This window comes from Cupressus sempervirens, chromosome 2 (genome assembly GCF_028749045.1).
Source record: "Cupressus sempervirens isolate cs-2001-9-10 chromosome 2, ASM2874904v1, whole genome shotgun sequence".
In the NCBI taxonomy this organism is placed as follows: domain Eukaryota; kingdom Viridiplantae; phylum Streptophyta; class Pinopsida; order Cupressales; family Cupressaceae; genus Cupressus; species Cupressus sempervirens.
The window spans coordinates 367,243,721-367,315,809 of NC_143119.1; positions in this window are offsets into that span (position 1 = coordinate 367,243,721).

A 72,089-nucleotide genomic window follows, 5' to 3' on the forward strand; every position below is an offset into this window, starting at 1 on the left:
GATATTTGGATTTTGGATTACCCCCTTTGTGAGGATCCAAGATGGAATGGGTTTATGGAGTAGTGCAAGACTCAGTTTGGTACTCTGGTTAGTGATTACTGGAAGAATGACTCATGGGTGAATCTTCTTAGCGTGGATTTGAATCTTGCTAAGCTCGCTAAATGCTTGAATTCTTATTGTTTGAACCATGAAGATGATGTTTTGATTTGGAAAAAGGATCCTAGTGGTGTGTACTCTAGTTCGTCAGCTTTTACTAATTCTTTCAAAGATTATGAGGTTCCCTACTAGGAAATGGCTTGGGTAAAAGGTATGACACCTAAAATTAATATCTTTTTTTGGATCCCTTTGCAAAACAAAATTTTAACCCTTGGTAATCTCAAGAAGAGAGGATTCTTCATTGTTAATTGGTTTATTCTTTGTAAGAATGCTGAGGAATCGGTGGATCATTTAATGCTCCATTGCCCCTTTACTACTGAGGTTTGGGATAAAATTTGGGACTTAATGAATATGGACTGGGTCCCTCATGCTACTATCCAATTGTTCTTTTTGTCTTGGAAAGCTCCTTCTAAGAACCCTCTAATTATTAAATTGTGGGATTTTATACTTTCTTATCTTTACTGAGGGGTCTAGAAAGAATGTAATGGTAGGATCTTCAGAAGAGTGGAATCCAACTCTATTCAGGTTTTCCATAAAATCAAGGTCCTTCTGCATGAAAATATCAAAATTTGTGGTAAGGGACAGCAACCTTCTAATGATTGAGATGTGGGGGTGATGAATAATTGGAATATAAGGAGCTCGATTCTGGATACAAAGGATCCTAACCCAAGGGAAAGTGCTAGATGGGATTGTCCTCTGACTAATTGGTTTAAGTTGAACTTCGATGGGGCCTTGAAAGGGAACCCATGCACTGCTGGCTGTGGAGTGGTGATTAGGAATTCTAATGGTGATTTTGTTGGTGGTTTGGCTATACCTTTGGGTTGTCAAACCAATCATGTTGCAGAAGCCTCAGCTACTCTTTATGGTCTTATGTATGCCAAAGACTTGAATCTGGTAAATATTTGGATTGAAGGTGATTCCCTCAACATTATAAATTTCTTAAAGAAGGTATACCCACCATCATGGAACATTAGTAACATTATATCTAAGGCTAGGGATATTATTAATTCTTTTCAAAATTGCATTATTTTCCATAATTATAGGAAAGCAAATGGCTTAGCCAATTGGGCTTCCAATGTGGCTTGTTATAATGATCAAAAAATCATATGGGATTCATATGCCACTTTACCTGCTGATGGCTGTGAGTTTGTCAAGCATGACAAATGGAAATCCCAGCAAACATCTTTTAGTAATGACACTGTCAGGGAATTATGATCTTTACCTCTTTGTAGTGAAGTGGGCAATTATTTTTGGAAATGTGGGCAGATCGCACAGATTATGGATTACTTCTTTCTATTAGTGTTTAGGTTGTGGTGATTGGGGTTCTTTAGTGTGAGGAAACCAGAGCTTCTTCTTGCAAAGAGTTTGGGGTTTCTTAGTTAGAGCAAATCATGGTGTTTGTTGCAGAGATTATGGGGGAAAGCAAAAATGGGTCGAATCGCCTAACTGTGTGGAATGGAAGAATAAACCAGAGGTTTGGGATATCCTTAGGCATGGAAATTTTACCAGCTACATGGAGAGACTTAAAGGAAATAATCCTGCTATCACGCACTAGTCTGTAAAATCTTGGAAGGATGGCTCGATTTTGGTTGAGAATTAGAGGATGGAGGTTACGGTTGAGACCATTGCAGAGGCTACTGGGTTGGATTTGGACAAGATGAATTTCTACAGGGAAAGGAAGATATCAGACAAGGAAATTGCTAATTTTGTTGAGATTGAATAGGAAAGAAACTGTTTGCTTAAGATAGGTACTTCTTACTTTAACCCAGCTTCTGTGTCTCATCTGTGGCAGTTTATTTTCTTTGTCATTATGGAATATTTAACTTTGGATGGTAGATATACCAAATTGTATGGTTATCACTTTGTGCCTGCAAACCATTTTCGACATAATATTAGGGTGAATTTTCCTTCCTACCTATTGCAATCTCTTACCATTTCTACTCAAGCCATTCAACGTGACCCAACTGGGGAACATGTATGCCATGAAGGGCTTATGGGTTTGATCATGAATGTGCTCAAATCTAAAAGAATCTAGAAACCAAGGAATTTTAAAGTGGAAGATCAAGATACTGAAGGGAGTATTCAAGAAAAAGGCTATGACTCTGATACACAAGATGAGGCTGAAGGAGGTCTGGCTAGCCCTAAAATTGGTTTTGGTGGTAGCAATAAGAAAAAGAAGAAGAATACTAAGAAGGAGGATTTTGACCAAGAGAGGGAAAGTGATTTTGTTGAAGAAATTGTTCGCAAACACATCAAAAATAGGGGAGGTAGTAAAGGTAAAGGTAAGGGTTGTCTAGATGAGAGAGTGTCTATGCATTCTGATGATGAGCCTTTGGCTCAATGTCTAGAGAGGAAAAGAGGAAAAGGAAGCCTGTGCAGAGTTAGGTCAATAAAAATGCTAAGAAAGTTAAAGATGATTCTGATGCTGATATTGATGAGTAGGGATCTAAATTTGAAGGGGGTGATAGTAGGTTAGGGTTTTCTAAAGGTATGTTTTGCAACCCGGGCTCTATTTGGAAGGACATTGGCATCTTAAAGCATAAAATGTTTCTGCTAAATAAGGAAATGGAACAATTTTCCAAAACAGCCAGAGGAGAAAGAACCCTAGGACAACATATTGACAAGCTCTTAGAGGTCATAGGAAATGCTGAAGAAGTTAAAAATTTGATGCATAAGATTCCTGTGTTGGAAGCTAAATAGAGGGTTATGGACTAGGATATTAGTAGTGTCTAGGGGAAGGTGTCAAAACTTGAATCTAGACTAAGAAACATGGACAAACAACTTAAGCAGATGGTGGAAAATGTTTCTACCTTCCTGAAGAAGAATGAGGCAAGTAAAGACCAGGATTCTCCCTTGGAGGTTTATTCTCATGGACCAAGTATGTGTACCTGGGCCCATTCAAAGAAGATTGAGGAAACCAGTAGGAAAGATGAGGTCAAAGCTATTGCTGAAACCATGCATTCTATGGTGGACTAGGCTATGAATCTGAACAATACTCCTTAGCTGGCCGGTTGCTATTCCTTTGCTGGACTTTTGCTATTTTTTCCAGCACTGTCCTCTGTGACCTCTTTTTGTTGTCTGAGGTCTGTTTCATGCTTGGTCTTGGTTTCTTTTCTCTATAGTTCTTTTCTTTTGCTTGTTTCCAGAACTCTACTGCTGTATAGGTTTTGGGTCCTTTAAAACTTGCTTTTACTTAATCAAAACTCTAGATACTATTTGAGGTTTAGAAGGATCATTATACATGTCTTTAAATGAACTTTAGTAACCTGCGTATAAGCTCAGCCCTCATAACCCACAACTCTTAAACCCCCTGAGTTGTACTAATAACATTATTAAAAAACAAGGCACTTAACATTTTCTTCTTCTTGAAATTCATGTGTGCAACTACAAACACATCTAAACAATATGAGCCTTGACTAGAGCTGACCCTTAGGGCTTTTTGTTAAAAATATAAATTTTCATATAAATAAATAAATAAATAAATAAATAAATAAATATATATATATATATATATACTTTTTTCGATTCTAAAATTCAAATCCAATCAAATAATTCACACTTCAATTAGGAGGGAGGAAATATTTTGCAACTTGTTTGTTTTCAATTTTTGGAAAAATAATTTGTGACATGGGCAATAAAGGTAAAAGGGCAAGTAAATATTCACAAAGAAGAACTTATGAACAAGAAGAAGAAAATCGTCAAAAAAACTTAGCAAGATATTATAAGAGGCAAGGTATGTACATGTGCAATATATATTTTCCAATGCATATTTAGTTCATATATTTTGCAATCATATTGTAGACTTTTTTTATGTATATAGTTAGGATTAGGGTTTATCCAATTAAGAATATGCTAACTATAAACTTAGGGTTACTATTAACTTAATATTAAGGGTTTATTGAATTATGAATATTTAGCATTAGGTTTTATTAAATTATGAATATTTAGTCCTATTAGGGTTTATTAGATTATGGTTTTTAAATTATGAATATGTAGAATTAGGGTTCATTACATTATGGTTTTTAAATTATGAATATATAGAATTAGGGTTTATTAGATTATGGTTTTTAAATTATGAATATTTAGAATTAGGGTTTATTACATTATGGTTTTTAAATTATGAATGTTTAGAATTAGGGTTTATTACATTATGATTTTTAAATTATGAATATTTAGAATTATGGTTTATTACATTATGGTTTTTAAATTATGAATATTTAGAATTAGGGTTTATTACATTATGGTAAATTTAAATTATGAATATTTAGAATTAGGGTTTATTACATTATGATTTTTAAATTATGAATATTTAGAGTTAGGGTTTATTAGATTATGATTTTTAAATTATGAACATTTAGAATTAGGGTTTATTACAGTATGATTTTTAAATTATGAATATTTAGAATTAGGGTTTATTACACTATGGTAAATTTAAATTATGAATATTTAGAACTAGGATTTATTACATTATGGTTTTTAAATTATGAATATTTAGAATTTGGGTACATTTTAACTATGGTTTTTTAAATCATGAATTTATTTAGGACGCGGGGAAACAAGACAACCTACTAAGGTTGGAGAAGGTTCATCCCAAGTTCAAACATGTACGTACGCACACATATCTCACAAGTATAATCTCTAAATTCTGGTTTTCTACCTGTGTAGAGGCAAACTTTATATCTTTGATTTTTAATTTTAGAGACAAATCCCTAAGTACAAACTTGTTTGATTTTATTTGTTATATCATGCACGTGCAGAAGTAGATGATGAAAATGTTGGACATGAGGAAATTGAAGATGAAACAATGGATATTGAAGAAGGACCATCTGAAGCTTAGATAAAATTGTATTTAATAGTTCATTTTTTATGTATATATACACATATGTGGACACTAAATAAAAGTTGTATCTTAAGTCTTTATTTTATTTTTTCTTGTAGCTCGAGATCAAACAACAAATGAGAATGTCAATCTAGCTCAAAGTTTGAAGAGAAAAATTAATCATAGAAACATAGATTATTTAATTGAAATGGATGTGGAAAAATTGAGAGAATATGCTAGTCAACCTACACATACTATGAAGAGGAAATTGAATAAAAACTCTAAATAAATAATTGCACGATTTGAGAATCTTGATACAATGGAGAAAACTCAACTATAATCAATTTCACTTCTTAAAGATGAATTAAAAGAGCCATTCAAACTATTGGGTATAGATAAAAGTGTAAAAAATAGGAAGACTTCTAAACTATAAAAAGATATTGTTGAAACTATTAAGGAAGGGTTACACTCCATTGGGAAAAAATCTAGATCTGTAGATAAATCCATTACACGAAAAGTGATACTAACATCTGTTTTAAATAAGAAATTATGACAAAAAATAAAAATCTCTTCACTGTCATCTCATATTGGGTATAGTGAAAGATAATATTACATTATCTAAAAAGGAGAAAAAATTTGGATGATAGTACATTAGAAGGAAACTAGATGCTAATGTGTAGAGTTTCAAGCAATCTGATAGGATTGTGGAAACAATTAAAAACTTAGTCATTCAATTTTGGATTGATAATACTCATACTTCACCAAATAGAAGAGATACCATCAAGTAGAGGATTGGGCCTAAGGAGTCTCTTGAACATGCAAAAAATTGGTTGGATTTCACACAACATGAATTGTATCTCTCATTTTGTAATTTAAATCCCAACACAAAGATTAGACAAATAATGTTTGAAAGATTGAAACCCTATTTTGTGAAGATAAATAGATCTTTTGAAACATGTTGTTGTTGATATAATGTTGAATTTGAATTGTACTATCAAGGGTTCAGAAAGATGATAGAAGAAAGTGGTGGTTCTCAATTTTTTTTTCATAAACAACCGAGCCAATTCATAACATTAATCTTATGTGACAAACTAAATGATCGTGCAATAGGTGAAATAGATTGCATAAGAGGAACTTGTAAAACATGTGGCAACCTAACTGAATTTCCTTTCAGAGATGAAGATACTAATATGACGAGGATAGTAAAATGTAAGAGATATAAGTACATAAAGTCAAAAACAAAAGATGGAAAAGAATCAACAAGGTTAGAATATATAGAGGATAACATACCTGCTAGAGAATTTATGTCAAATTTTCATAAATTGATTCAACCATATATACATCATGCTTTTTTTGCTAAGTGCCAAGTAAAACATTTTCAAACACTAAGAGAAACTTTCCCACTCGGGAAATTTTTATCTGTTGTTGTCTTTTTAGAGAATTACTCATTCATTTCTAAAAAACAACTTCAAGCAAAATACTACTATACACAGCAAGTTACTATTATGGTTCAAGTGTCTTATCAACATACACAAATTGATTTAGATGGTATGGAAAGTATAGATCAAGGATGAGTCATTAAAAAAGAGTATCACTTTTACATTAGTGATGACAAAGAACACAACACACATTTTGTGGAACATTATTTTAAGACATTTTTTGATTATTTGAAAAATAAAGACATAAAAATGGGAAAACATTTTGTATGGTCAGATGGATGCATAGCACAATTTAAATCATCTAGACCATTTTATGCATTACGTAGATATCATTGATACCTTAATATACCACACATTTGGAGTTTTTTTGAGAGTGGACATGGAAAGGGTGAGCATGATGGTGTAGGATCTTGTATCAAACATTCTTTAAGAAAGTATCAAATGGACTATAAAGGATATCACATTAATAATGCTCATGATGTGGTTGAGTGGTGTAAAACACATTTTACGGTGCCAACAAATATAGATAACACATCATCACAATCAGAGTGAGTCATACCATTCAATTTTTTTGGGAGGTATTAGGTATAAATTAATTTTCAAATATTATAATTGAACCAATTTTATATTTAATACGTTATGTCATAACTAAATTATGGTACACATATGTTTAAAACTCATTTTTTATATGTATGTATGGACCTTACATTCAGGTGTCAATAGAAGATCAATGCATGCATCCAAGAGGGTAGAGAAGACATGATCGTTGCATTTAGTTATGAGTATAGATAGTAATGTGTGGTCATTGTACATAAGAGAATACTTATGTTTTTTTCTTGATTGTATTGATGAAAACTATAATGGTTGCATTAATCAAGAATGTGGATATGTGGGTGAATCGACTTTGGTGCCACTAGATGTTATCAATACGAATGAGTTTGAGGACGAAAACTATGATGATATTCCATTGATTTCTAGTGATTATGAGCACATTTTAGGATTGATCAGAGTTGGTATGTATTTCATAATTTTAGTTAATTTATTATATATATTTATATACTCACGTACATGACACATGGAATTTGTAGACATATACTTTGTGTAGGCAATGTTGTGGCATTCATGGCAGGATCTGAAAATGTAGAATGTGTTAGTTATTATTTATTGCATTGCACCATACAAAGAGATAAGCTAACAAAGACTTAAATAAGTGATGGAATTATGTTTCCCATAGGTTAGTATATAGTTGAATCATGTACATGTATGTTTTTTTATGAATTCAAATTTATTGACTTATTTGATTGACCTGTATGCAAGTTCTGTTGTTGTACATGGAACATATTTGAAGCAAAATAAAGTACTTAAGAATGGAATTCATTTCATTTATTATCAACTTAACAATAAGTATATTAGTATAGTAACCATGTTATTTCCACTAGTCTAATTCTTCATCCAGTCAAAGGACTTGGAATACGTAAGTGGAGGTTCAATATTGATGATCATGGGAAAATATCAAATGTTATCCAACAATGAGCTGACCCACTTGATACAAGATAGAAACAACTTGTTGAACTATTTGAAATCTGAAATTTAGTTGAACTATTTGAAATCTAAAATTTGGTTGAAGTATTTGAAATTTGAACTTTGGTTCAACAATTTGAAATTTGGTTGAAATTAGGACTTATGTCTTAAGGGGATGCAATTAGGACTTGTAACTAACTATATATTACTTCTACTCTTTCATTTAACTTGTGAAGTTTAAATTGTGATTCGTAACTAATTATAGTTCAATTAGGTACTTGTATGCAACTAATTAGGACATGTGCCTCGAGGGGAAGAAATTCAAACACTTGTCTTAAGGGGATCAAATTGGGACTCGTAACTAATTATATACTTTTACTCTTTCATTTAACTTGTGATTCATAACTAATTATAGTTCAATTAGGTACTTGTATGCAAATAATTAGGACATGTGCCTTGAGGGGAAGAAATTTGATGAAATTAGGACTTGTAACTAATTATATATTACTTTTACTCTTTCATTTAACTTGTGAAGTTTAAATTGTGATTCGTAACTAATTATAGTTCAATTAGGTACTTATGTGCAACTAATTAGGACATGTGCCTCAAGGGGAAGAATTTCGAACACTTGTCTTAAGGGGATCAAATTAGAATTTGTAACTAATTATATATTACTTTTACTCTTTCATTTAACTTGTGTTCAATTTAAATTGTGATTTATAACTAATTATAGTTCAATTAGGTACTTGTATGCAATTAATTATGTAAAGTTAATTACCTAACTGTAACCCTAACATAATCATAATCTAACATAATCTAACATAATCCAACATAATCTATCATAATCTAACATAATTTCCAAGATAATACAACATTATCCTTGACATAATCTAACATGTCAAAGAACATAATTCAACATAATCCTTCTAATCTAACATAATTTCCAACATAACTAGAACAATATCCAACATAATATAACATTATCCAACATAATCTAACATGTAAAAGAACATAGTAGATAGCATAATCCAACATAATCCAACATTTAATCCAACATAATAGAACATTGTACAACATAATCTAAAATGTAAAAGAACATAGTCTAACATAATCCAACATAATGTAACATATAAGTGTAGACACCTAAAAACCTTTAGAAAATAAAGTATTTTTATTTTTTGAAAAATTCCTGATGACATCATTATTAATTAATTAATTAATTAATTTATTTTTATGTCATTAAATCCCTTTATCTTAATTAAAAATATTTAATTAAGGAATCCCTCCCAAAAATGTTTAAATCTTATTTAAACATTATTTCCTTATTTATTAATTATTTAATTAATAAATTGACCAAAAAACCCAAGATAAATAAAAAATTTATTTTTTGCCCAAAACTTGGCCAATTTCCTTAAGACCACTAGCCTCTTCCAAAATCTTCTAATCCTTCTTTAATTTTAATTAAAGGCTAATCCCATCATTTCCTACCCCTAATCCCAACTCAAAATATTTAATTAAGATTAAATATTAATCCTCATGTTTATTAAAAAAGTTTTAATAAATATCTCCTCAACCCAAACCCTTGAAATAAATAAAACTTTATTTATTTCCTAAAAATCTAATCCTAAGAAGTTCTAGACTCTTCTAGAAAGTCTTCATCCTCATCCTAGAAAATTCTAGACTATTTTAGAAAGTCTTTATCCTCATCCAAAGTCTAGACTCTTCTAGAAGATGTCTTTAAACCTAATTCTAATCCCCTCCTAACCTTGTCACATTCCTTAAAAATGGGTTAAGACTTACAAACCCAAGCCAAAGTTAACAAATATCTCCTCCTTCACCCACCCTCATTAAATGCCATCCACTTGCCTATTCCTAAGCTAATCCTAAACCATCCTAATCCATCCTCTAATCATTTGCACAATCCTAAGCAAGCTTAAAAACCTCCTAATCAAGTCCAAGTCGAAATTGCTCTCATCTCCCTCAAAATATCTCAACCATAAAACTTTATGAAGCCCACTAGGCCATAAATGACTCTTTCAAGCCCTTTTATTGCTCTTACAAGTCATTATGAGGGTCTTTATGAAGATTTTATCCCTTGAGCCTCCTTTGTTGACTCATCCTTTCCCTTTCCTCCATCCTCTTACCCTGTGACATGTGTCACTCCCTGATTGGTTGTAAGGAAGCACAATCCATGTGCTCTCTTCTCATGCAATCTGAGCCCTCCATGAGCTTTTTCCCATCCTTGCATCTTAGCCCTCAATCCCTCAAGCCTCTTGCCTATAAATTGGATCCTTCCCCTTTGCAAAATAACACAATCCATGAAGTAAAGTCATAATGCCATTTTAAGAAGCCAGTTTACATTAAAACCATACACTCACACCCAAATTCCAACTCCATTTGAAGCCCTTTTTGAAGCATAAGCTTGAGCATACATCCTATCTATTTAGACAAAGCCACTCAACAAGAGAGCTTCTCATTGAGAGAGTCCATTAATGGCTCATATTCTCAATTGAGAGTTCATCTTAGTCTATCTTGAAGTTTATGAATTTTGTTTAGTTTGTAGAAGCTTTATTTAAATTTGGTTTCTATTAGCATACTAACATTGCTCATATACATTTTGGCATGCCCGATGGGACCCCGCAGGGTCATCTTCATTAGCTTTTTTAGTCAAGTTTTGTATGTCATTTGCTAATTTTGGCTAATTTTGTTTGTTTTTGTGATTGGTAGGATTGTATAAATTGGTTTTGTAGGTCCACATGAGCATGAAAAAGACAAAGGAACTCATAATCTATCTCATAGTGTTTGCAGATTTTTCAAGCTTATAGGTGGACAAAGCACTTGGAATTCTTCTCCCTCTTTTTGTCTATATTCTTCTTATTCCATCTACTTTTCTTCTTCTTCTTGTGGGAGATCTTGGCCTTTTTTTTTTTAAGGAAGAAAAATCATACACACTTCTTTTTAGTGCTTAAAATGAACTCCCAAATCATACTTAAATCCATTAAAAAATTAAAAATTTGCAAAAAAGGAAAAATCTTTTAACAAGTGAAACGAAACCAATCCAATCATTTGCATCCTTGCAACATCAAGGTTTTAGATGCATTCATGCAAAGTTAGGAACACTTCATTTTTGAGAATTTAAAAAGAACTTCAAGTTTCCATTTCAAAAGGTTCAAAATCAACACTAAGTGCACACTAAAATCTAAATCAAACTCAAAGCATCAATCAAGGATAAAATGAACCTCATTTGCAAATATTTTAAAGTTCTTTTAAAAATCTCATGAAAACTAAGAGTCCTAAATGGTTGCCAAAAATTGTCCTAAAAGCTTTGTTATTTGTTTCAAACAAATGTCTTGTTGCAAAATCTTAAATGTTTCTTAGGTTTTTCATGCATCAAAACAATCTAGGAATATCATTTTTGGGCTTAAAATGTGCAAACTAGAACACAAAATCTTGAATGAAAACCAAAGTCCAAAGAGTCATTTTCACTTTTGAGTCCAAAACAATCTTGAATGATCTAAGGTTAAAACAAAGCACTTCAAAGTTCTTAAAAAAACACACAAAATCTCAATCTTGAATGCTCAAAGGAAAAAACTTGAATGTTTAATCACTTGTCTTTGAATGCATGTTGCTAAACACACTCTTGAATGCCATGGATTAAAATCAAATTTTCCTTGAATGCATGATTAAAACAACAAATCCAATCTTGAATGCCAAGGATCAATTAACCATTGCAATATCAAACACTTCATTTGGAGCTTCTAAAATTGAACAAAACAAATCTCTTTTCTACATGCAATTTAGGTAAAGTTTGATTTTTGGACATTTAAGAAACTTTGTTAAGTTAAATACAAATTTGCAAAAATCAATTTGATTAGTTCCTTGGACTCACCTCTTTTCTAATCACCCATCAATTCAACCATTGGTTGCAATCTCAGCGCAATTTATGGGGATGGGTCTACTTGAAAAAGGTGTTAAATGTTCCACAATCTAACTCACTCACTTGGTCTTTGAACATTTGATTTAACTTTATCAAAAATTTTAAATGACCAAAACTCTAGATTAAATCAATCACACTTCAAGTTTGGGCACTAAAATTGAACAACTATTGATGTGGAGGGCCTCCGGGAGCACGCTTGACAAATCGAGTCTCACACATCTTTGCTTTGGGCTTAAAAAAAAATCACACCAACTCTTGAATGCTTTAAAGGAAATTAATTGATACTTGACGTGGAGGGCCTCTAGGCACGTGAGTTTGCTTTTGTTGACCCTAACTCTTCTTCTTGTTTGCATTCTTTGATCAATTTACTTTTGTTGGCGCTTCAAGTTGGAATTGAATATTGTCTCTTAAACATGAGTGCTTGCAAAGTCTAGATTAGCACACATAAGAGTCAGTTGGTAAAAGAACAAGCGTGTTTTTTTTTAGCCCAAGGTCATCCAAGTCTTCTCTCCCCTTGTCGTCTGTCGAGGCCATCTTGGGTGCATAAGATTAGGAGGCCTGCTTGGGGATTTCATCACCACTTGGATGACCTCAACTCCAGTGTTCTGGCGGAGTATAAGAATCAGGAGGTGAATTGAAAGACACCTCTTTTGGAATCAAGATTTTTGTCACTCGGGCTAAGCCTCAAGGAACTTTATACCCTTGAGAAGTGAAAGAGGAGAAGTGGGTTACCGCTCCTCTCGACTGTGTGACATCTTCTTGGTTTCGTCTACGGATTTGGGCCTCATGTACCTTTGGGTATATCGAGGACTCCCTAGCTAAACCAACTGTCAGCCTTGTAGACAACCATCTAGATTGTTAATGTGTTTGAAGTGACTGATCAAAACATTTGTAAAACATACACACTCCTCAGCGCAAGTATCACATTCTAAGAATAAAAAATTTCTATCTGGTTGTTCCTATCTATTGCTTGCTTTTTAATTTGTTGAATGAATGTTTGCCAAACTTGGTCAATCCTAGCTTAGGGTACACTTAGCGTAGTCACTGCCTATTCCAGAAGTTGAACAAGTTGAAGCAAAATAACCGAGGTCTCTCAAAGCCAAGCAGATTCAAGAATTGATGTCAGAGCAACCCAAACCCAAACAGAAGTTCCACAAAGTTAAACTCAAACCATCTCAGGCATACCAAGAACTTTCAGCCAAGAGAAAGGAACTAACACCAAGTCCTCAATTGCCAAACTCCACAAAGTAGAGGATAAAGCTACCGACGAAGCACTTCAAGAGGCCTGGTTAGAGCACACCATCAAATTTAGCCAACATCCAGGAGTTAATCTTGCTTATGCCTTACCAACTAGGCATGATTTCTATGATTAGACACCCTTGTTTCTCCACACCTTCTTGGATAAGCTTCACCTTAGAGTCATCTTTGTAGAAAAGTCAGCCATCTTAGGTTATCCCCTTAAGCATTATTAGCTCATCCATCTCATTTAGGACCAAACCATCTAGCCAGCAATCCAAAATCTTCACATACAAGCCTTCAAAAATTGTTGTCACCTTGCTAAAAGTTTGCCATTCCTAAAATCTTTCAAAACCACCAATCTCACCAAGGTTATCCCTTTGACAGAGCTTTGTCTAGGGTAATCTAGCTTTGCCACTTGTTATCCCTCATCACCTTGAGCTAAAGGTTGGGATCCACAAGTGGTCAATCTCGTGTTCTTCCTAAAGGATCATCAGTCTATCCTTAAGTTGACACAATCACCACCAAGCTTGCACATAGGAAAGCAAACCTTTTGTGCTTTGGCAACATATCTTTAAAGTTAGAATCCCCAACCCAATCCTCCTTAGGTTTTTTCATATAGCTTTGCCTCAACCTAAGAAATCATTTGCATAGAAAAACCTTCCTCCCTTTTGCATCAACCAACATTTGTTACATCTCATCCCTAGGAGCATTTTTCATGCCACCCGTCACTCACTTAGCCAAGAAGAAAGAAACAATGGAGCCCTATCATTTGGATCAAATAGCCTCACCCCCCTTGAGCACTCAGCCATCCTTCAGCCCAGAGAAAGCTATGCCATCACCTACTGACATTGAAGCTTTCATGAACCAACCAGGAAATGCAGTATTGGTAAACACCATTATAGACAAGAACAAAGAGACAATCATGGCTAATTTTCGAAGGGACAATGTAGGAACCTTTGACTTTGGAAGACCCCCTCCATTATTAGATCCATCTCACCCATTGTTTGGGCAGCTACCACCACCCATAGGCTCTTATGATCCAAATTATCCTCAATATATGCCAAAAGAAGAGCCTCCAGCCAATCCATATGATCCAATAGACCCAAACATACCATCATCCACCCAAGTTGAAATCTCCATGCCGCAAGCCAACCTGGCCACCACCACTCCATCCTTGGTTCATACCTCTCCACTCCAAACCCCCTTTACCCAAAACACCTCACCGTTCACCCCCTTGACTATTGCTGCTGCTGCTCCCCAACCCAGCCTTCCAAATCCACCCATCTCCCAAATCAGTGCTAGCATCTTTGGCCAACCTCAACAATATAAAACAGGGATGCCACCCATGGGGCCAAGTAATCAACCTTTCATCACCCCCAGCTTGTTCACCACAGCCCAAAGTACAATCCCATCATTTCCATTAGGTCTTGGGAGCTCAATACCATCAACCACAAATCCACAAGCTACTACCTTCACTCCAAAAAGCTATCAAATCCCACAAGCTACTGCCAATTTTTTGCCAAGCTCTCAAGTGACCCCAACTCCCACCACCACTCTACCAAGCTTCCAAATCCAACCACCAAGCTATCAAACCCCATCAATTCCATTTCCTAACTTTCAATTCCCACCACCTCCACCACCAACTAATCCATTACCTCCTATTACCAACTAATTTTCAATGCCACTTCTAGGAGGTAACCCACCAATCCAGCCAACCACCAATTATTTGCAGACACCTTCCTAAATGGGGGCACAACCCACATATATTGGTCAAACTCCTCAAATCCACAACCAAGTTCCACAAGCTCTCCGATCCTTTCCCCAAGCTTCACAACCATCTTATATCTTACCTCCACAAAGCAATCCATTTATCCCATAGCCAGCTTATGTTCCTCAATCCCAACCTCAAATCCAATATCAGCAACAAGCCTCACAACACATGCAGCAATATTTGCCACCTCCACCATAGCAACCCATCATCCACCATTCAGTTGCCCAAGCCATGTACAATCCCTACCAGCCCATACCTCAAAGCCATCCATATTCCATTGCCCTATCTAGCACATACCTACCTCAGGGCACTCCTACATTGGGGGCACCCCAGCCATCACCCAATAATCTAGAATGGGAAGCCATGAAGACAGCTTTGAAGAACATCCAGGAAGGAAATGATCCAAAAACCTTCAAGTTTAAGAATGTGTGTCCTTACCCATTTGACAAAGCCATTACCATGACACCATTTCCCAAGCATTTTGAGACACCCAAATTTGACAAATTTAGAGGAAAAGGAGACCCTATCACACATATCAAAGAATTTTCTATGCACTGCCAAGAAGTGGCATACGATGACGTCTTCCTCTTGTGCCTCTTTCCCAAAAGCTTGGCTGGACTAGCTCTTGAATGGTTTTATAGAATACCATATGGTACGATTAAAATTTTTTCTGAATTGTCTGAGGCATTTGTAGCCCAATATGCCCATCTTGTTGAAACAAAGCTATCAGTAGTTGATCTTGTCCACACTAAGCAAAAAGGTGGAGAAAGCCTTCCTGAATATCTGCAAAGATGGCAAACCCTTACCAACCGCATATCTTGCACCTTGCCAGAGCACCATTTGGTGAAATTGTTTATTGATAATGGCCATCCTAGCTTGGCTCACCACATGACCATGAACTGTTTGCAGACCTACAAAGATATCAAAGAGAAAGGAATGATCCTTGAGCAAGGACTCATTAAAGACGGTGTGGTCAAGATTTAAAAGGAAGCCAACCAAAATCAATCACATTCCAATGACAAGTCTAGGTATTGGAACAAAAACAAGCATGTTGCAACAGATGGCGTCACTGACAGCAGACATGTGAATATTGTTGGTCCTTCTCACAACCAGTCCAACCCACCCTATCAACCAAACAATCAGCAAGCTATCAACTACCAATAGAAGAATAACCATAGCTATCAAAACCACAATCCAAGACCAAACTTTCAAGGGTCTAGCAATCAAGCTAATGCCATCAATGTAGCTACAAGACCAAAGCCCAGATTCCAACCTACACCTAGAAACTATACACCCCTTGGTGAGCCATTGGATGTCATTTTTGAGAAATTAGTCAAGGAAAACCTCATCAAATTTCCTCCTACCCAGCAAATTGACCCAAGCCAATCCAAAGCTGCATGGTACAAAGACAATGAGTATTGCAAATTTCATAGGGTAAAAGTTCACACTACCCTCAGATGCATGAAACTGAAAGACTATGTGCAGGACCTCATTGATCGGAAGGAAATCACTGTTGGTGCCCAAACCTCTCCCAATGCAGGCTTACAGATCTATCAAAATGCTTTTCCTCCTCACAAAAATCAAAATCATGGAAAAGCACCTATCCAAACCAACAACAACACCAACAACCGTCAGCCAAACCAACAGCATGGGAAGAACAATGACCACACTTCATCCTATATAGACTATGGTAGCCTTATAGGTTGTATATCCAAGAAAGAGCCTTCTATCAATGTTATCAATATCCAAGGACCAAACAATGAGTGTGCAGTCACCACTCGAAGAGCTCGATTTAACATCGCAGGCCCACCCATTTCACCAGCACCATTAGCTCCATCAAAAAGCCAGTACAATATCTTGGAACACCTTGGGAACATGCCAGCCCAAATCTCCATTTTAGACCTTCTTCGCACTAGTCCTGTGTACAAGAACATCCTTGACAGTGCTCTCATAGAATCTTGTGTCCCTTTTGATATCAATGCTACTGATTTTTGCAATTTTGTTGGACACCTTTCATCCTCATGTGCCCTATTGTTCAAACCCATCGACATACCCGTGGTCGAGCCAGATCACAACCTTTCGCTTCGCATAGCCATCATGGTATCCAATTTTTCTGTGAAAAGAGTAATGATAGATAATGGATTAGCCTTGAATATTTGCACCCTAAAATTCATAAAACAAGCTGGGTATACTGAGGCAGATATCATCAGTGAGGTTATCACCATCAAAGCTTATGACAACTTGGAAAGAACCACAGAAGGAACTATTTTGCTGCCAATCAAGTTTGGGCCAGTCATCCAAGAAAAACTCTGCCATGTTATTGATCTAAACCTACCATTCAACATCCTCCTCGGTCGCCCATGGATTCATGCCATGAAAGTTGTTCCATCCACTTACCATCAGTGCGTCAAATTTCCGCATCAAGGCACTGAGGTAACCATCCATGCCGATCTAGAACCCTTTTCTTACTACAATGCAGTTGAAGCTTCATATACAAACCATTGCCCTGGAATTGATATTGGCACATCCATCGCTAGCTCATCCCACACTTGTAATGACCTAGAAACCATCCTCGCCTCTACCCTGTCTACCGTGAAGATCAATAACAAGGGCTGTGGAGAGTATAGTCTGTCGGATGCATTTGCTTTCGGGGCACTCCCACTTGATCCACATGCCCATGGACGATCGACATATCACAAAGATAAGGAGATTCCACCTCCTCGATACAAACAATTTGGCCCAACAACCTTTGTATCCTCGAAAATCCCTCTTCATGCGGAGCTCACTCCAGATATCAACAATTGGTTACATAAGGATGCACCTCAAAGGAATTAGGCACGCCTTGACCACTTTAGCCAGAAGTATCCCCAAGAACATAAGCTCATCATTTACAAATGGAACTATCAAGGTGGTGGTCTAGGACCAGAAGAAAGAGGCATGCAGTGCCCCATCGATGCACACAAGTGGGAATCGAAGTCAGGTCTTGGCTTTGGCATACCCACAACTGAGGGCACCAATATAGACGGTCATGCTTTTTTGAACATTCATCGTGACCTTGTCAAAATCAAAGACATTCCTGAGGAAGTTGAAAAGAGAGCCTACGATGATATCCTAGACTAAATCTCCCTTGGAGACTCTGTTCTCCAAGAACTATCCATCCACCTCATTGACCTACCACTCACCCATCCACAACTCATAGATTGGGACCAACCAAGCATCATACACATTGATGAGTTCACATCAAAGGAAGTGCTTCTAAGATTCATGGGAGCTAAAGCACCTCACAAGAAAACAAAGCTAGATTCTGCCTATATCTACAAGCTAGATCCCAAGGGGTATTTTGGAGAAAATCCCCAACCTAGTTTCGATACACCCAAAACTGGAACTAAGGTGAATCTGAGACTAGCTAAGGCAATGAAGAGAACCCCTGAGCAAGAACATCCAAAGCCACAAGCAGAACATGAGGATTTAGCATTACCTCCTCAAGATAATCGACCAGAGATATCTTTTATTCTAATTGAGGATACTAGGGAAGTCAACATTGGTTCTTCAGAGATCCCTAGGCTTGTTCACATTGCTGCATCCCTATCACAAGACCAAGCTGATCTCCTCTTTGAGGTCTTAAGAGAGAACATTGGCCAATTTGCATGGTCATATCAAGACATGCCAGGGCTTGATCCAAAGCTTGTAGTTCACCATCTTGCAGTCAATCCACAGATCAAGCCCGTCAAACAAAAGCTTAGAAAAATGCACCCCAAGGTGGCATTACTGGTCAAAGCTGAGTTAGAAAGGATGTTAGCTACTAAGGTTATTCGACCTATCGACTATTCAGAGTGGATCTCCAACATGGTCCCCATCACTAAGCCTTCTGGTGACATCAGAATCTACAGTGATTTCAGAGATCTTAACAAAGCTTGTCCAAAAGATGATTTTCCCTTGCCCAACATAGATATGATTGTAGATCTTATAGCTAGACATGAAATTTTGTCCCTCATGGATGGATTTTCTGGGTATAATCAAATCAAGATTGCAGAAGAGGATCAGCATAAGACAACATTCACTACCCCTTGGGGAACCTTTTGCTACAACATGATGCCTTTTGGCCTAAAGAATGCTGGGGCTACCTATCAAAGAGCTATGAAAACCATTTTTCATGATCTCATCCATAGCATTTTGGAGGATTATGTGGATGATATCTTGGTCAGGTCTCATACCTTCATGGATCATCTTGTTGACCTAGAGAAAGTCTTTGATAGGTTAGCCAAATATCATCTCATGCTGAATCCCAAGAAATGTGTCTTTGCGGTCACATCTGGCAAGCTTCTAGGCTTTATAGTTTCTAAGTGAGGTATAGAGATCGACCCCAAGAAGGTCAAGGCTATCTTAGACATGCCTCCTCCCTAGACACTGCGACAGCTTCATTCTCTTCAGGGAAAGCTTCAATTTGTTCGGCGCTTCATCTCCCAGCTTGCAGATAAGTGTATACCATTTTCACATTTACTGAAGAAGGATGAGAACTTCAAGTGGGATCCTTTATGTCAGTGCAGCTTCGACCATCTGAAGCAGTATATCATTAATCCCCCTATCTTGGTTCCACTAGTTCCTGGTCGTCCCCTAATTTTGTACATATCAACAACACCTACTACTCTAGGGGCACTTCTAGCATAGCTCGATGACTACAGTAGAGAAAGAGCCATCTACTACATCAGTAGAACCCTAGTTGGTTATGAACTCAATTACAATCCTATAGAAAAAGCTTGTTTGGCATTTTCTCAACTCAAAAGCTTCGCCATTACATGCTAAGTCATACCATCCAACTAGTCTCCAAGATTGACCCACTCAAGTATATGCTCTCCAGAACAACACTTACAGGCCGTTTGGCCAAATGGGTTATGCTCCTTAGCGAATTTGACATCCAGTATGTGGACAGAAAGGCAATCAAAGGGAAAGCTATAGTAGATCACCTAGCTGATGCACCTCTAATAGATGCTTATCCATTGATCACAGAATTTTCAGATGAGCATATCTATCTAATTGAAGAACAACCCCCATGGAAAGTTTATTTTGATGGCTCATACACATCTCATGGATCAGGGGTAGGAATATTGTTGGTCACACCTCAAGGAGATTACATTCCAAAAGCCTTCAAGCTACAATTCCCTAGCACCAACAATATAGCTGAATATGAGGCCCTCATAGCAGGATTAAAGATAGCTGCAGAATGGAACATTGCTGAGCTACAAATCTTTGGCGATTCTCAGCTCATCATCAAGCAAGCGCTAAATGAATATCAAACCAAAGATGAAAAGCTATTACCCTACAAAGAGCTAGTTGATCAACTAACCCAACATTTTACAAAGCTTCAGTTTACACAAGTACCTCGAATACAGAACAAAGTAGCAGATGCTATGGCTACTATAGGCTCGCTCTTTGAAATTCCCCAAGTAGCTACACAGTATGAGTTTTTAGTGGAGCAACTCCTCACAACCGCCTATGCGAATGAGGATTCAAATCGTGTTTGTATCTTGGTTGGTCCCCAATCCCCTCGGTACCATGAGATTCACGCTTACCTTAACGATGGTATCATATCCCCTCACCTCACACGTACCCAATGCCAGAACCTCATCCAAAAATCATCCCGCTATGTTATCATAACCAATACCCTATATCGTCGAGGTTATCACGATACTCTCTCTCGATGTTTAGACCAAAATGAGGCCGCGATGGTGTTAAAGGAAGTACACTCCAGACTTTGCGGTGCCCACATGAGTGGTATTGTCCTAGCGCGACAAATCCTTAGAGCAAGCTACTATTGGCCTACCATTGAAGAAGACTCCTGTGACTTTGTCAGAAAGTGTCTCCCATGTCAGCAGCATGAAAATCTTGTGCACGCTCCAGCACCGGATCTACAGCCTATTGCACCACCTTGGCCTTTCGTGTTGGGGCCTTGATCTAGTTGGAACTATCACACCCCTCTCATCTGATGGACATAAATGGATAATAACAGCTACAAACTATTTCACTAAATGGGTGGAAGCAGTCCCCCTAGTCTCAGCTACAGGAGTTTAGGTCTCCAAGTTCATCTTGTACCACATTGTTGGCCACTTCGGCATCCCATCCACCATCTTCACCGACCACAGAGGTAACTTTGAAAATCTCAACATGGAAGAATTATGCACTTCCCTCCACATCCATCACCCCACAAGGTAATGGCCAGGCAGAGGCAACTAACAAAACCCTCCTCAAAATCCTAAAGAAAGTTGTCAATGATTTCGGCCGTGATTGGCACCTACAAATAAATCCATCCCTATGGGCCTATCGAACTTCCTTCCATACATCCACAGACACAACTCCATACTCCCTAGTCTATGGTGCCAAAGCGGTACTACCTATAGAGGTTGAACTTCCCTCCTTGCGCATATCTTTGCAAGGGCAAATATCAGATGAAAAATACAGAGTAGCTCGGTTCACCCAGCTAGATCTCTTAGACGAGAAGCGACAATAAGCCTATGATCATCTCACAGTCTATCAAACTCGTCTCAAAAGGAATTTCAACAAGAAGGTGCTTCCACGACACTTTCAGCGAGGTGACATGGTCCTCAAAGAAAACATGAAAGTCCAAGCAGATCGAGAAAAGAAAGGCAAGTTTGAACCTACATGGCTTGGTCCTTATGTTGTCACTGCTTCCTTTGGCTCCGGAGCCTATCAGCTATCTACACTAGAAGGAGAACTCTTGAATGATCCTACTAACATCATTCATCTCAAGAAGTTCTATGCTTGAAGATCCTTGGTATACCCAGCTTTTGAAAAAAAAAAAAAAAAAATAGTACAGAGAAATAAGCGTCTAATGGTGAAAACTTGGCAATTCAAGTGCCTTGGATAGGTACCTTGGTGAAAACTTGATAATTCAGGCGCCTTGTGTACTAAGACTAATCCATTATCTATCACTATCCTATCCCTCATCCATTCACCCACCATCCCATAAAACACCTGCTTGTTCCCTTGGTGTTCCAACCAAATATCAAAAATCTAATGGAGCTTGTAAATACCTCCTGTACAGCTTGTAAAATCTTGTACCTCAGCTTGTAAAATCTTGTACCAAAGCTTGTATTATACCTTGTAAATCTTGTACCATACCTTGTATATCCGAATCTTGTCCAAAGTTTGTACCATATTCCAGCCTATAAATAATCTTGTATCCTAGCTTGTATACTATCACATGCACACACAAAACCCCATTTTCACTTAAGCTTTTTGCAAACCATCTACCTATCCACCTATCACCTATTATAGACATCCCATCCTTCACAAACATTTCCATCTCACAAAAACCAAAACATGAACACACTTGTACATTTGTAACATATCTTGGTCCATCAGCTTGTACATCCTCTTTAGCTTAGTGCCATTGTATCTATCCAGCGTTCATGTCAGTTCGTCCTTGATCAGTATCTTGCACCCATCGCACATGTTGGTTAGCTATTCCAATGCATCCTTTAGCTAGATTTCCTGTCACCAAAGTGCTATCTTTCTTAGTTCAGCTTGCCAGACGCATCACTCATCCAAATCCACCAGCTTAGGTGCTCTCTGATAGGTCCTTGTAGGATATAGCTTTCCTCATGTCTGATCTTTGTCCGTTAGTACCTTGTCCTACCCATCTCGTTGGAAAATGGTTCTCTTTTGGTTTTTTGCTTTCTTTTGATTTGGACTCTTCCCTGTTGGGTCTTGAAATATCTTTTCCAAGAAATCTCCTTGTTCCCTCCTCAAGGTTTCCACGATCTTCCATATCATGGTATACTGCGAATGGGGCAATCAAAGTGTAAGGTCTTGATCATGTCTTTTGCTTGTTTTCTTTTCTGCTTGTGGGTTACCCAGTGTCATTTCCACACTGCTTCCTCTGGGATTCATGTGTGATACTAGGGCAATCCTTGCGTGTTTGTTTTGAGTCAGTTCGTCAGTCCTCTGGACAGTTGGTGAAAAGGCCTTGATGTTCTTGGTAACCTTGGCAATTAACCAACAGTCCTATAGCAAATCTAGTGCTCAACTACATGGTGGTACTTCTCTTTGAAGTATCCCTCTGCTCAAAAAGCTTCAATGGTTTTCCTTCATCTCCATTATCCCCCATCCATATCCAGCATTCGTCTCTCCTACCCCAACTTATGCATCAGTATCTCTTTGAATCACTCCTCACCTTTAGCTTTAGGGATCCACAATCCTAGTCTTAGGGATCCACCAATCCAAATCAATCCACCAAGCCTCATCTTTCGAGATCCACAATCCTAGTCCTAGGGATCTCCAAAATCCATCTTCCACCAATCTGACTCTTTGAAATCCTGTTGCATCAGCTTTTTAATCCCCTCATCCATCTCCCCATCCTGGATTCCTTTTATAGCGCTCTGCTCCTTCATCCTCTGCAATCCCTGAGAACTTAAGCTTGCTTCCTCTTGTGCCTCTAATTCTCCCTTTATCATTCTCCCATAGTGAGAGTTTGAGCTAACTAAACCTCTTCTCTTAAGCCAATCTGAGTCTTCTTGCTCATCTCGGATTCTTGTACTTTTCAAGAAGTTGTCGAGCCTCGCTTTCTCTCCCCACCGCCTTCTTGAAGGGGCATCTTGCAGTCCATTCTCTCCTCTTCTGTTCTAGCCTTGGGCATCTTATTTTCTTATCTTTGATGCCATGCTACTTGCGGCATCACATCAAAGAGGGGCAAAATGTAGACACCTAAAAACCTTTAGAAAATAAAGTATTTTTATTTTCTGAAAAATTCCTGATGACATCATCATTTATTAATTAATTAATTTATTTTTATGCCATTAAATCCCTTTATCTTAATTAAAAATATTTAATTAAGGAATCCCTCCCAAAAATGTTTAAATCTTATTTAAACATTATTTCCTTATTTATTAATTATTTAATTAATAAATTGACCAAAAAACCCAAGATAAATAAAAAATTTATTTTTTGCCCAAAACTTGGCCAATTTCCTTAAGACCACTAACCTCTTCCAAAATCTTCTAATCCTTCTTTAATTTTAATTAAAGGCTAATCCCATCATTTCCTACCCCTAATCCCAACTCAAAATATTTAATTAAGATTAAATATTAATCCTCATGTTTATTAAAAAATCTTTAATAAATATCTCCTCAACCCAAACCCTTGAAATAAATAAAACTTTATTTATTTCCTAAAACTCTAATCCTAAGAAGTTCTAGACTCTTCTAGAAAGTCTTCATCCTCATCCTAGGAAATTCTAGACTATTTTAGAAAGTCTTTATCCTCATCCAAAGTCTAGACTCTTCTAGAAGATGTCTTTAAACCTAATTCTAATCCCCTCCTAACCTTGTCACATTCCTTAAAAATGGGTTAAGACTTACTAACCCAAGCCAAAGTTAACAAATATCTCCTCCTTCACCCACCCTCATTAAATGCCATCCACTTGCCTATCCCTAAGCTAATCCTAAACCATCCTAATCCATCCTCTAATCATTTGCACAATCCTAAGCAAGCTTAAAACCCTCCTAATCAAGCCCAAGTCGAAATTGCTCTCATCTCCCTCAAAATATCTCAACCATAAAACTTTATGAAGCCCACTAGGTCATAAATGACTCTTCCAAGCCCTTTTATTGCTCTTACAAGTCATTATGAGGGTCTTTATGAAGATTTTATCCCTTGAGCCTCCTTTTTTGACTCATCCTTCCCCTTTCCTCCATCCTCTCACCCTGTGACATGTGTCACTCTTTGATTGGCTGTAAGGAAGCACAATCCATGTGCTCTCTTCTCATGCAATCTGAGCCCTCCATGAGCTTTTTCCCATCCTTGCATCTTAGCCCTCAATCCCTCAAGCCTCTTGCCTATAAATTGGATCCTTCCCCTTTGCAAAATAAAACAATCCATGAAGTAAAGTCATAATTCCATTTTAAGAAGCCATTTTACATTAAAACCATACACTCACACCCAAATTCCAACTCCATTTGAAGCCCTTTTTGAAGCATAAGCTTGAGCATACATCTTATCTATTTAGACAAAGCCACTCAACAAGAGAGCTTCTAATTGAGAGAGTCCATTAATGGCTCATATTCTCAATTGAGAGTTCATCTTAGTCTATCTTGAAGTTTATGAATTTTGTTTAATTTGTAGAAGCTTTATTTAAATTTGGTTTCTATTAGCATACTAACATTGCTCATATACAATAAGAACATAACTATATATGTATGTCAATCATCAAACATGTAAAATTTGGATGAAAGTCTACATCAAATAACAAATAACAAAAATATGTATAATTTGGATGAAAGTCTAGATCAAATAATCTATAATAAAAAAAAAACTATGGATCATCAGGTGTAGGACTATCATCATGATGTCTCCTTACAGTGCAGTCTAAAGACTAACTATCAAGATGCTCACTAAGATGTGCTGACCCTTATATATATTAAAGAGAAAGTGAAATCAATGTACATAATTTCATATTTAATTAAATCTCTTTTAAATTTACAAATTTCATGCAATTTAAATATTACATTTAAAACTCACATGTGTCTAATCCAAAAAAATTAAAACTCACTTGTCCACTACTGACATCATCAAATGAGTCTTGACGATGTACATGATTGGGCATCAAAGATGGAGTAAAAAGAGGAATGTCCCCCTACAATACATACATGCATGTGTGCAATAAATCATATTAAAATATGAACATGCATAAATTAGTAGTTGAACAAATGTTTGAAATTGAAAGTTTTAACATGAATGTAAAAAAACTATAGATTTACATGTGTAGTTGTTGGAATTTGATAATACTCAGACTGCCTAGCATTGACCATGTCCACCAATTTATCTAGATTTTTCTAGGCCTCATCTAGCTCCATCATTGCATCTATGCTAGCATGACTGGTGGCTGGCACACATCCTAATAATGATGATCCAAGTGGACTGACTAGATGATATGGCATAGAAGTAGAATCATCACGTGTCAACAAGTCCATCCATCTTGTGGTCGACAATTTGAAGTCAACATCATCAAGGCTCACATCTAAACTCTAACCATGCCCTACACTGGCTAAAGGGTCTATACTACTATGTATATGTTCCTCTACAACAAAAGAGTGGTTAGTATGATGTGTACTACCACCATGATCACTACCTAATCAATGAGAGGAATGTGGTTGAGGATGTGACCCAATACCACCATGGACACGATGTCGAACATTTGATATGGGTAATGCCAAGATGATTTGATATAAATCTATGAATATAATAGATCCTCAACAAGACTACACATAGTATCTCATGCCAACACTCCAGTGAGACCCTTTAAGCTAGTCAATGAAGGGATGTCTGCTGCATTGTACAAGTCTCCTAAAGACAAAGCACAAGGCGATGATTTAGAATGCTAATGTGACATTAAATACTAGCCAAGCTCATCACTAGAAATAGATCTAATAGCTACAAAAATGTCTCCAACTCCCTGAATCACCCCTTGAAACTGTGTGCTATGCATGGCCTCATCAGTTGACAGACCTAATATAGGGAAATAACAGGTACCCTCTCTCCAACAATCAATGTATGTGTTAGTGGTGGATGACATGACTACCTATCAACTAGTCTACCATACCCCTATCCTAAATATGATGGTAAATCAATGTAGTTCATTGCCTTACCTAAGTGAACCTTAGCATAAAGCTGTCATACAAAATAGAGTAGAATTTGGTCATTATTTGGATAATGACCATGAGCAACAAGGAAGCGTGGGTATATAAGTGAAGCCATCTATGGATCTGTACACTTAAGGGGAGAATACCCCTTCACATACTTTAGTGGAAGATAATGAGGGAAACATTCCCTCTTTAGTGTCTCTTTGGACACTAAGTCCTATAGCTGCTATAGTGAGAGCCTTGAAGAGACCTCTCATCTCTTACTATCAAGGACAATCTATATAGTATCTATAGAATATGGAGCAACACCATGAATCTCATCTCTAATATATGTGAGACTCTGTAAGATTCTCTAACATGTACTACTATACACACTAGAGCATGTGCCACTATCCAAGGATTCATGAAGTCTATGAATCTCTTGGTTAGTGCAATCATAGAGCATGTCGGGTGGGATAGGTTGCTGATCTACGGGAATAACGTGCTGCTGGGGGGGGAGGGATAGGCTAATACTCAAGGGCATAGGAGGCTACTGCTACTCAAGGGGGGGATAGGAGGCTACTTGGGGGGGATAGAAGGCTACTCGGCGGGGGGGGGAGGGGATATGATACTGTTTCTTGGGAGGGATATGAGGCTACTGATATGCCATGTGAAGGTAAATGTATGTAGTATGCCTACATCTATATAATGTGTAAACCTAAAATTTAAATTAAAATATGACATTTTTAATGAACTTGAAATTTATCAAGTATAATGACATTTAAGAAACTAATATATGATATGTGTAAACATGAAATGTACATAACATATACATACAATACTACATGTGTGAACTTGTATGTATCCTAAATTAAAATATATGACATTTAATAAACTAAAATTTTGTAAATACATGAAATTAAATAATACGTGTGTTTAAAGTTAAAATGTTACTTGGTTAGGTTAAATTAATTTGATTAGGTTTGACATTCTTTAGGCTAATGTTTTATCATGATTATGAAACTTATATTACATGATTATAGGGCTAATTTTAGGGTTACTTGGTAAATTTTCATTAAGTTAGGATTAGGAAAATATTTAGGGTTGTAGGGTTAAAGTCCAAGTGTGTGTTCAAAATAGTGTTCTATGTCAAGAGTAAGCTATTATGACAAGTTAGAGTTAGGGTTAGTGTTATAAAATTATTAGAATTCTATCTAGTTAGTGTTAAGAACTTAGAGCTAATTTTAGGGTTATTCTTAAAGTTAAAATGTTACCTAGTTAGGTTAAATTAATTTGATTAGGGTTTCAACATTCTTGAGGATAATGTTTTATCATGATTATGGAACTTATATATTATGTCCAACCTAGGGTTACTTTTAAGGTTACCTGGTTTAGTATTAAGATCGAGTTTAGGGGACCATTCTTCTAGGGTTTAATCATGGTCAATTTTCATTAAGTTATCTTGTTATAGAAATATTTACCTAGCTAGGTTTAAAGGAGTGTGTGTTCAGATAGTGTTTTATGTTGATGTAGAGTATAAGCTATTATGGTTAGAGTTACCTAGGATTAACTAGTGTTATAAAATTGTACATAATTTATATAGTAAGATCATTAGTGTTTAGTATTAGTATGAGACTTACGTTAACATTAGGGGTAGAATTATGACTCTAGGTAAATACTTGATTTAGTAGCATTAAATGTTGAGTAAGTTAATATAATTAACCTGTTCCCTAGTTTAGTATTACCTACAATTAAAAGGTAAATATTTTATCGTTCACTATAGTTGTACATAGTTACATAGTTATATTGTTAGAATCATAATTGAAATGTTACCTAGAAAGTTAATATAATGTTTAGGGATCTTTAGAATTAAATGTCTAGAGTTAGTGTACAAATATCTAGATTAAAGAATTTAGTTAGGAAATTCATAAATTAGCCTATTTTTAAGGGTTAAGAAGTGAGGATCGTGCTGTAAAAATTTAAAGTTAGAAAATTAATATTCATGCTTAGGTTTAGTGATAACTTTTGGGTTAAAATGATATAACTTTATGTTTAAAGGTTTATGTTTCTAGGGTAACTTAGATTTTATGGTTACATGGTTAGAATCAACCTATCTTCATTCTAGGGTAAATATATAATATGAAGATTAGAGTTAAATTTACATGAGGGTTAGCATTGTGCTACATGACATTTCTAGGGTTAGGATTTCATGATTATATTTATTTAAATTAGATTAGATTAAATCTAGTCAAGGTTTAATTAGACTTTGAAGATTAGGGTGAGGAGGTCAAGGTGAAGTTTATAAATTAGGGTTTCTATATATATATATATATATTAGGGTTTATATACATGTGTGTGTGTGTGTGTGTGTGTGATAGGTAACCCGTTGGAACTAATGTTAAAGGATTAATTTATTGAAATTAAATTATTGGAGGTAAGGTGAAGATTTAAAAACACAAACACACACACACACACATGTACATATATGAACTTGAATTTTAATATATTACATTGTTTGAACATGCGCACATTAAAAATTTAAATGTATGTGTACATATCCACAATATGCTCATGTATGTACAACATGTTACATGTGTGTGTGTGTACGTGTATATATACATGTACATGATATGTATATATATATCATGTACATATATGCATATATATTGAATGTATATATGCTATATATACATGATATATATGTATATATGCATATATACATGACATATATATATATATATATATATATATATATATATATATATATATATATATATATATATATATATATATATATATATATATATATATATATATATATATATATATGTTGACATTCAGTCAAGTTTGTTATTAGTGACAACACTTATTTAGATTTTTTATATAGTGTTTGTCATGCACTACAGTTTAGACTAAGCAATTTAGTGTTTTCCATGTACTACAGTTCAGACCAAGCAGTTCAATGTTTGCCATGCACTACAGTTTAGACCTAGTAGTTCAGTGTTTGCCATGCACTATAGTTCAGACTAAGCAATTCAGTGTTTGCCGAGCTTTATAGTTTCTACTGAGTTAATAGCTTAAGTCAAGCAAAGCCAATGTTAACCGAGTTGAATGGAGAATAGTGTCTACCAAGTTTAGTCGTGGTAAACAAAGAATGCAGTTTATACTGAGTTACATAGTATCTACTGAGTCACCAATGTATACCAAGTTCGATTCTACATTGAAGTGATTAGTATGGATAGTGGACAGTATCTATTAGCATGATGATGTCGAGTAATGACAGTGGAAACCATGTATCAGAACTTCACCGAGTCAATTTTTAGAACCTGAGTGTTTATATTTGGGCCGACTTTGTAATATTGGTGTTAACTTGTGTAATGGCTAACTTTGTAATTGGATATATATATATATATATATATATATATATATATATATATATATATATATATATATATATATATATATATATATATATATATATATATATATATATATATATATATATATATATATATATATATATATATATATATATATATATATATATATATATATATATATATATATATATATATATATATATATATATATATATATATATATATATATATATATATATATATATATATGTGTATGTATGTATGTATATATCATTTCATTAGATGACATAAGGAGATAATGTGAATGGAATGTAAGCACGTGAATGTGAATCAATAATAGAGTAAAGTGTATTATAAGGCCATATTAGGAGCAACAAAGTTATATCTATCACATAGAGGTGGTTAGTGCTTCAAGGATCTCAATCAAAAATTTAGTTGTAAGTCAGAGATCTTCTATTTCATTATAATAGGTGAATCAACTTTAAATCTTTTCACAAGGTAGACTTAACAGTCTTTTCTTAAATCTCTTTACCGAGTGCATACTTCATTGTATGTTTGTAAAACCTTTAACAAGGTGGACCTAGTAGTCCTAATTGCTCCTAACAAGGAAAATCATTAGAAGTGATCAATGTAAGCCTTAACTGGCCAACTTTATGCTATAGTATTGAAGTTTTGTGGGTATCATCCCCACCCCAGTTTTACTCTCTATTTGGAAGGCTTTTGGGTCACCAAATATTGTGTTCATGGTGTCTTATGTTTCTCAATTTCTCATGCATGTAGTAGATCATATTTATTAATATTAATGCAATTAAGTTCTGAATTTGTTAAAAGGCTTTGTGGTTACTGATTCACCCCTCCCCTCTCAGTAACCTAGCTAGTGTTGAATATTTCCAACAAATGGTATCGAAGCATTGTGGTTCTTAGGATAAAGTTTGATAGCTTGAGAAAAGGTCAAGGACAATGGAGATATTTAGACTTGACAAAGCTATTGACAATGAAAAATTAGATCTACAGATGGCCATAACTCAACTCAAGAAAGCAAAAGAGCATCTTTGCCAATCCCTAAAAAGAAGGAAGGAACTTGCAAATCAGATGAATGACCACCAACATGTTGAATAAAAGATTGAATACTTTCTCCCTTCAAGTAGTTTAGATGAAGCAAATGATGCAATCAAAGAACTCCTAGAAAAGAATGGTTCCCTGCAAGAATAAGTAAGAAAATTGAAAAGAGAACAAGAAATTCAATCAATAAGATTGTGTGAAATCTTAGAATAGAGAAATAAGGCAAAAGAATACTTGGATCTAAGGAACAATGAAATTCAAAATCAATCCCTTCAAAAGGAAAATCTTACTGATCAACTCTCCAATGCAAATGAAAAAATCATGAGTTTGAGATTTGAAAATGAAAGAATAAGGAATGATCTAAACTTCAAAAGAAAAATCAATGAAAGGTTAAGGAATGACTTACACTTTGAAAGGAAAATCAGTGAAAGGATGAAAATTGATCTAAATTCTGAAAAGCAACTCAATGAAAGAATAATAAAATCCCAAGCAGACATGGATCAACTGAATTAGCAAAATGAGAAGAATCTCTATAGGCAAAAGGGTAAGGTAGGAATTGGATACAAAGAAGAAGGTGAGTCCTCCAAACACGGTGCACAAAAGAAACAAAAACCTACCTACAATCACTGTGGTAAGATAGGTCATACATCAAACAAATGTTGGAGTAATGGAAAAGCAAAATTCAATGGAAAATGCTACAATTATAGTTAGCATGGTCATAAAGCTAATGAATGCAATGAAAAACCAAAGTTTGAGGGCAAGTATCTGAATGCAGATCTAAGTCATTCAATTCAATTGAACAATTTGTAAAGGCAATATTAAGTTGGGACTACAACACTTGGTATAGATGTCATTACTATGGAGAATATGAACACATTGGCATGAATTGTGTTAAACATCACATGAGAAGAAATAATACCACCATAAGATGTTACACATGTATCAAACTTTGTCATATAGCTAAGAATTTCATGAATATAGGTAGAATTGAAGATGAAAAGAAAGAAAAAGCAGATAGCATCAAGAAGAAGTGAGACAACAATGGATTCCTAAATCTACCGAGCAAGTTAGTTCAAGCAATGATAGTCATATCCAATTAATTTCTTAAGGAAGAACTAGAACTGTGTTTTCAAGGTCACATGTTAAACAATTCCAATTGAAAGGAAGTAAAGATTCATATTGGTATTCAAGATACAAAAGGATCATCAATAAGATCAATAATAGTTATCGCCGAATTGACTTCTCTACCGAGCAAGGTTGGGTCATGGACTCTACCGAGCGAAATTAGGAGTAACATGGTAATGTTTAGTTGCCGAGTTACAAGCTTTCATTGATCAATCCATACAAATAGTAGATGACAAGCTGTCACGCACAATGTCATCATGCCTCCTATTGTACAGAGCATTCATGGGAAGTTTTATCAAAAGGTAGGAAATTAACTTCATTTTCACCAAGAATTCAAAATATTGCGAATAGAGTGATTTGTAGAGCATTCAAGCAACTTTGAGTAGAATTTGTAGTGAAGTTCTTTCAAAAAATCTCTTAGCTTACTGATTTATCATGGCATCTCTAAGTAGCAATTGCAAGGCAAAGAAAGGATTTGAAATGTTGGTGCAAGGTGTTGAATGGAAAGCCCCTAACTTCAAACTTGTGCTAGTGATGGCCGAAACCCTCAACCCAAATGGAGCTCAGTCGTAGATCCCACCTAAGGTACTTCTCATAAATGATATTCAAACTCATTTTAAATGTGCAATTCAGGAGATAGGAACCCTTGAAATGGATAATGCCCTAAGTGAACTTTGTGTGAATGGAATTCTCAAATTTGAGCATAAACATTTGGAAGAGAAAGGTTTAACTCATATTCCTCACTTGCCTTAGAACTTTCAAATCAAGTAGATTAGGTATATCCTAAGTCAAGTTCATAATGGTCAACTGTGGTTAGGGCAACCAACTTTGATCACCAAGAAAATGATACATTGCATTACTGGTCTCCCCATGCTCACTAAAGCTAAAGCCAAACCCTAGGTCGAGATGAGTTACAAAAGAAAACCCTAACCGAATGGGATGACAGAGGAATGAAAATAAGTAATGTAACTGATATAGAACTAAAATTTGGCATACATGTGATAGCACACAAGATTTATAGTTTAAGCTGACTTAATAGTCTATCATGCAAAGCAATTGACTTAGCTTTTAAGGTCGTGAAGAAGAATCTGTCATATGACTTAGCAGATTTGTTGTTGAAGTAGTTGAAAAAAAACATGGAAAGAATTAGAACTTCAAAGAATAACCCATGCAAATTTGATTCATTGTTGACATGTTTGTTTTTCTATATTCAAAATTTTTTCCCTTCTAAAGGCATGATTGTATGGACAAGAGATATGCCAGTTTTATATCAAATTAATGAATATATCATTGAAATGGGTGAAAATTTTATCAGTATCATGGATAACTATTTTGAAGCCTTCAAAGAAAAGATGAATAATAGATTCATGATACCAACGAAGTTAGTTGAAGACTATAAGGATTATTTTTTCTTTATGGTAGATAGTGACAGAGTCTACATCTAGGTAGTAAGGCCCAAAGTTGTGTGGGTAAAACCACTTCCATATGAGATTAACATTGATGAGGGTAAGGAAATCATTGAAGCCTCGGTAAATGAGCCTGTAGATCCAAAGGCACCTTACTTTGGAACTTATGATGAGGCAAAAGAAAGAATTGAACTTGAAATCAAGCTTCCATAGGCGGTAAACAAAGGCAAGAGGAGGATAACAAAATTGAGAACAACAAGCACCCCTCTTATGTTAGCCAAAGGTAAAGGAGAAGATGTGGAAGAATAAGAGAATGAAGAGGAATTTGAAAAGGAAGAAGAGCTAGTAAGGAAGAAAGGCAAGGTGATCATCACCAAGCTACCAAAGCCATCCTCTCTTGTATTTACAAGGAGATCCAGGAAGAAAGCAGGAAATGAAAGTAGTGATGTAATATTCAACCGACCTCCTCTTACATTTCAAGAAAGGCTAAAGATACTAAGAGAAGGTGCTGGAATAATTTTTTTTAAAGCACTCAAGTATGAGACAAGGACTCCAGTGGAGCAGAAAGAAGTTGAAGATTTGTTCATGGGCAAGTTGGGTAGATGGAAATTCTCTCCAAACTAGCGAGCATCACAGATCCCTATAGTTTTGTTAGATAAGATCAAGGTTAGATGGGAGAACACCAAATAGTCTATCAAAGACATTTTTGCACAAACATTAAAATAGTTAGTACCCAACTTGACTAATGTAGAGGTAAATAAGGTATTAAAAGACAATGAGAAAAAAATGACTTTAAAGTTCAACACTTGTCTAGTTTTGATGAAAGATATAGAGTATGTTGTGAAGAATGCTACAACCCTATGGAAAAATGTATTCCATCTTCACAAATTGAGTGATTATGGATTGTTGAAATCAAAGATGATAGTGGTGACAGTGACAGGGATGAAGAAAATGACGAAGACTCTACCCAATTTGTCACAATTGATGTAGAAGAAAATTAGGAGCTAATGAAGGATGATGAAGGAGAAAAAGAGGAAGAAGCTATAGAAGAAGCCAAGCAAGAAGAAGAAGAGATCGACCTAGTCAAGTAGTTGTGGCTATTATAGCCTCACTTCCTCACTCTCTAGAAAAACTTGCAACATCATCAAGCTCAGAGATAGATTCAACAAATTTGATTGTGACAACCATTGATACATCAAATGTCCAATCACTCCTTGCTACCTCTCAACTTAGCACATCACTGATAGAAGTGTCTACGTCTTCATCCATTAAGCTACAACATCCTTTAGTTATCGGGTCAGCTTCAGCAATGGATACAAAATGTTCTACAATTTTAACCTCCTTAGCAGTAAGTATAGTTTTGGATTCTATAGTTTTGGCAACCTCGGTTGTGCATACTCCTGTAAGTACCTCAGTTGTGCATACTCCTATAAGTACCTCACTTGTGCATACTCTTGTAAGTGCTTCAGTTGTAAATACTTTGGTCAGTACTTCACTTACAAATACTTCAGTTTTGAAAAGTTTGGTAAAAACATCAGTTTTGGATTTTGAAAGTATTCCAATCAGTATTCCACCAATAGGCACTGTACAAATTTCCACTGCTAGTCCTACTATTTCCACTATTATTTCTATTTCAAATTCTAAAGCATTAACTTCAAAGAGAGTTGAACCAAAGATTCAACCAAGACTTTTGATTAGTGGAAAGGAAAGAGATGAAGATATAGATCTAGATAAGGAAATTGAAATTCCCAAATGGGACTTTGATAATATCTCTGTGGATCAAATGCATATAGTTGGCCAACTTCTCCAAAAGAAGGCAAAGCAGAAGAAACTCAGAGAAGACAGAGACATAGAATATAAGATTATTGAGGATGCAAAGAACATTTTGATTGAAGCTATAGGTGTTGAAGTTGATACTTCTCAACACATTTTGTTACAATTAGAAGAGGCAGCCAGTAAATTCAATGAAGATTCCAGTGGTCAAGATAAATTAATTGAGAAAGCAAAAAATAAATTTGATAACAAAGTGCTTGAGCACATTGCTCAGCAAATAGCTTTCTAGGAGATAGAGCTTTCTTTAATTTTGACAAGTCTTGAAACCTCTTGCACAAATGTAACATCACTTTTTGCAAAGTTATGTGATATTACCGAATATACTAAGGGAATAAAGAGAAAATTGAATAAAATTGATGAAGATCTGATGGCTAGTGCAAAGCAGTTGCAACTTGACCCTAGTTCAAGCTCTAGACAGATCATATGAAGATCAAATTCTTATCAGATATAGATGCAAAATTATTGAGAGAGGAAGAAAGGATCCAGTCTACAATCATAGATATTCAGAATATGATCCTTCCCATCATTGATACAATGTAGAAGCACATTGCCTATTCCAAAACATTGATCCATGACAATAATTTCTCAATTGCAGATCACATGATTGTGCTCTCTACAGAAGTGCAAGTTGCTCTACAAATGTGCAAAGTTTTGCAAGATAACTACGATAAGACCTTAACTCTCATTCTTAAGGTATATTCTAATTTTCTCTCACATTTTGGTGTCTCCATATAAATAGATTGTGTATAAATCTTTGCCATTATTGTCAAAAAGGGGGAGATATATTTATATATAATTAAGGGGGAGAGATATTTGTAAATACCAAGAGAGAAAGATACCATACTGGGAGATACACTTAGTATGTGAATATGTCTAACATGATATGTACATTGTATGGGGGAGAATCATGCAAAGAAAAACTTTATATAACAGAGTTATAAAGACAATTTTGAAAAATGTCAAAAATCAACATGCCATACCAAGAAAAGTATCACATGATGTTGCACATAAGTTTTGACTGATAAGTGTTTTTATCACTAATGCCAAAGGGTGAGATTGTTGACATTCAATCAAGTTTGTTATTAGTGACAACACTTACTCATATTCTATATACAGTGTTTTCCATGCACTATAGTGCAGACTGAGCAATTCAGTGTTTGCCATGCACAATAGTTCAGACCAAGTAGTTTAGTGTTTGCCATGCACTATAGTTCAGTGTTTGCCATGAACTATAATTTAGACTGAGTAATTTAGTGTTTTCCAAGCTTTATAGTTTCTACCAAGTTAACAACTTAAGTTAAGTGAAGCCAGTGTTAACAGAGTTGAATGGATAATATTGTCTACCGAGTATAGTTGTGGTAAATAGAGAATGTAGTTTATATTGAGTTACATAGTATCTACCAAGTCACTAGTGTATACCGAGTTTGAATCTATGTTGAAGTGATTAGTATGGACCAAGCTTCTACTTCTACCAAGTGCATGATGATGTTGAGTAATGATAGTGGACATTGTGTATCAGAACTTCACCAAGTCATTTTTTAGAAATTGAGTATTTACATTTGGGTTGACTTTGTAATATTGGTGTTAGCTTGTGTAATGGATGACTCTGTAATTAGATTGATATATATATATATATATATATATATATATATATATATATATCATTTCCTTAGATGACATAAGGAGATAATGTGAATGGAATGTAAGCACACAAATGTGAATCAGTAGTAGAATAAAGTGTATTATAAGGCCATATTAGGAGCAAAAAAGTTATATCTATCACATAGAGGTGATCAGTGTATATGAGCAATGTTAGTATGCTAATAGAAACCAAATTTAAATAAAGCTTCTACAAACTAAAAAAAATTCATAAACTTCAAGATAGACTAAGATGAGCTCTCAATTGAGAATATGAGCCATTAATGGACTCTCTCAATAAGAAGCTCTCTTGTTGAGTAGCTTTATCTAAATGGATAGGATGTATGCTCAATATGTTTCCAAAGGCTTCAATGGATGATTATGGATTTTTGGTGTGGATAGATGGCTTTAGTATGGATTTGGCTCTCAAAATAGCATTATAACTTTACTTCATGGATTGTGTTATTTTGCAAAGGGGAAGGATCCAATTTATAGGCAAGAGGCTTGAGGGATTGAGGGCTAAGATGCAAGGATTGGAAAAAGCTCATGGAGGGCTTAGATTGCATGAGAGGAGAGCACATGGATTGTGCTTCCTTACAACCAATCAAGGAGTGACACATGTCACATGGTGAGAGGATGGAGGAAAGGGGAAGGATGAGTCAACAAAGGAGGCTCAAGGGATAAAATCTTCATAAAGACCCTTCATAAGTGCTTTGTAAGAACATTTATGACTTTGTGGGCTTTATAAAGTTTTGTGGTTGAAGATATTTGTGAGAGATACCATGAAATTCAAATTTGAGGGTTTAGGGAGGTTTTAAGCTTGCTTAGGGTTGTAAAAATGATTAGAGGAAAGGTTAGAGATGGCTTAAGACTAGGCAAGTGGATTGCAATTAATGAGGGTGGGTCAAGGAGGAGATATTTGTTAACTTTGGCTTGAGTTAGCAAGTCTTAACCCATGTTTAGGGAATATGACAAGGTTAGGAGGGGATTAGGATTAGGGTTAAAGACATCTTCTAGAAGAGTCTAGGCTTTGGATGAAGATGAAGACTTTCTAGAAGAGTCTAGAACTTCCTAGGATAAGATTTTATGAAATAAATAAAGTTTTATTTATTTCAAGGGTTTGGGTTGAGGAGATATTTATTAAAATATTTTTAATAAACATGAGGATTAATATTTAATCTTGATTAAATATTTTGAGTTGGGATTAGGGGTAGGAAATGATGAGATTAGCCTTTAATCGAAATTAAAGAAGGATTAGAAGATTTTGGAAGAGGTTATTGGTCTTAAGGAAATTGGCCAAATTTTGGGAAAAAAATAAATAAATTATTTATTTTGGGATTTTTGGTCAATTTATTAATTAAATAATTAATAAATAAGGAAATAATGTTTAAATAAGATTTAAACATTTTTGGGAGGGATTCCTTAATTAAATATTTTTAATTAAGATAAAGGGATTTAATGGCATAAAAATAAATAAATTAGTTAAATAAATAATTAATTAATAAATGATGATGTCATCAGGACTTTTTCAGAAAATAAAAATACTTTATTTTCTAAAGGATTTTTGGTCAATTTATTAATTAAATAATTAATAAATAAGGAAATAATGTTTAAATAAGATTTAAACATTTTTGGGAGGGATTCCTTAATTAAATATTTTTAATTAAGATAAAGGGATTTAATGGCATAAAAATTAATTAATTAATTAATTAAATAATTAATTAATAAATGATGATGTCATCAGGTATTTTTTCAAAAAATAAAAATACTTTATTTTCTAAAGGTTTTTTAGGTGTCTACAATCAGTACTTCAAGGATCTCAATCAACAATTGAGTTGTAAGTTAAAGATCTACTATTTCATCCTAATAGGTGAACCATCTTCAAATCCTTTCACAAGGTAGACTTAATAGTCTTTTCTTAAATCTCTTTATCGAGTGCATACTTCATTGTATGTTTGTAAAACCTCTAACAAGGTGGACCTAGCAGTCCTAATTGCTCCTAATAGGGCAAATCATTAGAAGTGATTAATGTAAGTCTTAATTAGCCAACTTTATGCTACATTATTAAAGTTTTGTGGGTATCATCCCCACCCTAGTTTTACTTTCTATTTGGAAGGTTTTTGGGTCACCAAATATTGTGTTCATGGTGTCTTATGTTTCTCAATTTCTCATGCATGCAATAGATCAATTTTATTAATATTAATGCAATTAAGTTCTAAATTTTTTAAAAGGCTTTTAGGTTACTGATTCACCTCTCCCCTCTCAGTAACCTAGCTAGTCCTAAATATTTCCAACAATATATGTATATATATATATATATATATATACATACATGTATGTATATATATATATATATACATACATGTATGTATATATATATATATACATACATGTATGTATATATATATACATACATGTATGTATATATATATATATACATACATACATACATGACATATATGCATATATGTCATATATATATCATGTATATATACATATGCATATATACACGATGTATATGCATATATATATATAGATCATGTATGCATATATATTCATATATACATGAGATATATCCATATATATATGAACTATATATATATATATACATATACATGATATATATGTACATATATACAAAAAGAAATAATATAAATTGAAGCAAAAAACATATAAAACGAAGAAAAAAGCATATAAAATGTAACTAAAACTATAAAAAATTAAACAAAAAACATATAAAACCATACCTTTTTTGAAGGTTGATAAATTCATATGCCCTTTCTCTTCTTGCACTTTCGATCGAAACTTAACGCTATAGTGGAAAATGATAATGTGGGGTTGGGTAGGGCCTTTTTTGATCTTTCGTGATTTTTATAGTTTTGATCGAAAATATGTTAAGTAGTTTCGATTGAAACTACTTAATATAGCTTCGATCGAAACTATAAAGCCTAACCACAAGTTTAATAAACTGTGGTTGGGTTCTTTGTTTTGATAAAAATTACCTTAAAACTTTCAATTGAAACTTTTAAGGTAGTTTTGATCAAAACTAAAAATTGTTAATAGTTTCAATAGAAACTATGTACTTTTTTTGTTTTGATAGAAACTAATAAGTTTCTATCAAAACTTTGATGTGAAAATTTTGTGGTCATGTGATTTTGGAGGATTTTCTTCCTTTGAAAAAGTGTAACCCACTATTCTGGGTTCACCCCATTGTAGGATTCAACTAGAAAACATGACCTCTAGATCTTGTGCTAGTGCCAATCATCTTACCATTCTTGTCCTTAATGCTACATGTATTCTTCATGAACTATAATTGATATTCCTTATGAACCATTTTTCCAACAATTAGGAGATTATTTTTCAATCCATCAATAAAGTAAACATCATATGTGTTAGTTTTATCATCAAGAGTAATAGATTCTATTCCCTTAATGTAACAAGCTACATCGTTACCAACTCTAAAATTGCCCCCATTAGCGCTATTGAACTTAATAAGCTTATTCATATCACCAGTCATATGATTTGAACAACCACGATCTATGAGCCAATCAAATTTCTTCTCAACTTGTGATACTAGGGCTTTCTCTTCTCTAACTTCTTTTTAAAGGATTTTCTTCATTTATAGCAAAAAATCCTAACTCATCTTCACTTTCACTATTTTCCTCAGATTTGTTATCATCATTTTCATATAAACATACTCTAGGCCTTCCGGACTTGAAATTATTCTTATACTTCCTTACTCTTTTAGGAAACTTAGAAGCATATTGACCAAACTCAGTACAAGATTAACATTTAAAGATTTTCTTACCATCTAGTTCTTTCTTCACAAGCAAGGCAATTCCTTCTTTAATCTTTCTATCTTCTTCAGATCTTGTGTAGTGCCTACCCTAAGTTACATTTTTTTGCTATCATTGCCAAACTCTTTTAGGCCAGTTTTATGTTTGATGATTAGTACTATTATTTTGGAGATTATCAGATATTGTTTTACATTTAGTTTATTATATGATGAGATTACTTGGTACTCTATATTCCATGTATATATGATGATTATTTAGTGTTTTCAGTTAATGATGATGATTTGTTAGATGGATTATTATGTGTTTTCTTATGGATACTTACCCCATACTTGCATGTGTATGGTGTGTGTGTTTGTTTTCTTTATGTATGGCATTTCTGATGTGGTTAAGGAAGGGAGTCGTAGTCACCTGCTAGTTGGGGTCTACACAATGCACCACTTCCTACCATTGCCTATTTAGCTTAGAATATTGTGTTTGTACATGTATGGATTTTATGTAGGTTGCAGGTACCGGGTATCGACTTCCCTAAATTGCTAGGATGAGCATACCTTATCGCATCATCTCAATGGGAAGAGACGGGAGATAAATTCTTGAGTCCAAATCTTGAACCTTCAAGCCATTGTCCTAATCAAAAATTAGGACAAGTATCTGAGTCAAGTACCCTCTGAATGTATCGAATGATGTTAATTCATGATTATAACCTTTTTGTTTGATTTTGTATGTACTTTTCTATGATGGGTTTTGTTATGTTGCTTTATGAGTCCTTGGTGTATTTTCTATTAATTAAGTCTAATTAAAAGATTAATTAATGATTTAATTTAATAAAAAATTATTATGACATTTTAATATTTAACTATATTTAATTAATTGAGAAATTAATTAAATAAAAAGAATTAAATTTGGAGATAAAAGTTATATGTTTAAATTTAGAATGTGATAATATTTATTTAATTTAATAATAATATATTTAGAGTTCATTTTTAAATAAATGCTAAATATTATTGTTATTTAAGTTAATAAATATTTTATCAGTTAAGTTTCTAAAATAAATTAAAAGTGAAAAAGATATTAAATTATTAAAAAGATTTTAGATTGCATGATGTGTGCATGAGTTGAAAATAGAAGAAAATTAATTAAAAGATAAAATAAGTATAATAATGTTATTTTAATTTCATAAAGTGCACATGAGATTAAAAGTAATAAATAAATTAAAAATAGAAGTCAAGTGGAAATTAAATAAAGTAATTTAATAATTCACTTAACGTGTATGAAAAGATAAAGAAAGATTAATGAAAGTTAATTTTAGAGTTAACTCTGGTGAACATGGAGTTCTCTCGGGTGAACGTATAGTTAGTTCCCCGATTTAAGAAGAGAGAACCCTTTATCACAATGAGAAGGTTCATTTTCAAGACACAAATTTTGGGAGACAAATTTTGAACACGATTTTTTTGGAGAGGAAATTTTGGAAGTGAATTTCAAAAGGAGAATTTTAGGAAAAGTTTTCAGAGAAAAGTTCTTGAAGAGGAGCGAATTCTTTCACAATTTTTGAGGATTTCGTATTAGCATTAGGCTCAGGTAGGGTCTTGTGCTTTGATCGCTATGCAATTTTCCTTTCATGTCTTCTTCGTGATTGTTAAAATCAAGTCTCTAGATTTCGTTGCGTGAATCTTCTATTCTCTAGTTCTGAATCTATGATAGGTGTATTGTTATAATATGATTAAAAGAAAAATAAATCAATTAGAAAACCCTTGTTTTCTAGATTAAAGGATGGAGGATTAAATCTGGGAAGGGTTTGAAATTAAAGATGAAATTCTAAATTAAAATAAAATAAAATTAGATGGTTGATAATAGTTTCTCTATCAGAATATAGATGAAAACAATTTCAAAAAATATATATATATATATATATATATATATATATATAAGAATTGTTTAATAACTCTTATATATATATGAATCTTTTAAAAATAAAATAATAAAAATATAATTACATTCTAAAATTGTTAAAGGGTGGAGTTTATTCCATTTAAAAAAAAAAAGAGTTTTACTAAAAAAAAAACATATTAAAATAAATAAATATAAAATAACATTAAAAAAAGAAAAAAAAACCATAACCAACTTACCTTTTTAAAATCTGCCAGTCGTACTGTACCTGCAACTTTTAAACAAAAGGCGACCCTTTTTGGGTGGCTGCACCGATGGCTATTATGCATAAAGTTGATATGAATAAACTTTATAAGGAAACGTATAAGGGAATAAGTATAAAGTTTTTATAACTTTTATTATTATTTTAATTAAAGTAGTTTGTTAATAGTTTTATATAGATTTTAATTATTATTTTAAATTGTAATATTTATTAATGAAGTTTATTAATAACTTATTAATAATTATTAATAAATTTAATAATATTTATTTAATAAATTTAATAATTAATAAATATTATTAATTAAAGATTCTTTTTATATAGTTTCATTTTTTTTAATTACTAATTTGTAATGCTAATTATTAATTTATGTGAATGCAAATATAATTATTAATTAATTTAATTAAAGGTAATTTAATTAATAATTAAAGATAATTCAATGGAGTTTAAAATTTATTTGATTGTTATTGATTAACAATATTGATTTTTATAAAATTATAGTTATTCTATTTAAAATCAATAAATAGTTATTTCTATAAACTAAATAAATGAATGGATTATCTTTTGATTATCCTTTTAAGAAATTGATTTTTATTATGAGAGTAACTTTATATTTATGGGTTGAATAACATTTGATTAGTTTAAATTATAAAGGTAATACTAAGAATCCTACACACTTGAAACGTACATTGAAATGCAAATTGAAACTTTACTTTTAACCCTATTGTGTATTTTGAAATCAACCCAAACTATGAAACTGTGCTGTTTTATTTATGTTATCTATGTTTTGGGGTGGTTTAGATGTTGACCAATTTAGGTTGTTACCAGAGGCTTGGGGGTTATACGATTGTGATGATATGATGATTTATTCTCGATCTTTCTAAAACCAACTGTGGTGATGTGTTGATATGCTCTATGATGGATGTATTTATTAATTTTTATTGCTTTCTAGTTTCATTGTGTGAAGATGAGGTGTATGTTTATGAGATACCTGACTTAAACATTTTTTTGGGGTCATTGATCAGTTATATTTAATTTTCCTTCCAGTCGCTTTGAGAGGACTGAGATGTTTTGGTGATTTGTTCTTGATGATGTCACGTTCTGACATGTTTTGACTTGACCATTTTGGAGTCTTCGATCAGTATTGTAATCTATTTTTGAGATACTTTCTAGTTGCTCGTTGGAGAACTGTTGGATATTGTGATTTATCATTGATGCCTTCAGTTGCTGATAGAGAACTATTGTGATCATTATGATTATTATTTGATGATCATCAGTTGCTCATGGAGAACTGATGTGATTATTGTGGCTTATCTCTTGATGCTTTCCAATCGCTTGTATAGGGCTGAGGTGATTTTGTGATTTGTGATTTCATAAGCCTAGGGTAGGTTATCTATGTGTAGTGTCAGGAAGTGACTTGCAATGGGGGACGGGGGCCCAAAGTGGCCCTGGGGATGACTCATTATAAGTTTATTTTTTAATAAGTGATAACATTTACACTAAATGAGAGTAAAATGAACCTAATAAGATAATTGTATTTTCTCTCCCATGCCTTAAGTGCTAGTACAAACCAAGATGGGGTAGAGAGAATGCTTGGTTATGACCTTGCATTCCATAGTGTGCCTCGTCAGTATGAGAGGATACTACTGGCTGCAGGGATCACTAGGGACTTGAGATTCCCATGAGATTTCTCAGGCATTGCTTGGGTAACTTCTATGTGACTTTTGCGATGACACTTTCCCTCTTACATTGTAGATTTCCTACGTGTCTTTGTGGTGCCTCTGGGTCTAGATGTTTATCTATGTGTTGGAACCCTTGAGTTAGTATAGTTTTAGGATTCTTGGACTTAGAGAGTACTTGTCATTATGTGATATGATATCTTGTTTGGGACTTGAGACTATCTCCTCAACACGGTGGGAGTGGGCCATTTAGGTTCCACACGGTCGGGTGGTAGTGTTTTTTCACTCTTACCATTTGAGATCTGTCCATTGCTACTGTGGCTGGAGCTTCTTGGGATGCTTGTTCATCATGTTTAGGTGACATCATCTACTGTGGAGGATCATCTTATGTTTTATTCTTGCATGTTAGATTTCTTTATGCATATGATGTAGTATGTTTTAGGAGTGACATCCCTATTACTATAGTGCTGATATTCTCTTCAGTGACTTGGCATGTTATGCGTGGGGGATGGTTAGGGCCCACGATGGTCTAATGATGCTATTGACAGTTGGGAGGAACCACACACTTAGTTAGTTATGTTTTATGATGTTATATCTTTATGATGGATAGATGTACCATGTATGTTATTAGTTTCTTTCAAAATTACTTCTACTTCTTCTAATCTTCCAAGAAGAGTTTCTTTGGAAAAATGATCAGTACAAGGTATTACTTACTCAATCATCTATGTTGTTTATTTGAATGGTGGTGTCAAAGTTTTCAAGATATTCCATTTGATCTCATCTTCATATTTAGTTCCATTCCAAGAGTTTAAATCCTACAACAATTTATGATATTCTACCAATATAACTTCTTATAGATTCATCTTCCATCATTTTACTTTTTTGAAATAAACATACCCAATTTTGCAATCTGATTCTCTTAGCATGCTTATCACCTTCAAAATTAGATTCCAAAGCTTTTTATATTTCATGAGATGATACCAAATATTTTGTACCTAACTGTACTCATTTTGAGGAAGAGTTGACAAAAGTGCTTCTCTAGAAAGCATGTTAAACATGAACAAATCTCTTTCAACTTCTGTACATTCTTCAAGTTTTCTTTCTCCCACAATGGTCTTCCCATTCTTTGTAATCAGCCAACACCCTTAAACCATGCATAGTAGATGTGTCTTCATCTTATATTTCTAGATGTCATAGTTAATTCCATCAAACTTAGGACTTTCTTTTCTATAATGACCTGCCATTGATCCCTTAAGTTGTTAAGATTTTCCTTCAAGGACCTAATGCTCTAATACCAATTATTAGAAAATAAATGCCACCAAGATAACTAAGAAGGGGGGGGGGGGATGAATCAATTATTAGTTCAATATAATTTTTACAAACCTTATTAAACTTCAAACATGTGATCAATATAAATAATAAGTATAAGAAGACACACATACACAATAAAACTAGTTATGTTAACTAGGGAAACCCTTGATCAGAGGAAAAACTCCAGTGGGGATGGTAATATATAAGTTCCTTGCAAGAGGATGGACTCTATTAGGAGTCAGTGAAATACATCCAATACATATCAATCCATGTTAGGAGACTCTGAATCCCTGTTAGGAGTTTCTAACCCTATTAGGAGTTATAGATGGAAAATGGACCCACTTCCCAAACAACTTTAAAGGAAAGACCAATGAACTCACTATCCAACTGGCCTCTATATTATTATTTTTAGAATAATAAAAACACAACTAATCTTTGCAACTAAAATTCTTGCTCTATCCTCTTGCTGTGCCTCTATCACACTAAAAACACTTCTCAGATTTCAATCCTAGATCTCCAAAATTGCATCACAATTATTCCTTTGATCACTTAATCACATTTACCAATATTCATAAACCCAATATAATTCACTTATATTATGCATACTTTATCACAAGGAAACTAACTTTCCTTTATACCATGATCTCAAAATAGCTCATTGAGTCAGCTTTGAGGCTTTCCAAATTAATTACAATAGGAAACCATTAAGATAATGCAATACATTACATCTTTTCATAATTACAAAACATTGTTAGCTCACAGTCTTCAAAACTTCTCACATGTATGACCTCATACCTCATGTACTCATTGATGTGATCATCAAATTTTCTACTGTCTCTATCTAACTATGCTTAACCAAATTCTATCCCTATTAGGAGATATAATCCAAATACCATAAACCGCTTCTTAGGAACTCTGTCTACAAACTACCTTATGTAAATAAAAAATATCTACTACTAGTATTTAACTTTCTATACACGCTCTTAGCCACATCATTAGGACACACTATAGAACATGTCCTTAACTATGCTTGACTTCATCTTCAATACTCAATCCATACGACCTCAATATCTTTCTACTACACTGCTAATCTTCTTAGTATGTTGACATCAATGGAAAACATAATCATGAATGCAACACAAAGTAATTCTAATTGTCTCTCCACTACTCTTACAATGTTAGAATACTCCCCCATAGCAATATCATCAATATTCATGCTAACAATGTGATGTAGATCTACACAAGTGTTAACATGAATACTAATGATATTCCTTTGGGGGAGTATCCTAAGAATTGGAGAGTATTGACATGTTGCATCCATGACTATGTTTTTCATTGATTTTAACATAGTAGTAAGTCTGTGAAGACTGACAAAGTAATAAACAGAGATCTTAGTTGTATGAAAAATATCTTGATTGTGAAATTGCTATCAGGACTTAGGTGTGTGATTTTGAGTCAAACTCATTGAACCATGTTTCATGAGTTGTGATTCAACATGAATCCATCTCTCATGAGAATAAATGGAACACTTAGCACTCATTGGATCTAGGTGATTCTCATAGGGGTAAAGCACCGAGACTTCCTGAGAGGTCACCCATCCCAGTACTACTCGAGCCTAATCGTGCTTAACTATGAAGTTTCCTTCATGGTTAAACCCAAAGCTTGAAACCCCATTTTCAAAACCTTCACCAAGTGTTGTGACTTATGAACCATTCATTAGAAAGCCCCTTAATCTCATCAATTGATAAAGGAGATAATTTCCACAACAAGTCAAATTGTGATATTACTAGATCAGGATTCAACTGTGTGATTTTGATTCAAACTCATTGACCCATGTTTCATGAATATTGATTCAACATGAATCCATCTCTCATGAGAATAAATGGAGCACTTAGCACTCATTGGATCTAGGTGATACTCATAGGGGTGAAGGATCGAGACTTCCCGGGAGGTCACCCACCTAAGTACTACTCTAGCTTGAGCGTGCTTAACTACGAAGTTTCCTCCATGGTTAAATCCAAAGCTTGCAACTCCATTTGAAAAACCTTCACCAACTATTGTGCCTTATGAACCATTCATTAGATATCCCCTTAAGCTCATCAATTGATAAGTAGGAAACTATGTAGTTAAGGTTTGGGTTTAACCATGAAGGAAACTCTATAGTTAAGTGCACTCAAGCTAGAGTAATATTGGGATGAGTGACCTCACAGGAAGTCTTGGTGAGTGCTAAGTGTTTCATTAATTCTCATGAGAGATGGATTCATGTTTAATCACTACTCATGAAACATGGTTCAATGAGTTTGATTCAAAATCACATAGTTAAATCCTGATAGCAATATCACAATTTGACTTGATGTGGAAATTATCTCCAACTTATCAATTGATGAGCTTAAGGGGCTTTCTAATGAATGAATCATAAGGCACAACACTTGGTGAAGGTTTTTCAAATGGGTTTTCAAGCTTTGGGTTTAATCATGGAGGAAACTCCGTAGTTAAGCATGCTTAGGCTAGAGTAGTATTAGGATCGGTGACCTCCTGGGAAGTCCTAGTGGTTCACCCGTATGAGAATCACCTAGATCTAATGAGTGCTAAGTGTTCCATTTATTCTCATGAGAAATGTATTCATGTTGAATCCCTACTCATGAAATATGTGTCAATGAGTTTGACTCAAAATCACATAGTTAAATCTTGATAGCAATATCACAATTTTACTTGCTGTGGAAATTATATCCCATTTATCAATTGATGAGCTTAAGGGGCTTTCTAATAATTTTTTCATAAGGCACAACACTTGGTGAAGGTTTTAAAAATGGTGTTACAAGCTTTAGGTTTAACCATGGAGGAAATCCCATAGTTAAGCGCGCTCAGGGTGGAGTAGTACTAGGATGGGTGACCTCTTGGGAAGTCCCTGTGGTTCACCCCAATGAACATCACCTAGATCTAATGAGTGCTAAGTGTTCCATTTATTCTAATGAAAGATGGATTCATGTTGCATCACTACTCATGAAACATGGGTCAATGAGTTTGACTCAAAATCATACAGTTAACTCCTGATAGCAATATCACAATTTGACTTGCTATGGAAATTATCCCCTACTTATCAATATCTTGATTGTTTGGTGATGCACACTTGTAGTGCCTCATTTGATTTTTTTAAGACATCCTAATGGATGTAACCTTATTGATCTCTCCTTGTGATGGGATCATGATTGGGACCATGAGTGGTGTACACCATTGAGGTGATTTGATTTAGGTTATTGTATCAGTTGCTTTGATTATGCTTATTGTTGATTTTTGAGATTATGATGTGATTTATGGTTCACTAAGGTTTGTGCTAGTGAGTACTGGGATCCATGTGGTATCATGATTTTGTTCCATGATTACCCAAAGATGTGTGCAAAGATTTTACTATGTACTATTACTTGCTACACTAGACTAGGTCCCTATAGAAGTGGTTAGTCATATATATGATTGTGTTTGCTTATGTGTTTTAAGTGCCTTTTCACGTGTTATAAACTATCGTTATTAAATGCTTAAATAATTAGAAATGGATTGTCTATGCTGGATTCTTTGGTTACATGCTACATATATTTACCTTGTTGTATTTTGATTTGAGATATATTTGTTACTCATGTTATGTGTTACATTTGAGATGACCTGAGGGTTAGATATTATACTTTGACTTCAGTACCATAGATGCTTTATTGCTATGCTGTCCAGTTTATCATATTTTCTTGTTGATACCATTTTGAGATGACAATAGGTCTATGATGATATCTAGTTATTCAGTATTTGGACATATCTCTGATTATGTTATGTGATGGCTTTAATGCTATGGTTATTTACTTCATTCTTGGTTCATTATACTATATGCGAATGTGAGTGATGTAAATATATTATTTTGGTATAATTGAATAAATGGTTAAATTAGGTTATTTAATACATTTATTGCTTTTCTATGTTGTTATATGCAATTGCACTTGATCATGTTGTTTAGTGTGCAAGATTTATATCCCTAGCAGTGGTACATGGAGTTAGTGGTTCAACCTTTCATCTTTTACCAATGTCATCCCTCTATGGTCAACACATCCTTATTTTAATTGTTTAATTAAACCTTTTGGTGATTATTAAATTTAAACTCATTTGCATTATGTAATTGGACTAGTGAGCGTGTCTATGCATTTAGAGGTTCATATTGTCACGGAAGTTGTTAAGGATATTTATGTATTTTTGGGTTTTTATTTTCCATAGATGAATTCCTATTACTAGGAATAGCCTATTTTTGTTTGGGTTGATTCAGGGTTTAACTAGGTCAGCAGGTTATTTGCCCTAATCGATTATTCACTCAAAAAGTGAATAAGTATTGAAAAAGGAATTTAATTACTCACTTCTCACTTTTGAATTAGAAAGTTTGAGAGTAAAAATCAAAATCCTCTTTATGAGGATTTATTATTTTGTTTGTGGTGGCAGCTATAGGCATGGGATCATGCAAGATTGAGCTTGTTGAATCTAGCTTGGGGATACCTTGGATTGTCGTGATTTTCAACTACTTCTATGGGATTTTTATTTTATGGTTCAGATTCTTATTTTTCCCTTTTGGCTGTGAGGTAGGGCTCTCCCATTTTATTGTTTCTACTCCATTTTAGCTTCTATTTTTGGTAGCCATTTTTTCGGAGGCTGAGAACTAGTGTTCCCCTCCATTTATGTTTGCTGGTTCTGCCTGGTTGGTTGGGTATGAACATTTTCCCTATTTTTAGGATGGGGGTTTGGGGTTTCGCATCGTTATGCTGGCCATTTTTGCATATGGTGCCTAAACCCAAATTTTATTGGATTTTTGAGATTTTAGGATTTTAATTTTGAAGTTTTCTAATTTTTGGGGTTTTTTCCTCATTTTGTGTACTGCCCTATTTTCTTAGGTTTTATTTGCATGAGTTTGGTTGTGGACCTAGATCATCCATTTGGATGTTAGTTAGACCATTCTTGCACTTTTATGTTTGCATTGGGATTCATGTTGCATATGTACTCTTGACTTTGTGTTCGGTTGAGTGATTTATAACCTAGTGTTATTGTTTGTTTTGGATCCTTATTGTTATTTCATGTACACTAGGATTCATGTAGAATCCATACTCCTAGATTGAGGCTAGCTACGTGAGTTCATGATGTTTGGTCTTGTTGTATCATTGAGATTTGTGTAGAATCCATACTCTCAAATTGAGGCCAGTTGACTAGTTTCATTATGTATGGTTTTATTGTCTTTGGGATTTGTGTAGAATCCATCCTCCCGAGTTGCTTTTAGTTGAGTGATATTTTCCTTGTGTTCTCATCTAGTCCTTGTGATACAATGTTCATGATGGTGATGTGCCACACATGAGCACATGCGTGTGCATTTGTCAAGTGACTTGCGAGGCCCAATCTTCTATGGACTTGTTAGAATTTATGATCATTTGGGGTTGGGTTGCTAATTTGCATGCCTACGAGCACTCATCATTGGATGAGTATGGGTAGGGTAGGGTAGCACATGGAGGGACTTCTATCTTGCAACTTGGTGACTATTTCTTGTTGGTTGGTAGAGGAAATTTAATACAAGTGATAACTAAATTAAAATGTATGAGTGATAATAAAATATAAGATAATTAAAATGTTGGGAAGTGTACCTTCCATTGGGAAGAGTTACCACCCAAATTGTGCGCCTTCCATTGGGGAGTGCAACAACCAAATTGGCTTGGGCTTGTTGATGCCAAGTGACTCTCCATGATGTCAACCCCTACTTAGTAGCCCATTGAGTTTTTGACTAGGACCTAGTTTATGCATTGTCTATGTCTTGGTTTTAGTCATCATACTATTTGGCATGTGTGTTAGCCATGGACATTTTCTTTGTGAGTGTTTGTGGTTGAATCATTATCTCCATCAGCATGGTGGGAGTGGGCCTATGGGTTCCACATGTTTGGGAGGCATGGCTACCTATACCACTACTAGGGACTGGTGTACAGAGGTGATCTCTTCCTAGTGCGACCATTGCTAGATATTTTCACTTGGTACTTTGGGTTCTAGAGTATGCTTTCTTGTGATTTATGCTTTCATTGGAATGCTTGTATATCATGTTAGATGATGTTAGTTACTGTCGCATTTCCTTATTATGACAATTAGCATATGATAGTTTACGTTACTCGTATTTGTAGAATTATCTTATGCTTTACTTATAGCATGTTAGATTTCCTTATGCTTATGTTGTAGAATGTTTTAGTAGTGATGTCCCTTGTATGATAGTATTGATGATCTATTTGGTAGCTTGGCATGTTATGCACAAGGGATGGTTAGGTCCCACGATGGTCTTATGATGCTATTATGGCTGGGAGGAACTGCATATTTAGTTTGGTTGTACCATTCATTATAATGTTTTTTGTGTTTATTGTGATGTTGTTTCAATACACTATAATTTTACCTTATGTACTTTACCCTTTCTAATTTTTAGATGATTAGATGTTGTTTCCATCTTTTAGTATTGTGTTTGGGTGTTTATGCCTCATATTGTGGATTTGGTACTCCCCGGTGTGGAGAAACTTTATCCCTTAGTTCATTACCTTTTTGGTTTTGGCATGCTATATGAGATCTCACGTGAAATTGTGGTTTCTCATGTGAGAATGCAAGATCTTGCATGCTGTATTGGGTCTCCTTGTGTGGCCTTTGGCACCTTCTTGAACAAAACCCAATATTAGTTTTTAGGGTCTTGGCTATTTTGCCAAGTACCTTCTCACACCATTTCGTGCACATCCTTGTGCAAAAAGGAATTTCTTCATGAGAAAATTTTTCTCCTATTGGTCCTCGCATGAAAAATAGGGGGCATCTCCATTGGTTTTCGGGGATCAATTTTTGGCGATTCTAGTACCCATTGGGTTTACTTAATTTTCCATGTCTTGAAAGATCTTAGATTCTTAGTATTATTGTCATTTTAGATTTTTGTTCCTATTGTGGGTGTGTTAGTTCGGGTAGTGGCATTTGGAGATTTGTTGGTTGTCAGCATGGTGGTTAAGTCTTCCATTGCGATTTATGTGATCCATGTATGATGTTGTCATGTGCACTCATACTTGTTTTATTTTTTTTAAATCTTGGCTTGTATTTCATCCTTGTTCCAAGGATCTCTGGGTAGGGCATTACAACATTTATGGACATATTCATCACTTTGTCCTATGATGTGGTTCAATGTGCAACACATAAGTCAAAGACGTATGGAAGTTGTACCTAATTTATAGAGACTAGTACAAAGATAGAGTACCTGAGAAGCAGTTTCTGATATTTTCATTATATCCTTTAGCAGTGATACAATTTGTTGATGGATTGTCAGCTAGTGAGTTATGAAAGTTTGACGATGACATCAATAGATACACAAGCCCTAGTGTAACATGTGTGAGAAGTTGTATAGACTGCAAACCGACAGTGCTATTGTAATTGTAAATTAATTAATTATATTATTATAATTAACCAGGAAACCCTCAAGGTCGACTCAAGGAATTATTTGGATGATATGGTATAAAGGAAAGATGTTCTCCTTTTTTATAATATGATTAAAAGATTAAAGTGTATGCAAAGTGTGAAAAGGAGTAGAGTGTTTACTGAATGTGAATAAGTGATCAAAGGGATTATTGGGTGCGAGATTTGTGATTTGGTTACAAGATCAAAAGGAATAGAAGTCTAGTTGAAAAGATAGGAATAGGATGAACCATTATTATTCATTTCTATTATTCTACAAGGAATAATACATAGATCATTTGGATAGTGGGTTCATTGATCTTTCCCTTGAAGCTATTTGGGCAGTGGGTCCAGCTGTATTCTATAACTCCTAATAGGGTTGGCTTAACTCCTAAGAAGGTTGGAATATTGTAACAGGGATTCGAAATCTCCTAATAGGGACTAATTTTTAATGAATGTTGTTATTGAATCCTAATAGGGTCCATCCTCTAACAAGGAATATTTATATTAGTACATCATCTTGTGGGTGCCATCCCCACTGAGGTTTTCCTTTTGATCAAGGGTTTCCCTAGTTAACATATCTAGTGTTATTGTGCATGAGTATCTTGTTGTGGTTTCTAATTATATTGCTCATATGGTTAAAGTTTAATAAGGTTGAAAATTGTGATATTGATTAGATAACTAATTTACTCCCCCTCTTAGTTATATTGGTGGACTATATATTCTAACAATTGGTATTAGAGCATTAGGTCCTTGAAGGATAAGCTTAACAACTTTGGGAGATCGATGGACAATATTTTTAGAAAGAATAGTCCTAGATTTGATGGGGCCAGCTATGACAATTGGAAGGAGAAGATGAAGACTCATATGCTATGTATGGGTTTGGGTTATTGGTTTTTGACTAAAAGCGAAAAGATAATTATTGAAGAAGGGAAACTTGACGAATGCAGTGAAACAAAGAGAGATCTATTTATGTGAAACATGAGAGCTAGAGAATTTTTACTATTAGCTCTTCCTGAGAATGATACAATCAAGTAAATTCATTTAAAATATCTCATAGGATTTGGATAACTTTAGAATCTAGTTTTGAAGGTGATACACATACAAAAAGAGTAAGATTGTAGAATTAGATATGCGCATTTCAAGATGCCAAAATGTTGGAAGATGAATATATAAGAAGCTATATTTGAAGGATATTATAAATTATTGTAGGAATCAAGTCATATGGTGGAACCAAGGAAGAAGATGAAGTGGTGTGGAAGATTCTAAAAACTTTAACACCACCATTCAAACAAGTAGCTCAGATGCTTGAACTACTAATCCCCTGTACTAAGGAGTTTTCCAGGGAGACATTTCTTGGAAGATTGGAAGCAACATAAGTAGTTTTGATATAATCTAGAGATTTGACTAGAGTTGAGACAACCTTTAGTGCCCTAAATATTTGGCTAAGCTTGTCTAGAAGCACAAGTACACATGAAGATTTTGATATTAGTAGCAGAAATAGATCTGACGAAGACAAAAAGATTGAAGAAGGTATAACACTTCTTGTAAGAAGAGAAAAACATTAAAAGAATATCTTTAAATGTTGGACGTGTAATGATTTTGGTCATTATGCATCTAAATGTCCTAAAAGAGAGAAAAATTATAAAGCAAAGTTCAATCCTAGGATACCTAGGAATTGCTTGTATGCTAATGAAGAAGAATTTGATCAAGAAGTTTAGAGTGAAAGTGATGATGAGCTAAGATTTTTAGCTATTAAGGAAGATGATCTTGATAGAGAAATTAGAGAAGAAAAAGCTCTAGTTTCCCAAGTTGAAAATAAATTTGATTGGATAATAATGATCTAGATTATATAGAAGATCTAATCTTTTTGAAAGTATTTTTCATATTTTTAAAATAGTTTTTCTATATCTTTTTGTTTGGCCTTTTCAGAGGTCTTCTGATCAAAATTTCAAGCCAAAATTGTAATCAGTCCCTAAAACTCGACAATTGTAGGCTCACTATTTTAGGGACTAAACTAGATTTTTAGTTCTTCTATCCAACGATGTAAGGGATTTTGAATCCTGAGCTATGGGTCAAAAGTTATGACCTCAACAAGTTGGGGTAATTAGACATCTAGTTTTAAATAGTTTAGTTTAATTTGTTGTTTATTTTATTTTAGCCACATAAACATTTCAAATTCATGGTTATGGTGGCTTTTGATATTCCATCATTGTATATATTCTTTCAATCTCAATGAATAAGATGACTTTTGGTTTGCATACAACTCTTTCGAGCTTTGCAAGATTTTCCAGAACTTGAACATTGGTATCATAGGTGATTGATTCACCAAATATCTTGTTTGTAGCCCACTTTATCAATTTAGATCAAATAGATAGTAATTGTTCACATCACATCATTGGTGATATGAACAAGTTTGTTAAATTTAGGAACTATGATGGAGGCATTGCAGAGTTGGTAAAAATGAAGCCCGTCATATTATAGGGATTGGATCCATTACTTTAGATCGAAGAAATAACACTAATAATGTTCATTTTTTTAATGGATTAAAGCATAATTTTTTGAGTGTTGGATAGTTGGCGGACAAAGGGTATCAATCAAAATTCATAGAAAACACTTGTACTATCAAGGATAAATATGCTAAGATGATTTGGAACTAAAACTAGGTCCAGAGGTTATGTATTTCAGTTGAATCCCATTGAAATAACATGTTTGGTTGCTAAAGTGGATAATAGTTGGTTATGACATAGGATATTATATCATATAAACTTTGATAATATTGTAAAAGTTAGTAGCATGTTTGCTATCATATTTTTTCCTAAGAAAATAAAGCCTACTAATGTTTTTTGCAAAGAATATATTTTTGGCTAAGCAAAAGAAGGCATCATTTCCCAACAAGAAGTTCACAACCACAAAGAAGCAAGAGATTGTTCACATAGATGTGAGTGATCCCTCTTGAACAACATGATTCCATGGTGAAAGGTATTTCATGATTTTTGTTGATAATTTCACTAGAATGATGTGGGTAGCACTTCTTAAAGAGAAGTTTGAAGGTTTTGAGAAGTTTAAGGTATTTAAGAATAGGGTTGAAATCAATCTAGTATTAAGATAAAATGTTTGAGATCAAATAGAGGAGAAGAATTCACCTCTAGTGAGTTTAATATCTTTTATGAAGAGAACAAAATCAAGAGACGATTATCTTCACCTAAGACACTTGAATAGAATGAGATTGCAAAAAAAAGGAATTAATAAAGAGTAGAGGCATCGAGATCAATGTTGTTTGAGAATGATGTATCCAAGAAATTTTGGAAAGAAGGTGTCAATACAATAGTGCACACTATTAATAGAGTATAGATCAAAAAAGGTATGAGAAAGATCCCTTATGAATTATGGTCTGGTCATTCACCATTAGTTAAGTATTGTAAAATATTTGGAAGAAAGTGTTATATCAAGAGAGATGATGATATTGGTAAGTTTAATCCAAGAAGTTATGAAGGTATTTTTCTTGGTTATTCATTAAAAATTAAGGCACATAGATGTTTTAATCACACAATCAAGACAATAGTTGAGTGTACCAATGTAAAGATTGATGCAAATTTTGGAACTAAGGAAAGGATGTTACATTACAATTTCGATGAAGAAGATGATAATTCTTGAATTGTTAGAAAGAATATTGAAGTTTTCTTTGGGACTAACAATAATCAGCAAAAGGATGTGCAAACTATTGAGAAAAGAGGAGAATATATGTCTAAACCTAGAGATGAGATAAAAGTTGAGATGTAAACTACTACCTCTATTAGGAACATGACAAAGAATCATCCTCTAGAGAAAATTGTTAGCTTAAAGAATAAATTTGACAATTGAGTGTCAATACACTTAACCAAGATCAAGAGTAAGTGCCGAGTAAGATGAAGTGCCGAGCTATATCAAGTGCCAAGTAACAGTAGGTGTCGAGTGTCAACAAGTGCTGAGTGTAACAAGTTTCGAGTGTCAACAAGTGCCGAGTGTCAACAAGTGCCGAGTGTCAACAAGTGCCAAGTGTAACAAGTGCTGAGTGTCAACAAGTGCCGAGTGTCAACAAGTGCCGAGTGTCAACAAATGCTGAGTGTTAACGAGTGCCGAGAGTAACAAGTGTCGAGTGTTAACAGGTGCTGAGTGATACAATTTTTTTTAGGTGCTAAGCTATCCAAGAAACAACATGTGCCGAGCATTAGCAATGCTTCAGGAGCTGAGTAACACAGAATATTAGCATAAAAGTTTGAAATTGCACAAACTATGATGCAAACAGTTTTTGCAGCCGACATAAGGAAAATCTCGAAGGATTTAATGATGAGATTGAATCTTTTATTTTTCCTATGCAATCTACATGCAGCCAATAAGAAAAATGATAAAGGCATGCAACCAATCAGTAAAATACAAGTATTGATCAGGAAATTGAGATTCAATGTGGATCGTAGATCCATATCTAACCCTAAGTCTTTGAAGTCTTTATAAGGAAGATGAAATTTCATTGTAAATATATGTGAGTGGACATACAGGGGTGTAAAAATAAATCTACTTTCAAAAGCAAGGGTTATTAGATCATAAAAGGATCAAGATCAGAGAAAGTGGAAAAGGTGCCTGCATTCAGCAATCAAGGATTGTAATCTATTAGGTTCATTATACCTAATACTTTCTAGCAATTGTATTAGAATGAAAATCCTATGGTGATAGGTTAGCTTAACAGCTATTTTGTAGATCCTTTAATTAGGTGATTAAAATCCTTTAACAGGGCGACACTTCATGTTAAGTGTTTGTAAAGCCTTTAACCAGGTCACTATTGATACAGTGTAAAGCCTTTAATAGGGCAGACCATCAGAAGTGGTTGAACAATATTGCTGCAGTAATTTTTGTGGGTATCATCCCCACCCCAGTTTTACCTTCTTATTCCTAGAGGGTTTCTGGGTTACCAAATTCCAGTGTTATGAGTTGTTGATGCATGTGTTAAATTTCATGTTTACTTGATGTATTTACATGCATGCAATTTACTTTCAGTTAAAAGTTTTATTGGCTAATGTGTGATACTTATGATTCACCCCCCCTCTCATAAGTACTCTTTCCATATTTGAATATTCCAACAATTGGTATTAGAGCTAATCCAGGTTCTCACAAGGAAAATCCTAACAACTTGGAGGAAAAGATCTAAAGATAGAAGCTTTCAAACTTGGAAAGATCATTGAAAATCAGATGATAGATGTGCAACTTGCTCTATATAGCTTGGAGGAATTTAGAAACAAGTTGAGACATTCATTAAAAAAAAGGAAGGATCTAGCCATAGCCGAAAATGAGATAAACTACAAAGAGATTGATACCACCAACATATTTTCCAATGGAGACACTAAAGAGTTTGATGCAGCAATAGCAAAACTGATGGAGAAAAACAAAGCTCAAACAAAGGAGATAAGATCTCTCATGGAACATGAATCACATGCCATAATGATATGTGAAATTACTGAACAAAAGAAAAGAGCAGTTGATGATAAGGTCATGATGGAAAATGACAAAAGAAATCTTGCAAACAGACTTGAAGAAAAATGTACTGAACTCACAAGGATCTCAAACATGCAGATGGATACACTTGCTCAAATGATGAACCTTCATCATGAACTCAAAGTGAAAGATATTGAGATCTCTACTTTGAAGATGCAAAATGAACAAATGCAGAATGAATTAAACAAAGAAAGAGAGGTGGCAGAGAATCTCAACAAGTCAAGTGAAGCCATCAAATATTTTGAGCAATTACTGAAATCCCCAAGATCAACCCATGATACATTAGGACTTGGATACAACAGTACTAAAGTTGGAGAATCATCAAAGAATGCAGAACAAAGAAGTGATAAAGGTAAAGATGTTAAACCTACATGTCATTTTTGTGGAAAGAAAGGACATACATCTAATGTATGTAGAAGCAAGAATGCTCATCAGCATGACAAACCTAAAAGTACAAACCATTTTCATAAATGCAAGAAGCAAGGCCATCTAGCATATGAATGCAGAACTAAAACTACTAAGACATCAAGATTTGATGGACATTGTTATAATTGCAAAAAGTATGGGCATAGAGCTTTTGAATGTAGATCAAAGCCTATGTGGACATTAAATCAACCAGCAAAGACATCAAACCATGAATTTTGGGATTAAAACACCAGGTACAGTTGTCACTATTTTCAAGAATATGGACATATACCACACAACTACATAAGAACACACTTTAGAGGGAACTACAAAAGATGGTTGAGTCAAACTACATGTTTCAGTTGCTTAAAAACTGGTCATGTCAGCAGGATTTGCCCAACAAGGTCAAAGGCATCAAGTTCTGAGTTCAACAATGGAAAGGAAAAGATAGATGTTGGACATATTAGAAGTGAAATGAACAAGACATGGAAGAAGAAAGATGAGTGTAGCACATGAAATGCAGAGATCACTTCACCTAATAGGTCAAGTGATCACACTTCATCAAATTAAGCAAGAATAAGGGTATGGGATTGATAAACCAAGTTACATCATAAATTAGTCCCAAGACATAAAAGAACTGCAAAGAAGAAATTAGCATAAGCAAAGATGCCAAGTCAAAACTGAGAACTTTGCAAGATCTATTAAAGTTGTCTTTAGGTGCCGAGTTGCTAATAGCAACCGAGTTGATAGATGATGCCGAGCTATGAAGTATCAACAGGAGCCGAGCAAAGTGAAACACAATGGGTGCCAAGTCATGTTGAAACCCTTCAGGTGTCGAGTAAATAGTTGGCAGTGTACTAAGCATTAATTACTCTATTTTGAAGGGTACATAAATCCAATTTTTGATCATTTTCCCACCATTCAAACGAGAAGCAAAACTGAGAAGAGCGGAGAAGATCGAGATCAGCTCAGAAACCATTTGTGAAGATTTTAACAGTGATTCAGGACAAGTTTCATTGATTTGAGGTATTTTACTTAAGTGCCAAGCTACGTAGAACTTATAAACTTGTTTAAATCATAAACCCTAGTTTGGAAAACAATGGCGTTTGGATCAGGAACCACTAAGGGTAGAGAGAGTCATGAGATACAGTTGGTCAGCAATGAAGTTAAACAACCTGAATTTAAGCCCATTCCAGAAGTAGCATATAAGAATGATCCTGCAGGAGCATTATCAGTTATTCCGGATAAAGTTGTTATGGTCCAAGATGTTCGCAGATGTTATAATTGAAAAATTGGAGCCATAAGAGATTTAAAAATCTATAATGCATATGAAAAATTATGTGAGAACAAAAGATTGAAAAATGAGTTCTCAATAATAGAAAGAAAAGGATTAACCAAAACCCTAGCATTTTTGATTGTCTTCAAAACTGAATGGGTATGGATAATTTTGAGCAGAATACATGATGGAGCTTTTTGGTTAGAATCAGGGCCAGTAAAATTCACCAAGAAAACTGTTCATAGGGTTACTGGTATTCCAACCCTAGATCGGCCAAAGACCCTGTAAAGTGACAAAAGGGAAGTAATAGAGAAAAATACAGGTGCTAAATGGAACAATAGAGGAATGACTATTGACACAGTCACAGATCCCCTACTAGATTTTGCTGTGAGAATCATTTCACACAAATTCTATCAATCAAGCAGGTTAAATAGTGTACCTTGTATAGCAGTTGATGTTGCATACAAGATAATAAAAAAGGATCACACTTATGATCTAGCAGAGCTCATGTTTCAACAGATTAATGAAAATCTGGGAGCCATAAGGAAGAGCAAGGGAGCTCAATGCAAATTTGGATCAGTTTTGATGTGCATGTTTTTCTATCTGATGAAAGAATTTCCTTCTATGGGTAAGGTAAGATGGAGTCCAGAAAAAACTATTTTTGAACAAATCAATGGATACATTGAACAGATGGGTGAAAATTTTGATGCCCAAATGACTAGTTATTTTGAGGACTTCAAAAAGTCCATGAAACAAAGAATGAGGATTCCAGTCTCATTGACTGAGAAATATGAAAAGGACATTTGTTTTCTTGTAGATATAGATTATACCTATATACAAGTAGTTATACCTAGAGTAAGATGGCTTAGGCCACTAGGTTATGAACTTGATATTGATCAAGCTTCTGCAGCAATAACAACCCTACTTGCAAAAGAAGCTGATAAAAATGCAAAAATTTTTGGAACCTATGATGTTGTCAAATCAAGGGTGATAACAAATTTAAAGACTGCTTCTGCAGTAAAGAAGAAAGAAAAAATGGTGAGACAAATCAAGATAAAATTTGGAGTTGAAGAAGAAGGAACAGCAGAAGAGGAAGGAGAAAACATTGAAGAAGAAGGAGATAAACTTCAAGGTCTGACTCAACGGTTAGGAGAAGATAAAGAGGAAAGTGTTGAGGAAGAAGAAGCTAAGGACGCACTAGTTAAAAGAAAAGCCACAACTCCTCTTGCTCCTCAATCAAAGGGGAAGAAAGTAGCTACCCCTGCACCAAAGAGACTGACCACAAGGGCTACAACACAAAAAGCACAAGAGGAGGCAAAAGGAAAGAAGAAAGACTCAAAGAAGACTGCTGCCGAGTCCAACAAAAGAAAATTTATTCCCCAGCCTGAAATAGATGAGGAAAAGACAGAGTCAGAGGACAACAGTCAATTTCAAGTGGTAAGACACAAACCTCAGACTGCTATTGATAAATCATGTTCAAAAATTAGGAATAATGATTTGAAAGGTTTAAAGAACCTAAATTTTTCTAAGCTCACCAAAGAAGAACAAAATAAATTAGAGGAATCTGTGTATGCTATGATTGCTGAATATAAGCACACACCTCTAGAATTAAATGAATCTATGCCAAAAGAATTGTATAAAATTGTAGAGGATAAATGGCATTTTTATTTACAAATGGAAAAAGAGATAAGGGAGTCAACATTAGCTAGATTGTTGCCTGATTTGACTAAAGATCAAGTAACAAATGCAGTAAAAAGGCATAATAATAGATTCACTCCCAAGCATAGAGCATTCAGCATATTTTAGAATAAAATTGAAGAGGTAGTTACTAAATCCACAAGATTGTGGAAAATAGTTTACAAGAAAATAGAAGATGTGTATAATGAAGAATATAAGGCAGAAGCAAGTGCCAAGACAAAGGAAAAGAAGGTGTCAGGAACCAAAGAAAAAGAGAAGGAACAAGTAGAGAAGAAAAGTGAAGAAGAAAAGGAAGAAAAGGCACATATAGAGGAGAAAGAGGAAGAGAAAGATACAGCTGAGCCACAAGATCAAAGTATGCAAGACACACAGGTATCTCCTCCTAGTCCTCCTCATGCCACCATCACACCTGCAGATATTATAAAAATAAAAGATGTTACAGACACTTCAAATCCAAACATCAATCCATTAACTGTAGAGGATTTAGAAATCCTTGACCAATCATCACTTGTAGCAAAATTAAGTGCAAATCCTGTATTGGTCAGTGTTGATGAATTACATAATCTAGAAGTTAAAACAAAGATAGTCAAGGTAAAAGCACAAGTGCCACGTTCGACCATACAAACTACTGGTATTCTATTTCTTCCACCACTACCTCCACCAAGTGTAGTCACTTATACACTTCAAATGCCGAGTACAACAGCAGGGGAAATAAAAGAAACATCTAAACAACCAACAAGTTCAACCCCAACTAGCAGTCATAAAAGGGATACCCAAGCTGAAGAAAAAGATGAGACAAAGAAGAAGGAGGAGACTGCAATACAAACACTGGCTGCATTACCAAAATTTGGTACTCCAACATAGACTCTTTAGCAGCCAAGCAAAGATGGGTTACAGCTACAAATTAGGACACCAGGCTTGAGCTCATCAAAGGCAGTCAGGAAAATTCACTATGGAGTTCCTGAGCTTGATGAAGAAATAAAGATCCCATATTATGAATCTAGCACTCTTACTGAAGAAAAGATCAATGAAATTCAGAGTGCATTGGACAAAAGAAGGAGTCAAGAAGCACTAAGAAAAGAATACAAGAATAAGCTTACTTTGAATGAAATCAAAGACATATTTATAGGAGCTTTCTGCTTACAGTCTCGAGACGAGTCAAGACCAATTATAGAGCAACTATCTGATATAGTTGACTAGGTGACTAATGAAGACTAGGAAACAAATGCCAGATTGCTTGAATGGTCAGAAAGGAAGTTCCAAGACAAAGTAAATAGTAAAATATTTGGTGATATAGCACTATCACAAGAAGAACTGGCAAAGAAAATTAAAACAGTTAAAACTGTACTAGGAAACATCTCTTCCCTGTACAAGAAGTTGTGTGATTTTTCCACATTCACACAGGACACTAGCCAGAAAATACTAAGCTTGGAAAACAATCTAAAGATCTCCAGCATGAAACTCCCCAAAAATCTAGCTCAGAGTGAGAAGCATTTTTCCCAATTGCTTCACACATAAAGAGAGTTAGCTATCTTAGCAGCAGAGGAGGCGACCACAAAAGAAAAATTGATGCAAATTCAATCATCAATAACTCCTCATTTGGAACTACTTCACAAGGAGCAGATAAATGCAGAGACAATCCTCAAGAAAGACCCCAATCTTTCTTCATCTGATGGACTTGTACACCTAGCAGTAGAGATTTCCATCCAACATAAGACATTGGATGTCGCACTAGCAAATTGGGATGCAACTCTGAAGGTACTCCTTGAAGTAAATAGTACATTTTTGGCCAAGTATGGAATTTCTTTGTAAAACCCTTGACATAAGTGTCAAAAAGGGGGAGAATAAGTATGGGGGAGTGATAAGAAGAGATTAAGTATGGGGGAGTTAAGTACAAGAATGAAATAATATGAAATGATAAGTATGATAAAAGGGGGAGATAGCAAATTTTGGGAGCAAATTTTGAGATAGCAAATTTTGAACAGGACAGAACTCACTGAGTGTACATACAGGATCAATTAATAAGGAGTCACAAGGATCTTAGTTAAGTGTTTTTGCCACTCATGTCAAAGGGGGAGATTGTTAGCTTAAAGAATAAATTTGACAACTGAGTGTCAATACACTTAACCAAGATCAAGAGTAAGTGTTGAGTAAGATGAAGTGCCGAGCTATATCAAGTGTTGAGTAACAGTAGGTGCCGAGTATCAACAAGTGCTGAGTGTAACAAGTGCCGAGTGTCAACAAGTGTCGAGTGTCAACAAGTGCCGAGTGTCAACAAGTGCCGAGTGTCAACAAATGCCAAGTGTTAACGAGTGCCGAGAGTAACAAGTGCTGAGTGTTAACAGGTGCTGAGTGATACATTTTTGTTTAGGTGCCGAGCTATCCAGGAAACAACATGTGCTGAGCATCAACAGTGCTTCAGGAGCCGAGTAACACAGAATATCAGCATAAAAGTTTGAAATTGCACAAACTACGATGCAAACAATTTTTGCAGCCAACATAAGGAAAATCTCGAAGGATTTAATGATGAGATCAAATCTTTTATTTTTCTTATGCAATCTACATGCAGCCAATAAGAAAAATGATAAAGGCATGCAACCAATCAATAAAAGACAAGTATTGAGCAGGAAATTGAGATTCAATGTGGATCGTAGATCCATATCTAACCCTAAGTCTTTGAAGTCTTTATAAGGAAGAAAAAATTTCATTGTAAATATATGTGAGTAGACATATAGGGGTGTAAAAATAAATCTAATTTTAGAAGCAAGGGTTATCAAATCATAAAAGGATCAAGATCAGAGAAAGTGGAAAAGGTGCCTGCATTTAGTAATCAAGGATTGTAATCTATCAGGTTCATTATACCTAATACTTTCTAGCAATTGTATTAGAATGAAAATCCTATGGTGATAGGTTAGCTTAACAACTATTTTTTAGATCCTTTAATTAGGTGATTAAAATCCTTTAACAGGGCGACACTTCATGTTAAGTGTTTGTAAAGCCTTTAACCAGGTCACTATTGATACAGTGTAAAGCTTTTAATAGGGCAAACCATCAGAAGTGGTTGAACAATATTGCTGTAGTAATTTTTGTGGGTATCATCCCCACCCTAGTTTTACCTTCTTATTCCTAGAGGATTTCTAGGTTACCAAATTCCAGTGTTATGAGTTGTTGATGCATGTGTTAAATTTCATGTTTACTTGATGTATTTACATGCATGCAATTTACTTTCAGTTAAAAGTTTTATTGGCTAATGTGTGATAATTATGATTCACCCCCCCCTCTCATAAGTACTCTTTCCATATTTGAATATTCCAACAAAAATAACTAGAAGTAAGGACAAATGTGTGATGACAAGAAACAAAGTTAATGAGGAATTATATTTGATTTCTCAAGTTGAACCTAGAAGTGCAGATGAAGCTTGTAAAGATGATCATTGGATTCAAGCAATGAAGGAAGAACTGAATTGGATTGTGAATAATGAAACATGGGAGTTAGTTCCTAGACCTAAAGACAAGAATGTGTTAGGAACCAAAAGGGTATTCAGAAATAAGATGAATGAACAAGGTGAAGTTATGAGAAACAAGGCCAGACTTGTATGAAAAAGTTACTCACAACAAGAAGGCATAGACTATGAGGAGACATATGCCCCTATAGCCAGAATGGAAGGAGTAATAATTTTCTTGGCTTATGTAGCAAATAAGAAGTTCAAAGTATATCAGATGCATGTTAAATTAGCTTTCCTGAATTGAGAACTTGAAGAAGAGGTATATATTGAGCACCCTAAAGGTTTTCCTCTAATAGAAGGAAAAGATATGATACGTAGACTTCAAAAAGCTCTATATGGACTAAAGAAAGCACCTAGAACTTGGTATGAAAGGGTGGATAAGTATTTGGCAAAGCTTACAATTGTTAAAGGTACGAAAGATAGTAACTTGTATTTGAGAGAAATTGAAAATGGTTTGTTGATAACAGTAATATTTGTTGATGACATAATATTTGGAGGTAATGATGAAGCAAGTGATAAGTTTGCTAAAGTGAAGGAGAATGAGTTTGAAATGAGTATGATAGGAGAAATGAAGTTTTTCCTAGGATTGTAGATTGTGCAAAATAATGATGATATTTTCATTTCACAAGCCAAGTACTTGAAATATTTATTGAAGAGATTTGGAATAGAAAGTTGTAAACTTATTGGTACACCTATGATAACTGGTCACAAGTTATCTAGCAAGGATGAGACACTTATAGTTGAGTAGAAGTATAGATCCATGATTGGATGTTTTGAATATCTCACTCACACTAGACCAAATATAACAAATGCAGTTGGGATTATAGATAGATTTCAAGATGATCCTAAGGAGTATCATTATGCAACAATAAAGAGGATATTCAGATATTTGAAAGAAACATTTAGTTAAGTATCATGTCTTGAGAGAGAAAACAACATAAAAAGAGACTAGATTGGAGTGCGTGAGTACTAAAGAATAGATTGCAGATATCTTTACGAAGCCCTTACCTAAATATACTTTTGAGTACTTAAGAGTATGCTTGGGGTTATGCCCCTGACTACTTCTAAGTAGATGATGCAGAGAGTGCATCAGTCTAGTGGCATAGAGAACAATTATTAGACTCGATTGAATGCTTATGCTTCCCATATGGGGGAGTATCTATGAGGAGCTAAGTCATTGGGGACTCTTAGTATTTGGTATTGAATAATGTCTTTTGACACTCAAGCTGTTTGTAAATTAAAGCAGTAATATTGACATAATGATGCCTTTCTCATTAATGTCAATGGGGGAGATATGTACATGAAAAACACCCTTTAGTTGAATATGGGAGAGAATGCATAAGAAAAATATGAATGGGAGAGAAATATCTACTTGATTAGGGAGTTTTAGAAATAGTCATGTAAGAAAGAAGGATGAATATCTTTATGGGGGAGATATGTATGGTAAGTTTTTTATTATGAACAACTGTTGCCAATCCTAAGAAGATGTAGAAAAAAACAATGTTCTAGAGGTTTTTAGATTTGATTGATGAAGAGGATTTGAAAAGATGAGAACAAAAATAGTAGCAACGAAGTACTATTTGGTATCCTTGGAGCATAGATGTTTTTCATCTATGTTTTCATCAATACCATAGGGGGAGATTGTTAGCATGACTGTTGATGATATTCCTTTGGGGGAGTATCCTAAGAATTGGAGAGTATTGACATGTTGCATTCATGATTGTATTTGTCATTGATGTGAACATAACAGTAAGTCTATGAAGACTAAAAGAGCAACATACATAGATCTTAGTTGTATGGACAATGTCTTGATTGTTTGGTGATGTGTGTTTTATTCATTGTGTCTTGATGACGTGGTTCAATGTGCAACACATAAGTCAAAGATGTACAAAACTTGTACCTAATTTTTAGAGAGCAATATAAAGACAAACTACCTGAGAAGCAATTTTTGATGTTTGTATTATATCCTTTGGTAGTGATATAATCAGTTGATGCGTGATCAGTCAATTACGTAAGATAATGTAATGATGACATTAGTAGATGCACAATCCCTAGTGTCACATGTGTGAGAAGTTTTATAGACTATGAGCCAATAATGCTATTGTAATTATAAATAAATAAATTATCTTATTATAATTAATTGCGAAAGCCTCAAGGTTGACTCAAGGAATTATTTTGAAGATATGGTATAAAGGAAAGATGTTTTCCTTGTTTATAATATGATTAAAAGATTGAAGTGTATGTGAAGTGCAAAAAAGGAGCAGAGTGTTTACTGAATGTGAGTAAGTGATCCAAGGGATTATTAGATCCAAGATTTGTGATTTGGTTACAAGATCAGAAGGAGAAGAAGTTCGGTTGATAGGATATGAAGAGGAAGAAGTAGTACTATTAATTTCTATTATTCTGCAAGGAATAATACAAAGATTATTTGGACAATGGGTTTATTGATCTTTTCCTTGAAGCTATTTGGGCAATGGGTTCATCTGTCTTCCACAACTCCTAACAGGGTTGGAATCTCCTAACATGGATTCAAAGTCTCCTAACAGGGACTGATATGTATTGAATGTTGTTATTGACTCCTAACAGGGTCCATCCTCTAACAAGGAATATTTATATTACTATATCATCTTGTTGGTACCATCCCACTGGGGTTCTCACTCTGATCAAGGGTTTCCCTAGTTAACATATCTAGTGTTATTGTGCATGAGTATCTTGTTGTGTTTGCTAATTATATTGCTCATATTTTTAAAGTTTAATAAGGTTAATAATTGTGATATTAATTGGATAATTGCTTCACCCCCTCTCAGTTCTATTAGTGGACTATATATTCTAACAATAAGTTGTGATACATCAAAATCAATGGATAGTTTGACACATTGGTGAGAAAGCATAAGGAAGTACTTTATTCATATCAAAGATCCTTTCAATAGTTTTGTAAAATCTTGAATCTTGCATAGCTTCCTTAAGTTTCTCACTAGTTGGTTCCCTATCAATTTTGAATTATGAATCTCCCTTAGGGATTCTTGAACATGGGTTTGTAGTATCACTATTTCCTTCCATGTTTTGTTAGTGTATTGTTCTTTTATTTTTTGTGATATTGTTTAACTAGCATAAAAAGGTGAAAGATAAAATGGATGTAGTTCAGATGTATTCTTAGGATATGAAAATATTTGGAAAATTTCTAAAGTGTTGAGTTGAAGCTGATAATGATAATCTAAGTCTACAGGAGATTATTAAATCACTATGATATGACAAAGATGTCACGTTACCAAATTATGTCTAGGAAAGTCTCTAGATAAGAATGATGAATCCTATTATATGAAACCCACTAATACTTGATGTTTTGTGATAGTATTAGTCACTAGGAAATTGATTCTGAAATGCTATGCATATGTAAAAATAATTGATAGAATAATTAATTAATGTAAATTAAGTTCATATTGAGGTTACATATCCTAGAGTTCTTGAATTTGGTTTATTTAGAGTTTGAGGGTACACTATAAAGGGTATCAAAAAATGATTTTGGAATCTAATCAAAACAAGTGCTTCTATGCTATGTTGTAAATGCGCATAAATTTATACCCAAAATGGTTAGATCTTTGTGTAGCAAAAAATTATATATGCGTAGTAAGAGCATAAAATAGTATTTCAAATGTCAAGAATAGTTAGATAAATGCACAAGTTTATGAAATGTATTTGTAGTTTTAGTATTCTAGTTAATTTTTTGCAAAGTTTTCCTAAGTTTCTAGTATTTTTGGTGTTGTCTATTTTCCTTAAAATGGTAACTAGTATGAAATTCATACACATGCTTAAAAATCATAAGATTGGCTAGGATAGTACTTGTTGAGTCATCCCTATGGATAAATCTGAGTTACTCTTAATTGAAGTGAATAACCTAGAAGTTTGGAGGTGTGAGCTTTCTCTTATAAACTACTCACTTATTTAGTACACTAGATTTCAATTCAACAAGGCATCACTTCCCAAAGATTTTTATTTTTAAAAAAAATCTCTACTAAGAACCACAAGTATGTGAGGTGTATTCAAAAAGATTAGGTGATCCCTTGAGTCAATAGGTAGAGAGAGTTTACTCTCTAACACAAAAGCATTCAGTAGAATTTGGTGGACCGATATGTTATGAGCATCCAACAACCCACTTGAGGGCATCAAAAATTCTACTAGGGATTTAATATACACAAGTTATGCCTCTTTTTAAAATGAAATTATATGGTAAGTGGTAAAATATATTATACTTGGCTTTGGCCATATATCTCATTTATATAGAAGACTTATTTAAAAGCACTACTTGATCTTGCTCTCTTGTTGTGAGAACTTTTTTTCCCACCAAGATAGGCCTCTCTAAAATATAAAGAAAATGTCTCTTACACCTAATATTTGTAAAGGTAACATGAGAGAATATGTTTGTTTTATCTTAGGTAACACAAAATACTTGAATAAAGACATGAAAAACACTTGATCAAATCTAAAGAAGACACATGAAAAGAAAATGCACATCATATTTTAAAGCCCAAAAAAGGTTATGGTTTTTACAAATAACTCCTTTGTTTTCCAAGGATGTGAATTTTTTTTTTTTCTAATCAATAAAATTCTATTAGTAATCCACCAATCAACTTAAATTTTATTCAGCATGCACACACAATGAAAAATAAAAGAGTAATAAACTAAAAATGCAATTTTTACCTTTACTCCCTATTTGTGGCTTATCTTCATTCCTCTCCTTTTCTTGAATTCATGTTGTTGAGCTCTCAAATATGTAGATTAAAGTTTGAACAAGATGTATTCAAAAGTGTGGAGATAGTGAATATGAAAATGTAAACTAGGATGACCCCATAAGTTCTTAAAATATATGATGGAAATGGATTATGTAAAAGTGAGAAGATGATTACACTAATGATAATGATAAGATAGAAGTTTTATATTAATATGTTCTCAAATTACACTAAATATTCTCACAATGCTGTCATGACCCCTCCTAAAGATAATCTTATAATTAGATAATATATAATAGTTCATATACTCTTATTGATTACTCACAAAAAGAATGATAATGATAAACTATATAGACCAATACTTATGATTTATTTAATTATATTATCCATAATAATATAATTTATAATAATAATTCTATTTAATTAATCCTAAATTAATATTATTCATAATAATAATAATAATATATAAACATAATTAATTAATTAATAAATAAATAATATAGTATACATATTTTAATAGCCAAGTCTAAACCGATGAGATTTACATATAGATATTTAAATATAAATTTAATAAACAAAATACAAAATAAACTAACCAAAAAACTAAACTATATATATATATATATATATAACTAATACGATAAATTATATATCATTAAACTGATCTTATTGGGACACGTCAATTCAAGGTCAGTGTACGCATGGATATAAAGGCAAGGGTAGTATGACTTGGAGGGGACACATCGAAGGACATTGGATGGAAAAATGCATTAGTTTCATCATCACTATTAAGAAGGAGAAAAAACACATTAAATTCGTTGATAAAAGCATAGAATCGGGCCAACTTTAAAAAGAGGTGAGGAACATAACATATTGTGCTTTGGGTAAGGAAGTTGGCATGAGTAAGAAGACATAAAGTACAAGAACTTGGCTAAATAGCCAAACAAATGCACCTGAAGTGACAGTTTTTTGAATTTATTAATTAATTTAAAAATCAGAGAACCATTGTTGTGTGAGTTTTAAATTAATTAATAAATTCAAATAACTATCACATCGGGTGTATATTTTCGGCTGCATAGACATCACCCAAAGCATCAAATGATAATAACAAATAACCCTCCACAGTCAACTATGCACCGGTCCGTCCATGTTGGACAATACATGGGAAAAGAACAACGTCAGACTAATCATTCATTAATGTTCACATTTACATTCATACAATAATCAAATTGATTATTACTATTTCAATCTAATCGATGGAGGAGAAATAAAAAAAGTTGACTCAATGATTAATGTGAGAAAAATATTAAGTTGATATAATTATATTATTTATTTGAATTGGAATTAAGTTGACACCCAATGAGGAGAGAGTTCTAATTATACATATAATTTATGTCCAAGTTATCAATAATTATATTGATTATTTAAAAAGGATTGGAATTTCTTGAAGATAGCTACAAATTCCATATAATTCTAAGTATAAAATAAATATTTAAAGTCTTTAAATTGGAACTAAGAACAATTGGAGGTATAGTCCTGAAATGGGACATTACAATTGGTATTAGAGCTTGATCCTACCATCTTGAAAGATAG